General features: G+C 43.7%; 1 protein-coding gene across 2 annotated transcripts; it reads left to right on the forward strand.

Annotated features, from left to right (window-relative positions):
- Window positions 1-10,133: 10,133 nt before the first annotated feature.
- On the forward strand, window positions 10,134-45,660 carry LOC123388182 (piggyBac transposable element-derived protein 5-like). 2 transcript variants are annotated; one of them, XM_045067384.1, is made up of 5 exons: window positions 10,134-10,450; window positions 32,529-32,670; window positions 39,185-39,373; window positions 39,478-39,655; window positions 45,021-45,660. In XM_045067384.1, exons 1-2 carry the CDS (start codon window positions 10,162-10,164, stop codon window positions 32,645-32,647), a joined length of 408 nt encoding a protein of 135 aa, XP_044923319.1. In that variant the 5' UTR covers window positions 10,134-10,161; the 3' UTR covers window positions 32,648-32,670; window positions 39,185-39,373; window positions 39,478-39,655; window positions 45,021-45,660. The 2 variants fall into 2 exon arrangements, 1 of the variants encoding a protein (XP_044923319.1); XR_006602743.1 differs by lacking the exon at window positions 10,134-10,450 and adding an exon at window positions 22,429-22,561.
- The last annotated feature ends 26,429 nt before the right edge of the window (window positions 45,661-72,089 follow it).

Raw genomic sequence — 72,089 nt, forward strand, 5'->3', positions numbered from 1 at the left:
GTAAAACAGCTTCCCAGGATTGTTTCTCCTTTAAACGCAAGTGAACTTTGGGGATGGCACTCAGATCCCTTTATTTTACTAGACAACTGTGGAGCAGGGGTTGGGTGTGTTTCAAGAGGGAAAATATCCACAAGGGGACAGAAAAAGGACATAAATGTACAAAATCCCATTTTCCAAGAATGTAAAAAGCTAACTTCCAGGGGAGCCTGGGTAGCTCAATTGCTAAGCATCTGCCCTTCGACTCAGGTCATGATCCCAGGGGCCTGAGAATCCAGCCCCGCATCGGGCTCCCTTCTCAGAGGAAAAACCTGCTTCTCCCTCTCTCACTCCCCCTGCTTGTATTCCCTATCTCATTGTGTCTCTGTCAAATAAATAAATAAAATCTTAAAAAAAATGCGAACTTCCAATATTTATTTTTTTTCCTTTGCACTAAATATCTCAATGTTCACTTGTTGAAAGCAATTGATTGAAGCCCTTGGAAGAAGTGGTAGATTGAAGTACTCTTCAGAGTTGTTTGTGCTGCTTTGCAGGGGTCTGGCGGCACTAAATTATTTCAAGAAGTATTAATTATCTAAGTCACTCAGAAGAAGCCATTTACCTATTTCATTTTCTTTTTTTGAAGAGAATCTTTTTTTTTAAGATTTTATTTATTTGTCAGAGAGAGAGAGAGGGAGCGAGAGCGAGCACAGGCAGACAGAGTGGCAGGCAGAGACAGAGGGAGAAGCAGGCTCCCTGCCGAGCAAGGAGCCCGATGTGGGACTTGATCCCAGGACGCTGGGATCATGGCCTGAGCCGAAGGCAGCTGCTTAACCAACTGAGCCACCCAGGCGTCCCCCTATTTCATTTTCTGTGGTTCTTGATCCTTCCCCCAAATTCTCACAGGCCTCCGCAGCTGGCACAGAGTCCGCTCCCATAACTATAATCCCTGTCCCATACTCTCACCTCCATCATACATCATACATACCTGATAAAACCCCACCTTGGTAAAAACCCAACCCTCTGTCCACCCTACGTCTGCTCCTGGCAGCTGAAGGTGGTTTGTGAGAAAAGCAACTATGTTGGAAGCTTTCACATTAAGTTTCTTTTTTAAGATTTTATTTATTTATTTGACAGAGAGAGATCACAGTAGGAGAGAGGAAGGGAAGAGATCACAGAGAGAGGAAGGGAAGCAGGCCCCCTGCTGAGCAGAGAGCCCGATGTGGGACTCGATTCCAGGACCCTGAGATCATGACCTGAGCAGAAGGCAGTGGCTTAACCCACTGAGCCACCCAGGCGCCCCTTTCACATTAAATTCTCAGCCACAAATCCAAGTATGTTTCTCTGACTGACAGAATCTCCGCTCTTCTTGTGAAATATTTTGACTATTTCACATCTTCTTTCCTCCAACCTTAAGCCAGGGCTTCTCAACACTGGCCACACTTTTGAATCACCTGGAAGACTTTAAAACACAGGAGTGCCCACCTCCAGAGGATCTGATCTAATTGGTGTAGAACCAATTAGATTAATATCCAATTAGGGTCTGGATATAAGTGTGCTTTTAAAATTCTCCCAGGGATTCTAATGTACAGCCATTTTGTTCAGAGTGAGAACTGAACACCTTCCATCAGATACAGCTGATGACCGACCATTCTGATGACTTCACTGAGAAAAGTAAATTGAGGGCACCTGGGTGGCTTCAGCTCAGATCATGGTCTCAGGGTCTCGGGCTCTCGCATCAGGCTCTCTGCTCAGCAGGAAACCTGCTTCTCCCTCTCCCTCTGCCTGCCTCTCTGCCTACTTGTGATCTCTCTCTCTCTCTCTCTCTCTGTGTCAAATAAATAAATGAATAAAATATTTTAAAAAAAGAAAGAAAAACAAACTGGGTGGGTGTGTAGGTGGTTAAGTGGTTAAGCGTGTGAATCTTGGCTCAGGTCATGAGTTCAGGGTTATGAAATCGAGCCCCACGTCAGGCTCCATGCTCAGCGGGGAATCTGATTGAGATTCTCTCCCTCTCCTTCTGTCTCTTCCCCCTGCATGTGTATGCTCCTGCTCTCTCCCTCTCTCTCTCTCTCTCTCTCTCTCTCTGACAAATAAATCTTGAATAGAAAACTCGGTAAGGAAAGAAGACCCACAGAATCCCACTAAGTTTACCTGGGTGGAACCCTTACTCCAATCCCTTCTGAGTGAGGACAAGCCCCTCATTTCTTCTCATTTCCCTGATCTCTGAGTATGAATGTGCTCCAGGACCCAACCTCAGACTTCTCCTCTGTCTACACTGAGTCCTTGGTGACTGTCCCGCTTCTACCATCTATCTCCTGATGACTCCACATCTCCACCTCCAGTCCAGACCTGGATTTTGAGCTTTCTTCCACTGCCTGCTTTCCAGATCTACCTAGATGAGTTAAACCCAACATGTTCAAAACCAAGCTCTTATTCTTCTCGAGCTCTGCTGGTCTTGCAATAGCTCAAACAGGAAACTGTAGAGTCATTCTTGATTCATCTCTTTCTTTCACTGCCCATGTTTAGTTCTTTGGTAGAAGCTGTGGATTCTATCTTCAAAATATATTCTAAATCTGACCAGTTCTCCACACTTCAGTTACTCCCACTGTGGTCCAAAACACCGTCTTCTATAGCCTGAGTTATTGTAATAGTCTCCTATCTGGTCTTCTGGATTCCATTTTTGCTCTGTTCTAGTTTATTTTCCACTCAGCAGTTAAAGCAATCCGTTTAAGACAAAAGTCAGACCTTGTTATTTCTCTGCTCTAAGATCTCCAATGGCTCCCCACTTCACTCAATACAAAATTCAGTCTTACAAAATTTAACACTCAACTTCCTTCTCAATTCATCTCCTACCTCTTCACTCAGCTGTCTCTGCCTCCGCTCACCAGCCTCCTTAGTGTCTAACAGAGTACAGCAAGTGCGTGCCTCCCTTGGGGGGTTGCACTTGTTTCCTCTTCTTAAATGTACCCGTCTTGTTCTCTGAATCCACTCAAGGATCTGCCAATGTCTTCTTATCAGAGTAATCTCGCCTAACTGCACACACAGCCAGCACCAGCACCATCACAATCAACATAATTTCTGTTCCTCTCTACTTTTGACTTCTTATCAACAGCTGACATATTATATATTTATTTATTTACTGTCTGTTCTCTCTCTTCTATTTGAATGCATGTGCTATAAAATGGTATTTGTGGGTTTTTTCCCTGATTTATTCTGTGTTCAGAAGAGGATTTGATACATAATACTCAGTACATAATTGTTGAACGAATGAATGAATGAATGAATGAATGGAAATATCAGGTTATCTCTCAATCATAAGAGAGATTTCTCTCAAGAATTTTCTATAGTATTGCCCTATTTCATTCTCTATATCTCTGGGTTGGTTAGTAGATAAAATCATCATGTAAAATCAGTTTGAGCAAGGTTGGATCCTTAAGCTTCTATGTCACCTAGGACTCCAAATGTCACGGTGTACCATGCACATTTGCCTCCAGCCTTCTCCCCCATACTTTGGTCATGGTTCAGCAGCTGTGGCATCGTTCAGCTTTCTTTTCCCCTCCCCTGTCTCAGTTCCAGGAGGTCCTCCTTGGCTTGGGCCCCCTCCTTGTGGGTTATGAAGGCAATGTAGGGAGAGGCAGCAGCTTCCCTGACTCACGCCTGCTTTCTCCATTCATACTGATCCAGTAATGCATAGCCTGTGCAATACAGGGATGGCCAGGTCAGTCTCTGCCACCTTAGGACCTCATTTTTGTTCCCTGCGGCAGCTTGGCCATTTGCAAAGTCAGAAATTGTAAAAGTACAAACAGGAGACAATATGCCATATTTTATGAATTTTAAGATACCCCTCCCCTCCCATTTTCTTTCACATCTCCAATGTCAGGAATTGTCTTATAGTTGGGGCTGAGCAGGTGGAAGTCCCTATAAAGTTACCACAGCTTGACCCTGTGCCATGTGATTACTGCTCCTAGGGCACAACTGATCATCTACATCCCTTGGCATGCCAAGCCACAGGCCTTTTGAGGACCATTTAAAGAAAGAAAATAAACTGGTAATTATATGAAAATCTCAGATAAGGAAAAAAAAAAAAAAAAAAAGAAAAAGAGAAACCCCACCAGCATCAAACCAAGCAGAATGGAGGGGTGGCAATTTGGATGACCTCAGAATACTTTTATAAGAAGTGCAGCATGCAAAACAATCTTGAGAAAGGAGAACAAAGCTGGAGGTATCAGTTTCTTGGATTTCAAGATATACTACAAAGTTATAGTAATCAAAACAGTAGGGTACTGGGAGAAAATATATTCATAAATCAATGGAAACAGGATAGAGAGCCCAGAAATAAGTCCACAATTATATGGTCAATTAATCTTTGACAAAAGAGGCAAGAATATGTAACAGAAGAAAGTCTCCTCAAAAACAGTGTTGGGAAAACTGGAGAGCCATATGCAAAAGAATGAAACTAGACCACATTCTTTTACCATACACGTAAAGAAACTCAAAACGGATCAAAGATCTATATGTGAAGTGTGAGGTGTGCCTGTCTTGCTCAGCCTGTACAGCATGTGACTCTTATTCTTGAGGCTGTGAGTTTAGGTCCCACATTCAGTGTAAAGCTTACTTAAAAAAAAAATTAAATGAATAAATGAGAGACCTGAAACCATAAAACTCCTAAAAGACAATAAGCAGTAATCACTTGGAGATTGGTTTTAGCAACATTATTTGTGGGTATGTCTGCTTAGGCAAGGGAAACAAGAACAAAAATAAATTATTAAGACTACAACAAAATAAAAAGCTTTTGCACAGTAAGGGAAACCCGCAACAAAACCAAAAGGGAACCTACAGAATGGGAGAAGATAGTGGTGAATGATAAATATAATAAAGGATTAATAACCAAAATATGTAAAGAACACACACACACACACACACACAAAACCCCAAAAAACCCAAACCCCAACATATAATCCAATTGAAAAATGGGCAGAGGACTTAATAGACATTTTTCCAAAAAATACGTACAGACATCCAGTAGACATGTGAAAAGATGCTCAATATCACTCATCATCAGGAAAATAAAATCAAAACCACAGGGAGATATATCACCTTATACTTGTCAGAATGGCTAGTATTAAAAAGACAAGAAAGAACAAGTGTTGGCCAGGGTGTGGAGAAAAAGGAACCTCTGTACATTTTTAGTGGGAATGTAAATTGGTGCAACAACTGTGGAAAACAGTATGGAGGTTCCTCAAAAAATTAAAAATAGATTTACCATATGCTTCAGTAATTCTAGTACTTGATATTTGCCCAAAGGAAATAAAAACACTTGATTCATAAAGACATATGCCCTCCTAGGTTTTCTGCAGCACTATTTATAATAGCCAGTATATGGAAACAGCCCAGGTGTTCATCAGCAGATGAATGGGTAAAGATATGGTGTATATAGATATAATGGAATATTATCCAGCTATAAAAAAGAATGAGATCTTGCCATTTGTGACAACATGGCTGGATCTAGAGGGTATTAGGTTAAGAAAAATAAGTCAGATCGAGAAAGGCAAATACCATATGAATTCACTTCCTTTTTATTTCTTTTTAAGATTTTATTTATTTATTTGAAAGAGAGAGAGAGATCACAAGTAGGCAGAAAGACAGGCAGAGAGGCAGGTGAAGCAGGGTCCCCCACCGAGCAGAGAGCCCGACTCGGGGCTCAATTCCAGGAACCTGGTATCATGACCTGAGCCAAAGGCAGAGGCTTTAACCCACTAAGCCACCCAGGGGCCCCTGTAATTTCACTTCTATATGGAATCTAAAAAAAGAAACAAGTGAACAGACAAAAAAAAAAAACAGAAATAGACTCTTAAATACAAAGAACAAACTGGTGGTTATGGGAGGGAAGGTGGAGGGTGATGGGTGAAATAGGTGAAGGGGATTAAGAGGTACATATTTCCTATTATAAAATAAATAAAATAATTTCCTGTTCTCATCTGGAGATGAAAAGTACAGCATTGGGAATACAGCCAATGATATTATAATAAGTTTATATGGTGACGTGATGATATACTTACTGTGGTGATCACTGAGTAATGTATAGAATTGTCAAATTACTATGTTGTACACCTGAAACTAATTTAACATTGAATGTCAGCTATATGTCTAATAATAATTTTTTAAGTGCAGCATGACAGAAGCTCTGCGTGGCTCAGAGGAACATATTGTGAGAAAAATCTGGGCACTGAAATCTCTCAGTTAGGAAGTAAATAAAAGTAGTGAGATTCTTTTTTTTTATTAAATATTTTATTTATTTATTTGACAGAGAGAGATGACAAGTAGGCAGAAAGGCAGGCAGAGAGAGAGAGGAGGAAGCAGGCTCCCTGCTGAGCAGAGAGCCTGATGCGGGACTCGAACCCAGGACCCTGAGAGTGAAAGACCCTAGAGGACCTGCACCCAAGGACACACTCACAGACCACTGGATGCAATAAGCAAGAGGATTTTATTCGGGTATGCTCGGACTCCCAGGGACACTTGACCATGAAATCCGCGAGGGATGGGTCAGTGTCTGAGAGCCCCGATCTGTTTCGGGAGTCCCTTAATATAGAATTTTACATTCCATTACATCAGAGCCCTCACTTTTCTAGCCAGTAATTTCAAAGCATTACAGTAAGGCCTACACATAGGTAGCCAATCCTTTAAAACCAACCATACATTCTGGCCAGTCACCGTTCAGGTAGTGTACAGTAGAGGGTACGTGTTGAATTGCACGTTTCTAACCTTTATCTGTATACGTGCTGAACCGCACGTCTCCAGCTAGCGTACGTGCTGAACCGTACATCTCTGGCCTTGGTACAGGAGGCAACCCTTATCAATTTTACTTAGTAGTAGGGGAAATTCTTAACAGGGGAAGGGTATAACTTTATTTGATTACACAGCGAACGAGGGTTTAAGCAATTTTTCATTTCTTAGCAAAGCATTAGAAGCATTATTATACAGAAGCCAGAAACAGCTGGGTTAAACACAGATTTTTGCTATTCGTTATCCTGTTATGCTGCTTGCTGACTCCCTTATCTATGGTCAGCTGGCCACAGTTTCTTAGTTAGCATAAGCTGGTTATAAAAAGAATGTTAAAACTTATAGGCTATACTATAGTTCTGACCTGGTGTCCTTCAAGAGTATGACCTGAGCCAAAGGAAGCGTCTTAAATCACTGAGCCACCCAGGTGCCCCAATGTAGTGAGATTCTTAATGTGAGGTTTGGAAAAACATTAACCAAAAATTTTAACTTTTATTTTTATGTATGCATTAAGGCCATACGTGATAAAAATCTGTCTAAATACTTACCAAAGAGCTTTTTGAATACATTTAAAGTAAAATATTACTGAAAAGAAAACATTGTATCATAGTTTAAATGGTAGCATTTTTTGTTTCTTATTAAACTATACCAGGAAAGGAGGCCAAGACTCAATGAAATATGGCTATTATCCCCAGTTTCACAAGAGCATGAACCTCTCTGGATTAACAAAGCCTAAGGAATCTACTACAGAAATGGATTGTTCTTACTACCCTGGAGCCTTTTGTGCAGACTATGAACCAAAAGCTCAATATTAATCTTAAAATTAATTATATTACAAAGTTGTATTATTTGGAAGATGTGTTTAAATGACTCAAAGTTAAAAGATCTCAGTATAATGCTGGTTCTATAATTATCCTCCCAGAAAACATTACTTGTAAAACTTAATGATGCAGAACCATAATCATAGCATTGAGTAGGAGGTTGCCAAGCAGATGGGAAAGTTTTTTGGTTTTTGTTTTCCAGTTGTTTTCTTCCCTTTCCTCCCCTCCTTTCACAAGGAGAATCAGCCACCTGTTTTTAAAGGCTGAAGTATTTTTACTGTTCTTGGTCGGAAACATTTGTTTAAACAAAGTAGCACTTGGTTGCTAAACCCTTGATTCTAAATGGACATAGCCATCTCATTTTTGTTGGGCCAGGGTTTGGATAACAATTTGATTTCCCAGTCTGTTTCTTTTGTGACCATATAATCCTCTCCCAGTGTTGAATGCTCTGTGAGCTACCAGCACTTGAGAGCTCATAAGCACAAAGACTCTAAGGTTTCTTTGGGATTAGCACCATACAAATGCAGATTTGGGACAATGGAAGACTGTGTCCATCCTTGTAACTGTTACTGCTCTACTTCCTGCTTCCTCTGGGTAGCAGAGCAAGCCACTGTTTTTAAAATACACACTCACTTTAGCTGCTGACTTTTTCCATTGGCTGCCTGGAGAAGAGAAGGAGTTCTTGCCTATGTATTTCAGTGTTTTGATCCCTTTCAATTATTTTTTAAAATATATATCATTAAATTTTACAGGAGTATTACAGAATTCCTAATTGCAGAATTTGAACTTGAGCTACGCAGTCTTACTTTTCGTCTTCAGTCTATGTGTCATTGACCTTTTGAAGTCTGATTACCTGTAGGAACTCTCTTCAGAATCTTTCCCTGGTTAACACAGTATAGAGAAGTGCTGGAAACCAGTTCTTTTCTGTGACACAATTCTTCCAACGGAGTTGAAATGCTTTGCAAACAATTTCACGTATATCAGCCAATTCATATACAAAGCAATGTCATGTGAATCCTTTCCTTTTTATATATCATCTTTCAGTAATGATCAGGAATTCATGCTGGTACAGAGACTCTGGTTTGGGAGGAGGAAACAGGGGCTTGCGAGGGGAGGGCGAGAGCAGAAGCTGCTCACCTGCTGTTAGAACTGACCTTAGCTGGTGGTCCCAACATCTTCACCCTTTATGCATCTGCATCCTTTATGCATGAAATAGCAATATGCCTTTCCCTTTCGTGTAATCCTTATTTAGCTAATACCCAGTAGGATTTGCAAGCCCTTCACATCTCTGTGGATTTATTTTATTTCAGAGTGCAAGTGACTTTATGGCCCAATTACCATCATTGTGACTTATTGCATTATTGTGGGAGGGAGAGAGGAGCAAGAAACGCCTGATCATGTGTATCGCCATCAACGGAATGAGTGCCACGCACTCCTGGCCAAGGCAGAAGGATGGATGAAACCTTTCTGATCTATTCTTTATCAGAACACTGAAGCTTGGGTGATTGTGCCGTATTTTAACAGACGAGTGCGTCAAATGTATGGGTGAAGATGTTGCAATGGTGGTGTTAGAGTAATTAATATTTGGAAGGTAATGAATATTTTGAGTTTAAAGATGTCAAAGGTCAAAGACGGGAGGAATGACTAACATCGGATGTTGACCCCCTCAAATTACAGGGGTATTGAAGCGAAACTGAGTCACCACCTGACCCCAGGAATGAAGCTCAAGGCACAGCAGGCTGTGGAGCACGGAAGCAGCAGCAGCCACAGCAGCCGCGGGAATGGTGACCCCCGTACCCGGCGCCTACCTGGAATTTCCGCAGCGCCTGGTTCAGAACCACCGGGGCGGACAGCTCCCCGCCGCTGCGGGCGCCAACTACGGAAGGGGACCAAGAGCGGCGGGCTTCACTCTCCGTGAGCCGGCTCGGGCGGCGGGAAGACCGGCTGCGTCCCCCCCAACCCCCGACACCCACTCGGTTCCTCCCTTCCCCCTGCGGGGCCTGCGGGAGGCCGTCCCGGGCCACACGTCCCGCAGGCGAGGAAGCCACCGGCCGCCCTCCCCCTTGCCGCCGCCGCCTCTGCTCTCCTGGCCCCGCTGGGCGAGGGGTGTGGGGCGTGCCCCCCGCGGGCCCCGCCCCGGCCTGCTCCCCATTGGCCGGCGGGCCGGAGGGGCGAGGAGGCGGGGTCCGTCTCTGGCAGCTCGCGCCCGGGAAGGTCGGCCAGGGAGCGCGGGGTGCCGCGGGAGGGCACGCGGGGACGCAGCGGGCGCCCAGGAGACGCAGCGGCGGCGGTAGCGGCGGCGCCTGGACCCGGCGCAGCCCCTGCCTCCCGCCCGCGCTCTCTGCGTACCTCCGCGGCCTGCAGCCTGAGGCGCCCGAGCTCCGAGGGCGCTTCCTCGGGCGCTGGGCCCGAGACGGCCAAGACTTCGGGCCGGCCGGGCGCGGGGCGGCGGGCGCTGTGCTGCGGGCTGCGCTGGTGGGGGGCGGCGGGCCGCGGCGCGTGCGGCCAGGAGGCGCTCTGGAGGGCGGGCGCGCGGGAGGCGGCCGGGGCTATGGCCCAGGTCGGCGGGAGCGCGCGGAGGATGGCGCCGGCGCTGCTCGAGGCGGCCCGCGCGCGCTACGAGAGCCTGCACATCTGGGACGACGTGTTCGGCGAGTCTGGCCCGGACAGCGGCGGGAACCCCTTCTACAGCACGTGCGCTGCCTCGCGCTCCTCCTCCTACGCCTCCTCGGACGCCGAACACGAGCGCCCCGGCCCCCCGCTGCCTCCCGACGCCCCCGAAGCGCAGGAGTCCGACGAGGACGAGGCCAGCGCGGGTTGGAGTGCCACGCTGCGGGACCGCCCGCCCCCGCGCTTCGTGGACACTGGCGGTAAGGCGCGGCCCGCGGGGGCGGGGGCGGCCTGGGGAGGCGTGAGCTCGGGGCTGGGAGAACTCCAGACGCTCCGCGGGCCGCCTGCTCGAGGGCGGCTTTTCGGTCAGCACACAGATGGGGCCCTGGCAGCGGGGATTTGCGAGAATCAATCTGGTTTCCTGGTGGTGGTTGGTGGGGGCCGCTCCGACTTCCCTGCGGATGGAGAGGATGAGGCGGAGGCCCAGGTGGCACCCTGCCGCTGGCAAGGACCCAAGGGGGGGGCCTTCCCTCCCTTGCTGGGAGTGTCCAACCCAGTCAACACCTGTGGGGTTGCTCGTTAGGGGTGCATTTGAGTTAGGTTCCTAAAGCCCGATGCAGCTTGGGAAGGTAATTCTGACATGTCTCTGCTTAACCTGCAGAAGCTCTGCGACCTCTGCCCTCTGGGAGAGGTGGAGACCAGCCAGCAGTCCCACCTGTCCCCTGATGCTTTCTGTTCCTTGCTCGACAGCCTACTGTGGCAGGCCCTTGTTTCTGCACACCATTTTCTTGTGTTGAAGAGTGTTCAACCAGTGTTGTGGAGGACCAGGGAGTGGCCATACTGGACCCAATGCCGCTCTCCCTGTGGCTCTCCATGATTGTTGTTCAACCATAGGAGGGCAGGCCAAAGGGAACCCTGGCTGGTGCCTGGGCTTGGATCTGGACCTTGTGCCACAGCCTGCTGGTAGGCTGATTGGGTTGGCTGGATTCTCTCAACAGGGAGTGGTCTGCAGACCTCCCACGGACAGGCTGCAGTGTGGACACCCTGAGCTACAGCTGGGCTCTAGGGTCCGAGTCAACTGTGCTGTGTTTTGGAATGGGTGAATTTAACATATTCTCATTTAGGCTTCAGTTCAGAGTTTGGGAATTTTGAAAGTCACATCACCCTGCATAATCCTTTTAAACCCCATACATTTCCCAGAATGTCATAAGGGTTTCCAGCCCCAGATGGCTGTTTTCCATTCAATTAGCTCTTTAAGAATTGTACGTACCCAGAGCTCTGGTTTGGCAGACTTGATGCTGTGAGTGCTGTGATCCAGTTTTTGATCTTGGACCATGAGAGACATGTCCTCTTGTTTTCCTCCCTCTCTGGGGAAAATAGGGGAATTGTGTTAGCTTAAGCCTGGTTATGACTAAGAGCCATGAGTGTTGGTCTGAGAAGGATGAGCGCACCTAAATACATTTTCAAGCAATATTATGTTTCTCAGTAACCTATACTTGGGAGAAATTCTGCATCAGAGCAATTTAGTCTAGCCACTGTGGCACTTAAATGGTCATGAAGTTCAGGATCATTTGTCATTTAGCATCAGGTTCAAATTCTGCTTCCTTTGGAAGTGCACTGAGCTCACATCTGGACCCGAGAATCACAGGCAGGCAGGTGCTTTAACCAAAGACATTTAGTGGTTATTGGATGGTATTTATACCCAATTTTGTTTTCCGGTTTTTTGTGGAAGCTTGCTTTTAAAATCCAGCCCTAATGAAGAATTTCCTTTTCTTCTTGAAACAGTCTTTCCCTGTGGGAAATTCGGGGTGGTGGCGGAAGGGTGATGTGGATGGTTTATTAAGCATGAGTTCAGATGGCCTGGAACAATGGGATATGATTTATGGGGCCTGGAAATGATGCCGGGCAGAGAAAACCCTTGTGCCCCGCGGTGGGCGGGGGGAGAGATGGACGGGTTTGGTAAGAGTGAGAGCTGCCCCCTGGCCAGTCTGAGAGCAGAGAGGCTCAGGCTCTGAGGTTTATTAAAGTGTCAAATATAACCCCACTTTAGGAAGGCAGCTTGGGCCTGTCTTCCATCTTTGTTCCCTGGTTCACTGACAGACGTCAGGGGGCCGGTGGGGAAGGAAACGGTGGCAAACAGGACGGTGGCATTTGGATCTGTGATCAACCCTCGAATAGGAAAATCCATAGCAGAAATGGCTGTTGCTGCTAGAAGCAGATGAGGAAAGCAAAGGACTTAGGGAACAGGTTTCATGCCTGCTTTCTGCTGCAAAAGTGTGTGTGTGTGTGTGTGTGTGTGTGTGTAGATAAGTGAATGTGTATGTGTGCATAGGTGTCTTACACATAAATATGTATTGCTTGTGCTGGCTTGGGCTAGTTGGGGATTTTGGTTTTGGTTTTAAATTAGAGATCACAGGTGCTGTCTAGGAGTCCCGCTGATGCCCTAGACTCCCTGCGCCGGAGAGAGGCATCGGCACTGGGCACCCCGAGCTTGGATCTGCATCTGGAGTGCAGTAGGGAGGCACCTGGTGCCCAGCCGAGGGGAGGAGGGCAGGGAGGCAGAGGTGTTTCTGTGGTTCAGGTTGAGACTAGTCCGCGAGCAGCTCTTCTAGTCTTCCAGTCTTCCCAGATTCTTCCTTCTGTTCTGTCCACGCCTTTAGCTTCATGGATCAGGCGCTCCAGAAGTGCAGCCAGCAGATAGGAGTGGAGGTAGCCTCTCCCTCTCCCCCTTCCCTCTCCTCCCTGGCTTCTGGTTGTGCCTGGAGATATGGGCCCCCTTGAGGTGATTTAAATACAAAGACCATGCTTGCCCTGCTGCCTCTTAAACCCTGTCTGAAGGGAGGGTCAGCCTGGAAGCTGGAGATGTGTGCTGGGACCCCAGGGTCCAGAACCTTCTCCTGATCAGACTTACAGCTCTCCCTCTAAAATAACCCCTTCAAGCTGTCAGCCTCACCTGCCCACTGTGTAAATAACTGACACAGCAGGCGGGCTCACTCCTTGGAAGCAGCACGAAATTCAGGACACCCTGGTTTCCGGGCTTCTGCCCTTCTCATTTCCCATTCCGAGCAGTCTTGTGACTTGTTCCCTCTGAGGAGGCAAAGGAACAGGCAGATTCCCAGATGCTCAGGGGCCCCTCTGTGTTTGGCTTTGTCGGTGGTTCCTTTGCCTTGGCTGGCTGCATTCTGAGCTGTTTGCTTTTTCTCTTAGAGGCAGGACATCCTAAGAGTTTTTTTTTTTTTTCTGTGTACCGTGTCAGCAACCCTCAGTAATCATTCAGCAGGGAGGTGTGACCTTGAGAAGCTGAAGACGACGTAGGGCTTTGGAAATTAACATGGTTAAATGTTTTATCTTAGGGTTTGTTGTTGGTTTACTCGGCTTAAAGTCTTTTTTGACTGAGAAGTAAGAGGAGAAACATCTTAAAGCTAGAGTTAAATGTATACGCTCGTAATGGGTTTGTGAGCTGAGGTACCTGGGCCCTCGTCATTGGTGTCCACGGTGAGCCCCTGCTCCCAGCTTTGGTATTCGGTGGCTCCGGGAGGAGCTGGGCGTCTGGGCGAGCGACAGGGTACGCCTTATGCAGTGCTCCCTAATAGTCAGCCACGTGCCCCTACCACACAGAATTCAGAGAAGGGAGCTTCCTGGAGGGAGGTGGTGTTCAGGCTGTGGGCATGACGGTGACCACAACCAGCGGGCCCCGGTCATAGTGTTCCGTTTCATAATCACGCCAAACCTTTGCGAGTACGCCGAGAGAGCCACGATCACCTCCACTTCACAGAGAAACATGGTTTCGTCTGAGGCGATGAGATGACCTGGGGAAGTGGTAGCCTTCTCTCGAGGGAGACTTGATTAATCAGGGAAGGTCGTGCCTTTTTAGTTTTTTTTTTTTTCTTTACAGCATCTGAAAACTTTTGCTGTCAGAAATACTTTTGTATTTTTACAGGGAATTGCTTGTAACTTTTTCTCAGGACATACGCAGTTCAGTGAGGTCTAATGCATGTATGGATTTGGATTTGTGTAACCAATCTGCACAGTCGGATAAGAGACAGGAAATCTGGAATGTTATCTCCTTATTTAATCTGTCTCAGCCTCTGTGATGAGCGTCGATAGAGCGCTTCTGCAGGCAGCAGGTCTCTGAATCCATGGGGAATCTGGGGGTTGTGTGGGGTCTGGTACTCAGTTTTATTTTATTTATTTTATTTTTTTAAAGATTTTATTTATTTTATTTGACAGATAGAGATCACAAGTAGGCAGAGAGGCAGGCAGAGAGAGGGATGAGGAAGCAGACTCCCTGCTGAGCAGAGAGCCTGATGCGGAACTCGATCCCAGGACCCTGAGATCATGACCTGAGCCGAAGGCAGCGGCTCAACCCACTGAGCCACCCAGGCGCCCCATGTGATAAATATTCTTGAAACCTAAGTCTGTGTGCACATCTGTAGCACAATCCTTAGCAGAAAATGACCGAAGCAGAATTGAATCAAGGACCCACTGTAAGGTTTTTGGTGTCTGTGGTAAAATAGGTCTCCATAAACATATCTACAATGCTCCTGCTGGCTGTGCACCGAAATCCTTAGAATGTCATGCTCAGAGGACCTGCTCCAGTGTGTGATTCCTGCCCGCTGGGGCTCTTAGAGGACTGTTGCCTTTGGTAAAGCTTGCTGAGGTGTAATACACACACACAGCACGTGAGTCCTAGCATGCGGCACACTGTGTGTAACTACTACCCAGATGAGGATCAGGAACATTCTGAGCACACCAGAGGTTCCCTCCTGCTCCTTCCCAGTCAGTCATTCCCTGCCCCCTGCTTCTCTTCCATCACCAGTGATCAAGTTTTCCTGTTACCTTGCTCTGGTGGTTCGGTTCCTCAGGACATCTGTGGATTCCTTCTTGTTGTCGCGTATGTGGCATCTTAAATTTCATTATCGTCTGTTGTCTTCCATCACGTAGGTACTGTAGTCGGTTATCCGTTCTCCTGTTAATGGTCTTTTACATGGCATCCAGTTTGGGGCTTCTGAGGATAAGCTGCTTCAGACGTTCTTGTGGTTTTGATGGACAGATACATTTCCCTTGAGCATGTAAACCTAGGAAAAGGTTTGCCAGGTCCTAGATTAGATGCGGGTCTCCCCTGTCGACCTCGTGGACTGGGTGATGTTTTGCTGAGGCCTGTCTTGTGCATGGCCAGATGTTGGCCACCTCCATTCGGCCTCTCCCCACCAAATGCCCAGTGGCGCCCTTTCCTCCAATTACATCAACCAAACGTTTCTCCAGGCATTGCCATATGTCCCCTGGGGAGCCAAATCACCTGCAGCTGAGAACAACTGCTTATTTTTTTTAAAATTTATTTAAAATTTATTTTTTGAAAAGATTTTATTTATTTATTTGAGAGGGAGGGGAGAAGCAGAGGGAGAGGGAGAAGCCAACTCCCTGTTGAGTAGGGATCCCGGTGCAGGCCTGGATCCCAGGACCTTAGGATCATGACCTGAGCCGAAGGCAGATGCTTCACCGACTGAACCCCCTGGTGCTCTGAGAACCCCTGCCTTCAGTACATGCTGCCACACTGTGTTCCAGTTCATCCAGCTGCCAGCGATGTGCGGGACATGCCATGTGTTAATTCAGCAACATATTGAACCCTGCTGGGATAAAATGATGAGTGAGACCTGTCTCCTGGGGTCCAGCAGGAGAGACAAAGTAAAGACAAGGAGAAAGAGCCTCTGGGAAGCAGTGGGATCAACGTTAACAGGGATTTATATGGAATTCTGGGGAGGGCCACCTGGTCCAGTGGGGTTGGGGAGGAGGTGGCCCCTGTGATGGAGGTGGCCCCCTGAGCTGCTTCTGGAAGCAGAGATAATGATTACTCAGGTGAAGAGGAAGGAACAGGGCATCTCCAACTCCGTCAAAGGCCAGGAGACGAGAGAAGGTATGCCACTCTGCCCAGGGGCGGACCCACCCTTTTCCTACCCTGAGCATCCCGACCTGAGGCCTTATTTATGAAAATGTCCTGAAACGCGACATGATGTCCTTGTTACCACAGCACAAGTAACTGTAGCTGGGATCCAAGGTCCCATGTTCAGGTGCAGATACAGATGTTTCCGGTGTTTCCTGGCGCCCACAGGGAGGGGAATGTGGTCGGCTCGGTGAGATCTATGAACTTAGGACGGAATCTCTGGAGAAGCCCTGAGCTCTGCCCTCGAAAGTAGGAAGAGGAAAAGGGAAAAACTCAACTTCTGTTGGTGGAAAGAGGCACGGTGTTGTCTCGGGGTGGGAGGGATGTCGTACTGAAAGGATAACAGGCTCTGAAAACACCCTGTAATGTGACGATGATGTTCCGCCCCGACTGGCACGTGGTGCAGAGAGCCCCTCTCCCCTTTGTGAGTTTCAGAAAAAACTTATTACAAAAGTAGGAACCCCGGGCAATAGTTAGCTGTGTGTTTAATAAGCCACTTTACTAAAAAGTTTAGAACTGCAAATCTTGACAGTCTCACTGCGACAGACTCACTCCTTGGCCAGGATATTGGAAACTTCATCTGCTTCCATTTCCAGCTTCTAGGCTCGTGGACACCCCCACCCCATCCCCATTTCTTCTGTGGAAGAGGAGTGATCTTTTACAAATATAGGCTAATCTGATGATTCCCCGCTTAAACCTTCATGTAGCTTCCGGCTGAAACCAAAGGGAATTCCAGAGTCCTTCGCAAGGCCTCCAATGCCGACAGCTGCTCCGCAGCCTTCCTTTCCAGTGTCCCCTTAGTCCCCTGTCCTGCTGTCTGCACATAATCTATTCATTTCCGCCTTCATGCCTATGGGGCCCATACCTGGAATGTTCTTCATGGCAGGCTCTGCTTGTTAGTTTGGTCTTGATTCAGATGTCACTGCCTTACCCCATCCCTCTTTGCTGCCACATTTGCTAATATGTTTCCCTTGTGGGATGAGATGCTGGATGTCTTGGTCACAGTTAGGACACGGTGAGTCCTCTGTGTTTGTTGAATAAAGGAACTAACAGAAGACCAGATGAACACACAGCTAGATTGTTAAAAATGAGGATGGAATCAGCACCAATGGAGAAATGTCTAAACGTTTTCTACATCCCAAATAGTGGAAGAGAGGTTGGACCACTCTTGAGGGAACGGATTCCCTACTAGGAAGGCAGCGAAGCAAGTCTGGGATGTATTTTACAGGTTTTCTGTCCTGCATAGAAAACTGAACTTGGCCTCAGAGGAACTCTACAACCTTGGGCTTCTGTGGCCTGCCCACTTCCTAAGAGCTAGAGACCCCCAGACAGGAGCCTATTAGAAATCTGAAGGGAAGCCAGCCTCTTGTACCCTTTTATCTGTTTAACAAGTGCTTGTGTGTCCTGTACTATGTGCAGATAGTGTTCTAAGAACTTCGTTTTTTTTTAAGATTTTATTTATATATTTGAGAGAGAGAGAGAGAGAGGGCAGGAAGTGAAGAGGGAGGGAGAGGGACATGCAGACTCCTCGCTGAGCAGGGAGCCTGACACGGCCCTATCCCAGGACCCTGAGATCGTGACCTGAGCTGAAGTCAGATGCTTACCCACTGAGCCACCCAGGTGCCTCTAAACACTTTGTAACGTGTGTGCTCCTCAAAACAATCTTGTGAGGTATTATTATCCTCATTTTTAGTATAAGGAAACTGAGTCACCGATTGGTCAAGTGATCTCGGGTGAAAGAGTTCCTTTGACTAGGGCTCGAGGAAACCCCATCCTTACGGCGTGAATGTGGAACACAGTATATCTGGTCAGATCTGCTACTTAATGGTATTTCCCTTGTGAGGGGCCCTTGAAGGCCAGTGTCATTCTCCAGATCTGTCTGACCTGATGCCTCTCTTCCTGGTGGCGGCACCTCGTTACTCAGCACCCTTTGTAGTGAGACGGGGCCGCTGCCTGGATTCAGGGTGGTGGAAAATGAGCCCAAGGGTGGGCTCCACTCTCAGGCCTGGCCGCGGGAGGCCCCTGGGAGCCACACGTCAGGGATGTTGGGGGCCGGCAGGCAAAAGGACCTCGTATCGAAATCACCATTTGGAGAAAAGCTGCTCCCGCATCAGCCACAGCTCTCAGGGATTAAAGGCTTGTCGGCCAGAAATGAACTTCTTCCCCAGTTGGTTCTTGGTACGTTTGGTGGGGGGTGTTAGAGGAGCCGGGTTTGCAGACACAGACGCTGAAGAAAAGCGGATTCCTCGGGGGAAGTGGATTCAGAGCAGTCGGGCCCACGCGGCATTGCTGCGTGGGGACTCCTGAGGGGCTACGAGGGAAGACAGCCCAGAGGATAAAAATCGATTCCCTGTCTCCTTGCTGCGACATTCCCACGGTGATTTTGGGAGCGGCCAGGGAAGGGTGCCGGGAAGCCACGTGCATCCTGCGCTCTGGAGATGGGTGCTGAACTGCACGTCCGTGGTTTGAGGCTGTAGACGGTTTGGAAGGAGCTAGGGGGTCAGTTTATGGCTGGAGAGGACCTGGGGCAGGAGGCCTGGGCTGTGCGTGGGCTCCCCCTGTGACTTTGCACTAAGGGGCTCCTTCCCAGGGTTCTGAGGGACAGGAAAGATGTGCGGGGAAGCCCAGAGCTGCTGGCTCATTCTGGGGAGCTTTATCTTTCTTCCTTTAAACACATGATGGCTTTTGTTCTACTTAGGAGATTTTCAGACCTTTGCAGCAACCAGGAACCTTAAAGAGGGCAAACCCAGGGTACCTATATGAGGCAGGGGAAAGCAGGTGCTGTCTTTGAAGTTGAGAGTGGGAGGGCCCCAGAGCCCCCCACCCCACCCCAGGGTGCTTCCACACCCCATCCCGCTCAGTTCCTCATACTCTAATGTGAAGGACCTTTGGCTGGGACCTGGGTCAGGAGGGGAGAGAGGCCTCTGAGAGGCACCCAGTCCTTTTCTGAGATGGTGAAGAGGACACTGATAAGTCAATGAGATTCTGGTGTTTCAAAGCCACCCAAAAGTATCTATGGCAAAGTGATTAAAAATTGAATTATTTTGGGGCTTCCAGGGTGCCTCAGTTGGTTAAGCATCTGCCTTCAGTTCAGGTCATGGTCTCAGGGTCCTGGGATCGAGCCCCAAATCGGGCTTCCTGCTCAGTGGGAGAGTCTGCTTGTCCCTCTGCTTATGTGCTCTGTCTCAACAAATCACATTTTTTTTAATTTTAAAGATTTTTATTTTATTATTTTGGATGGAACTGGAATGGGAGGACACCTGTTTCCTTCTTTAGGAAACTGTTACAAAAAGAAGATCATGGATTGGGAGAGAGGATGATTTTCTAGGAAGAAAAAAGGTAAATAAGTGTAATTGTCTAAAAGTGGTGACAGTCTTGCTTGTAGATGTTCCTCCTGCATTTTGGGAAGTTGGAGAATCCGTAATACTTTCAATTAAAGTTTTCCTGAGAATCCCCAGCTGACTTTGGCGGTGGGGGGCATTGTCCTTTGTGAAGATTTTAAGCTTCTGTGAGTGAGCAGACCTCCACTCCAGAGTGACATAAAAAGCAATCTGCACCTCCTTCCTGATTTGTCTGTAATGAAACTTGCTTTCCTCAGGTCCCAGCATTCGAGGCAGATAAATATGTTCCCTTTCGTTGGCTCTTACTCATACTTCAGCAAGATTTCCCATGTGCTTTCCTTGGCTGTCTGGGAAACTGGACCACAATTTATGGCATCTTAGGGGACAGGCGCGTAGAATTCCAGTGGGATCCCAGAACAGAACCTAATTGGAGATTAGAGACCATTGCGGTGTGAAGCTTTTCTTTGAGATCGAAAGAGGTGCATGTTATGCAAATATTAGCAAGTGTAAGTTCACACTGTCTATTGAAAATTTATAGACTCATTATGGTCACGAAGGCTGGAAGATAAGTAGATTTTGGGAAAGATGCAGGTAAATTCAGGGAGGTGGCAAATTACCCCAGGGAAAGTAGAATGGCTAAAGAGTATGGCCCACACTTTTTTTTTTTAAAGATTTTATTTATTTGCCAGAGATAGAGAGAGAGAGTACACACAAGCAGGCAGAGAGGCAGGCAGAGGCAGCGAGAGAAGCAGGTTCCCCGCTGAGCAAGGAGCCCGATGTGGAACTCGATCCCAGGAACTTGGAATCATGACCCGAGCCGAAGGCAGCGGCTTAACCAACTGAGCCACCCAGGCGTCCCTGGCCGAAACTTTTTTTTTTTTTTTAAGATTTTATTTATTTATTTGACAGAGAGAAATCACAAGTAGATGCAGAGGCAGTCAGAGAGAGAGAGAGAGAGAGGGAAGCAGGCTCCCTGCCGAGCAGAGAGCCCGATGCGGGACTCGATCCCAGGACCCTGAGATCATGACCTGAGCGAAGGCAGCGGCTTAACCCACTGAGCCACCCAGGCGCCCTCTGGCCCAAACTTTTTCAAAAGATTTTATTCATTTATTTGACACACAGAGAGCCAGAAAGCACAAGTTGAGGGAATGGCAGAGGGAGAAGGAGAAGCAGGCTCCCCGCTGAGCAGGGAGGCAAATGTGTGGGACTCGATCCCAGGACCCTGGGATCATGACCTGAGCTGAAGAAAGACACTTAACTGACTGAGCCACCCAGGCACCCCCTGGCTCCAACTTCCAAAGATGGTGTATGAGCTACCTTTGGTGGGAAGGAATGAAGATCAGCAACTGTCCTTGATTCTGCTTCTCAAAAAGGCATTGTGATGTGGTGCCCAGGACTTTGGAGACAGACACACACTTGGTGCCCTCCGGCTCTGCTGCTAAAGCAACACCTTCTAGAGGGCAGCTGCAGGCACCGGGTGGTGTCACACAGGGTGAGACCCGGGAGGCACTCAGCCATGTACCCCTTCCACCATCCTGCTGGGGTTAAAAAAATTACCTATATATTAAAAAAAAAGAACCAGAATAGTGGGAATGAATGAAAGATAAAAGTTTTCCTATGAAGTAGTGGTAGTTCTCTTGTAGTACTTTTTTTCTCTCTCTCTCTCTTTTTTTTTTTTTTTTCTTTCTTGGTTTGTTTTCTGGGGAAGGGGCCTGCCATGTGGGTTTTCAGTCACTGATGTTCCCTGACTTAAGTACTCCCGCCCCCCTCAAGGGGGTGGGCTCTGAGGAAACTTTTCTTTTTTTTCAGGCTTTTGTTCTCTGGCGGGTTTTTTGTTTGTTCACTTTTTTTTCTCACTTTGACCGCTTTTGATGGTTTTTGTAGTTTTAGAGGAAAACAAACTGCACCCTGATCTCCCTCTCAGAGAGAAGCCTCAGTCTGGCTGCAGAGCCCAAATAAGTTCCCCCTTGACCGCTGCCAGAGCAGTTTCCAAGTCGCTGTCCCTGGGGATGGAGGATCTTTTGCTTGTACCCAAATGCACAGCAGCAGCCGCTTTGGGCACCTCCAGACTCCTAGAGAGGTTCCAAGCAGCAATTGCACACTGAGATTTTCCCGCTGGCCCGGGCTGGGAGTGCCTGGTCTTTCTGGGTCTAAGAGCGCCCACCTTGCACGCACCAATTTCAGGGAAGACAGAGGTTCACGTGCGGGTCTCAGGCTCTGAGAACGGGACACAGGTCTGAGAGCACCAGGCTGGGCCTTCGCGCACCTCTCTGGGGCGAGAGTTTGGTGCAGGCTCTGAAACAAGGGCCTGTATCAAAGGGCACCGGCGGGGCCTTTATACCTCTCTCAGGGGAGTATCTCAGGCTCTATAGCAGGACTCTCGCATTCTGCCGCCTGGTGTGGCTCCCATCCCCTCACAGGAAACGGACCCCATGCATTCTCGCGTGCGCTGGCAGCTTAGGGACCAAGAGCTGGTTTCTCTGCCGCACTCTCTCTGCCTTAGCGCCAAGGGAGGCTGTCCTGGGACCGGGGACTTAAGCCCCTGTCCCTAGCCGCCCTGATTCCCACAATTTCCCCCGAGATCCTTTGCTCTTTTGGAGTGCTTTCAACCAGTCTCCGAGTTAATGCTGGTCCCCAGACGCAGGGCACTCTCGCTCGTATTGGGGTATTACTTTCCAACTGGTTGCCTCTGGTAGCTCCCTCCCCCTTTTGTTTATCTTCTGATATCAGTTCACAGTTCCCACTCCGCTTTACCTGCCCACTGGCTTCTTCTCCCCCTGTAGAGATCCAGATGTGTATAATTCTGATCTCAGGCTGATTTCATGGGTGATTGGAGTTCATGGGTGATTGGTAGGTAATCAGCTCATTTTGGGGTACCAGTTGAAAAGACGCCTCCTCCTACTTCCGCGCCATTTTGTCCCCCCTCTTAACTTTTTTTTTTTTTTTGACAGCACAAGTAGAGGGAGAGGATGAAAGAGAAGCAGGATCTGCACTGAGCAGGGAGCCAGATGCAGGGCTGGATCCCAGGACCCTGGACAGATGCTGCACTGAGGGAGCCACCCAGACACCCTTTTAGACCTAGGATGCAGGTAGGAGAAGCAAGCCAGGGGTTCCTTGGCCCAACACTAATGACCATGGCTCAGACAAATCCATCTTCCACTGCAGGCTTCCAGATACTCTGCGAAGGAGACATTCCCCTTCCTGTCCCTGAATGCTCTGCCAGTTCAAGGCAGATCCATGTTTCTGAGGGTTCCTCTTTGGTCATTCTGTCAGGGACAGCCAAGAGGGCTCCAAGCCTGTGTGGACCCCAGGCCTGGGGATCCCAGCCCCGAACTCTTTCCTCTGCCCTTGATGACCCCAGAATAGATCAATTCAGCAACTGTCAATCCATGCCAGGCCAGGGAACAGACACAGCAGTACACAAGACCAACTCGCCTTGGTCCCAGGAGCCTGGATTCCCCAAGGAGGGCTTCACCTGGTCTCTGAAGGGGATTCCAGGGGTTCCAAGATGGCCATGGGTGGAGCCCACCAGGTAGAGAGGCCCCTGGAGAGTGTCCACTGGCACTGAGCAGACGGAAGATCCCCTAAGGCCTTCCCTCGCGGCTCCACTGTGCCCTGGGGAGAGAAAAGGGCCAGCCACACCGCACCGGGGCCACAGCTCAGCCGCCCAGGAGCGGCAGCGGGCCTAGCCTGGAACCAAGCAGCAGCAGGGAGGCCGGGGCTGGGCGGGGGACTTGGGTCCTGGAGTCAGCAGAAGAGCAGCGGGAACCGGCAGGGGGCGCAGCCAGGCCCCTCACCGGACAGGACACACAGGAGGCTGGGCGAGGGCGCGCGGGCCTGCAGAGGCCTGCACCGCTGTTTGCCGCCCCCCACCCGCCGCAGCGCCCACCGCCTTCTGCGGGCCCCAGCAAACTAACTGCGCAAGTAGCGCCTCCCGCCTCCCGGGGAGGCAGGGGTTCTGGGCTGGCGGGGCAGGGCGCGGGGGAGTGCATCGGTGCCCTGCTGACTCAGGTACTGAGGGGCTGGGGAGGGGTAGGGGCGCTAGGGAGAGAGGGAGGCTGTGTCCCTCCTGCCCGCTGCCACCTGCTGCTTCGTCCAAGGGAGCGGGAGGGGGGCCTGGCGGACAGGTTCCTGCTGGCCTGGTGCTCTACGCCCCATAGCCCTTGCCCCACAGCCCTTGCCCCACAGCCCTCGCTCCACTTCTCTGTATCCAGGGAACCTGTGGGGCCCTACTGACATCAAGGACCAGCACCACTGGGCTCCTCTGACCCCCGGAGAGACGCCTGTGCTGACAGGCTTCTTTTCCAGAACTTGATGGAAAATTTTGTCCCTCAGAATCGCTGGGCTCCCCAACCTGAGAGGAGCTGGCTCTGCCCGCACAGCCAGGGCCCCACTGGGCCCCCTCCACCTCAACTGCCTTTTACCCAGGAGCCCCAGGATACCATTCCTTTCTGGCCCATGGACCCCTTCCCCCCACCCCCACCCCCACACCTCTACTTTGGGCCTGCGACCACCCTGGGATCACTTCCATCTCCGGCCCCCTACCCCACAGGTCCTTGTCCACCTCCAGGCCTGACCCCTGGCCCCTCTCACCTCTGGAGTCACTGAAACCCTTCCACTTGGGGGCCCCTGGCATCTGCGATCCCAGACTCCTGGGACACCCCTCCACCTTGGAGCTCCCTACCCTGTTTCCTCTAGGAACTGCTGTGCCTAGATCACCAAAACCCCACATTCTCAAGCCAGCTGTCTTCGGGCCAGGGACTCAGGTATCCTCAGGGACCCTCCTTTCTGGGGCACATACTCCTCTCTGTGCAGGAGAGACCAGAGAGAGCAGGCTTGGGGATCCTTCACTCCAGCTGGATGGAGGGGCAGAAGCTGGGTTGTGTGTGAGGGGGTGCTCACAGGTGGCCTCCCTGGGTAAGGAGCTTCCAGGAGGAAACTTCAGGTCGAGGCCATGATGTGGAAGCCTCAGGAAGCACTGGCTGCACAGACTCCAGGCTCCTGGCTTGGGCAGTGGGCATTTAGTGGCCAGAGCCCTACAGGGCCAACCCCATCCAAACCCACCCCACCCTGGCCGGGTTTTTTGTCTTGAATTTGCACAGCAACCTTTTCTCCAGTATGAAATTGAAAGCTTTGCTTTGGAAAGTTTTGTGTCCAGGAGGCTCCTGGGCATCCACTTACTTTATTTCCGGAGGCTAGTTGAGGAGGGTGGAGTCTTTGGGACCTTAACAGCAGGTCTCCTGATCCTTCCTGACTTCCTTTTTTTATTTTTTTAGATTTATTTATTTGAGAGAGAGAGAGATAAAGAGCACACCACAGAACACATGCAGGCACAGGTGAGTGGGCCAGGTGAATGGACCTGTGCCAAAACAAAGAGTAAGATGCTCAACCAGCTGCAACCACCACCCCCCCGCCCCCCTTTTACAGATGGGTTACATCTACAAACTGTTAGGTGCTTTGCCTGGACCCAGCTAGTCTTACAGCAGTCCTAGGACACTGTCTCTTGCCCAGTGTCTCTGGTCAGTACCAACCCATGCCTCAAGTGTGGGAATGACTTCTTCCTGACTCCTTTTTTTTTTTAAAGATTTTTTATTTTATTTTATTTTATTTGACAGAGAGAGATCACAAGTAGGCAGAGAGGCAGGCAGAGAGAGGGGAGGGGGAGCAGGCTCCCTGCTGAGCAGAGAGCCCGATGCGGGACTCGATCCCAGGACCCTGAGATCATGACCTGAGCCGAAGGCAGCGGCTTAACCCACTGAGCCACCCAGGCGCCCTTCCTGACTCCTTCTTAACTCCCTGTCCAGCCTGGGTTGCCCCCCCCCCCTCCAGGCTGTCCTAGTTGTATATATTGGATCTCTGTAGATTGTGGGCACCATCAGATCCTCACCTGTCGTGGCCGGCGCAACAAATCAACCAGGAACATGAGGGTAAGAGGATGAAGAAAAGAACTCGAGAAGCAAAGAGATGGGGGGCAGGAGGAGCACTGAGGAGGATGTCCAACAGTGCTAAGTTTATTCAAAGCATTAAGGCCATATATATAGTGACATTACATCTGTGTTTAGTTAAGCAACTACGGTTCCTCATGACGCCAAATGGCTGATGCCAGTACAAATACAGCAAACCTGAAAGTAATTTATGGGCTGTACTAAGGCAGCAAGGACCAGCAACGAACTTTTTAGCCCAACCGAATTGTTCTCATTTGTTTAGTAAGCATGTGGGAAGTCACGTAGGCGAGCGCACAACACATAGCACAGACTCTTTCCCAGTGCTACTCAACTTTTCCCGTCCTAAACCTTTTGTTAGGTTATTTGGACTTTAAAGGAGGCACAAGTCAGGGTCTGGTTTGGCTCTCGTCTCAAGTCTTATTGCGGCCTCCCACACTCACCGAAATGAGACCATGGCTCAGGGTTATGGAGTGAATATACCCTTTAGGAAACATTAAAGGACGTAGCATAACTGGTCCGGGGTCACCCAGCCTGTGAGAGGCATGGGTGAGATTCAGACTGCACTGGGTCCCACAGCCATTTTCAGCTCACCTTAGTGTCCAACCTGGTCCCAGAAGGTTCCTGCTCAGGACTTTGCTTTGTGCTGAGCTGGGCTTGCTTCCTGCCTGTGAAGCCATTTTCACAGTGTGTCCCCAGCCCACCCTCTCACATTGAGCATCAGTGCTGCCTTGGCTGGCCTCTGTTGATCGTGCCGTTCCTCTCCATCCCTCTGTCACCCCTCCAGCCCACTGTCCCACTGCACTTCCTCTTAACCCTGGTCTGTTGAAATCCTCTCTAACAGGGAAGACCTGCTTATCAGAGCAGCTTGATTTGGAATCCGTCTCCCCTGGAGGTCAGAGCTTCTGACCATCATGTCCCCAGCCTCAGCACTGGGGATGCCTGCCCAGCCTATTCTGGGTGCTCGTGGAGCTCTGGGATCTTGGAGAAGATTTGCCATGAAAATAAGCATTTATACATAACACGGAAGAGAAGATTTGAGGAAAATGAGTGGGTGTCATCTGGTAATGTTTGTGTTAGGATGGTTCTGAAATTTCTGGGCCCTGACTTACCAAGAATCCTAGGTTGCCCAGCTGGAAGGACCTCAGATAGATCAGCTGGGCTCCTCACCTCATTTGACAGATGGGAAGTTGAGGCCCAGAGCTTAGTGCCACAGAGCAGGAGTGAGGAGAGATGTTAGTGACAGGAAGAAACCATAGGGTAAGCACAAAGTGGCTGAGCCTGGGCTTTGTTTATGCAAATGAGTTGCTAAAACAGTGGGCCTGAGGCTGCTGACCCTATCTAGTGCCCAGCAAGAAGTAACACCAGCCCACACCTTCTGAGGTTTAACTCATGCCAGGAATGATTCTCAGTGTTTTATTTGTGGGCACCTGGGTGGCTCAGTTGTTCAGCTGAGGTTATGCTCCCAGGGTGCTGGGATCTAATCCTCACCAGGCTTCCTGCTCAGTGGGAAGCCTGCTCTCCCTTTTCACACTCCCCCTGTGTGTGTTCCCTCTCACCCTGTCTCTCTCTCTCTGTCAAATAAATAATAAAATCTTCCTGCGGAGCAAAACAACAACAACAACAACACCAAAATGCTTTATTTGCCTTAGGAGATAGGGTCTGTTATGGCTACCATTTTAATGCATGGAAATATGGGCACAGGGGAGCTAAAGGAGTCCAAGGTCACACAGCTTGCAAGTGGAGGAGCCAAGATTTGAACCCTGGGCAGCCTGCCTCCAGAACCTGTATTATTTTTTCCCCTTGTGTATGTCATTTTTAAAAACCTTTCCCTGAATTCTAACAGAGATGTGTAAACATTGTTAAGCATGTAGTTTATTGATCATCACAAAGCTTAGGTTCTGAAGCATTGCAGCAAGCTGGGGTGGGCTTTGATGTCAGACCTGGTTGGAATCCAGTTTCTGGTGCTGCATGACCTTAGGTGACTTACTCAGCCTCAGTTTCTGCACTGAGTTTGGCAGCCTTGTGATGAGTAGATCGTGTGACAGTGCCTAGCGGGTTTGGTGCCTGGCGAGTGTTTAATAAATGGTTTTCTCTTCTTAATAATGAAGATTCTAAGTTGTGTTGGTTTTGTTAAGCAGTCCGAATTCCTTCCTCATCGGTCAGTTCCCTGTCAGTCGCCTTGTAGGTACTTGTGATGAGTCACTTTGGTAAGTCACTATATATAGCTGAAACATTTGGGGGTAGTGGGGGGACACACCCCCTGCCCCCACTGCCCCTGCATTGAAAGTCTGTAATTTAAAATGTTCCACCTGTGCCTGTTTTTTCTTTTTTTTTTTTTTAAACATAACCACTTTGGGACAGTGAAAGTTATATGTCTTCTCCTTAGGGTTGTGACGGCGCCTTTGGGGACCTGCAACAGCTTACTTCCAGTTTCTGTCTGGTATGCTGATGGGCCAGAATTTATTTTAAAAACATTCCATCACATTCCAGGCACCTGTAAGGAGGAATATGTTGAACTTCTCGGAAATTATTTTTTGGAACTGTTTTTATCCTGAGGAATAATCCATTTAAAAATTGAATGACCTTTATGGTTGACTTTTCCACTCTACATAATACAAACAAAACTCGATGTTTTCAGCTGCTTCTGCAGCAGTGGGAAGAGCAAGCCTGTGGGAGTCCTCCCCAGGTTGGCCCCAGCACAGAGCTGCATCATTCTACACACCCCTCATGCCTTGTCTCCTTGTCTGTGAGGTGGTAATGATGGTGCAGGGAGCTCCAGGGGTTGTCGTGAAGGTTACAGAGATGGGGGGTGTAAACTTTGAACAGTGTGCCCCACATAAAATGCAGATCTGGTGAGCAGAGGCAGCTGCTCCCATTAATTGTTGATGCCAAGGCACTGGAGTTCCACAACAGCCTATGCCTTTCTTTCCTGGGTCCTTTTTGTCTCAGCCACCACCTTAGAGAAAGTGACTCACCAAGGCTGGTGCTTGTGGAGCCCTCTACAAAGCCAACTAATTCACACGGGCAATGCCCTGGAGATAAGGGGGTTTTCCTGGGTGGTAGGACCCCATTTCAGAGGCTTAACTAGCTGGTTTCTCCTACCTGGTCCTGTCCTCCAGGGTCAAGATGAAGGCCTGCCAGGAGCCTGGTGGTCTCACCAGAGATTTCCACTGGAAGCATGAAGGACCCCATGGGGCCTCGTGCAGAATGACATGGGTGTTGGAGGGAGAACAGGGGGGACATCGCCTGTACCATCATGGGCAGGTCACTATATCTGGCTCACGCCGGCTTTCTTCCCATCGGGGAAATGGCAGAAGACCATGCTTTTTCACAGGAGGGATGAGGGTTTAGGGAGGTATTTGATGACTGTGTTGGGGCTGCATGAGTAACAGAGTTGACGGAGGGGCCTTGGAGTCACAGACTTGGGTTCAGGCCCCTGCTGCTGCCACATAAAAGTAGATCGCTTGGGTAAGCCATGGACCTCAGTGTCCCCCTCTGTGTACTGGGGATAATACCTAGCATGTAGGTCTGTGAGGGGTACAAAATAGAAGGCCATATTAGGAGCTTAGAGAAGAGCCTGGTACTCACTAGATTGTAGTTTTATAGTGATACTCTGGCATCACTGGTGTTGCAGACCTGGTCCTATCCTCTGGAAGCTTTGGCTGTGTGACAGATGGCTTATGAGGCCGTGGCTGACAGAAAGAAGCAGTGTCTGTCTTTTCTTAAGATTAAGGGTACAGAGGGGTGCCTGGTGGCTCAGTCGTTGAAGCATCCAACTCTTGGTTTCAGCTAAGGTCATGATCTCAGGGTGGTGGGATTGAGCCCTGAGGTGTGCTCTGCTCTCAGTGTAGAATCTGCTGGAGTTTCTATCTCCCTGTATTTGTGTGTGTGTGCTCTCTCTGTATCTCTGTCTCTGTCACTCTCTCCCTAAAATAAATGAATCTGTAAAAATAAATATATACATACATGCATAAGTTAATTAATTATGGGTACAGAAATCAGTGATGGAGCTGGGCTGATGGGACGCTTGGCAGCAAACACAGGTGCACCCTGCTTGAAGGCTCGGGGGTAGCTGAGGTGTCGCCAGTGGTGATGGGGGTGTGAGGAAGTTGCCTCATGCAGCATCCAGAGGGGAACTTAGATGGGGAGGGTTCCAGGGAGTAAATGCCCATGGGTAGGAAGCATCTTCAGGCAGATGAATGTCAGAGAGTGTCCTCATGGATGGGGAGGCACCCTTTCTCCCTGAAGCTGCCCACGAGTGGAGGTGTGCCTGCTGGGGACATAAGTAAATCATTGGGGTTTAGCCTCCTAAGCTGTTAATTTATGAAAATGTGGCCAAGACCTTGTCTCACTGCTTTTTAAAGAGAAGTAAATTAAACTGTTGTTTGGGATGGTGTTGTCTTCCAAAGGCTCATTCAGAGTCAGTGGCAGAGCTGCTGTGGGCTTTCCAACTTGTCTGGAAAGCCTGGTCCAGGCAAGGGTGAGGGATATTCCCATCTCTTGGGGTCTCTTGCCCTCTCTGTTTATGGCAGAACGTGGTTTTGTGACTGGTAAATGAACAGGCATCTTGTGCAGATCCTTCAGCTCTTCGTGTGGCTGCAGTAGAGGAAATTCCCATTCACTGGGCACAGACTGTGGCTGGACGGGCGGTGTGGCGGGGCTCTCACCGAGCATTCTCCTTTCACGTAATCCCCGACCAGACATGAGTTTTGTGGTGTTGCCACTTTCCTGCTGGCCAGGAGGGAAGTTGAGGCCCAGGAAAGTTACACTTTCTCGCTGTGGTAAGCGGCAGAGCCATGTCAGCCGGTCCAGGCCCTGGCTTTCAGGTCTGTTTGCTGTGAGCATTTCCTCTTGTGTTTCCAGCTTTTGGCCTGTTTGACCTATCAAACTATTGATGGTGTATTGATAATTCTAATACTCTCGACATTGTGAGAGATTAGCTCTTCACTTTGTGCTAGAAATGTTTCTTGCTGTATTTTTCTTTTAATTAAAAAAAAAAAAGTCAAAGTCCCACGTTTCTGCCCATTTGAATCTCCCTGAGTCTCCCTGTTGTGAAGTGGTTGGGTTTGGGGATTTCTAGGGCAGGGGCCCTGACATAGTTGGTGGTGGCTTTGCCTGGAGGAGCCCATGGCTCAGGACTTAGAGTGGGGACTGGAGCAGTGTGAACTGTGGCCTGAAAATGTGTTCATGTGTGCTGAGGTGGTGCCCAGATTCTTTTGGAGAATGAACTGAGGTTTTGATCAGTAGGTTAGAGAAACACTTGATGGAATAACACTGATAATTTTGTTTTTGTATTCAATCCTAATTTTGTGTTTTTGTTTTCGTGTAGTGCAGTGTGCTCTATGTTCTAAGAAAAAATTGGCAATCAATTCATACAGTATCATGATTTAATAATCCTTCCTCACTCACCGGGTCATATTTCAGGTTTTTATATGTAGTTTTTATATCTGTAGTTCTGTTTCTGAATTCTGCATTTTGATTCATTCTTTCATTTTTAAATTTCTTATTTTAGGATTTTATTTATTTGAGAGAGAGAGAGAGAATGAGCTAGGAGCAGGGGCAGAGGGAGAAGGAAAGGGAGACTCCTCACTGAGCAGGGAGCCTGATGTGGGTCTCAGATCCCAGGTCTCTGAGATCAGGACCTGACCCATAGGCAGATGCTTAACAGACTGAGCTACCCAGGTGCTGCCGCATTCCTTCACATTTTTATTTTTACTCCAGTGTTGCACTGCTTGGCTGGTTGCTTCAGTTTCTGGGAGGGAGGGAGATGGCCCCCTCCCCTGTTCTTCTAACAAGTTTGCTTTTGCTGCGTTGACTGGAGAAGGGCCAGGCTTCCTGAAGATGAGTAGGATGATTCAGTGACACCCAAAAGGCAGTGGCTATCATTGTTCCCACTGTGCTTCAACAACTTCACCCACTGACTCTTTGATGATGGCAGCCACCAGCAAATCTTCTGCAGAGGACTGCTGCCTTGGGATGCTTTTCTTGTGGTGCTGGACTTCATTCCCCCTGGCAGCCAGTACAGCTAGGATTAGAACCTAGGAAAAGTCCCATTAGAACCCAAGAAAGTGGGGTGCCTGGGTGGCTTAATCGATTGTCTGCCTTTGGCTCAGTTCATGGTCTTAGGGTCCTGAGATCAAACCCTGCACTAGTGTCCGTGCTGGCTGTGGAGCCTACTTAAAATCAAACAATCAGAAATCAGCCCAAGAAAGTACCCTCCTTTGTGTTGGTCTATACTGTGGATCAGATTTTATTTTTCTTTTCTTTTTTTCTTTCTTCTTTCTTTTTAAAGATTATTTATTTGTCAGTGAGAGAGCACAAGCAGGGGGAGCAACAGGCAGAGGGAGAGGCAGGCTTCTGGTTGGGTAAGGAGTCTGATGCCGGAATTGATCCCAGGACCCTGTGATCATGACCAGAGTCATGTTAGGCTGCTGCCTAACAGACTGAGCCAACCAGGCATCCCCCAGGATCAGACTTCAATAACCCTACCAGATTTCTTTAGCTTTGACATTTTAAAGGACAATGAAAGCTAGCTAAACCTACACCAGGATTCTGCATCTGCTGGGGCTGTGCTGTCCGGGCCTATGTGCCTCCTGTTCTTCTAACCCCATCAATTCCACCCATGTTTTAGCCAGAGAACTGTAGGCAGGTGTGGGTGTGTCACTGAAAGCTTTGACTCATCATTCATATCTTTATTGTAAGCTTATAATCTTTTTTTTTTTTTTTTTTTTGGGTAAGATTTTATTGATCTGTTTGTTTATGAGAATGAATGGGGAGCAGAGGCAGAGGGAGAAGCAGACTCCCTGCTGAGCAGGAAGTCTGACATAGGGCAAGATCCCAGGATTATGACCTGAGCCCAATGCAGATGCTTAACCAACAGAGCCACCTAGGCGCCTCTTTATTTTTCCTTTATTGATTATCTGCCTTTCTGAGGCAGCGTTCTACCTGGGTTTTCATAACTCTTCCACTAGTCTGGCCTATTTTGAGGTAATTCCTATACATTTTGGCTATGCTGCTAAATGATGCTATGACCTTGGACTCTTTTTTTTTTTAACCTCTCTGAGCCTTGGTTTCCTCTGTGCTAATGGGGATAATATACCCTCTCTTGCAGATGTGTGGAGGGCCATGGCTGACTTGGATGCAGTTGGAGTCATCTCACGGCACATGGAATACACAATTTATCTTGCTTCCTGTCTTGATAACGACATCTTGGTTTTCATGCTGTCTTAGAACAAGTAGAACTTGACTTACATGTAAGTTGTGAATTCACGTACTTTTGACAGAGGTGTTATTTTAGTTTAGTTTAGTTTAGTTTAGTTTAGTTTAGTTTAAAGCAGGCTCCACACCCAGTGCAGAGCCCAGTGTGGAACTCAAACTCACCACCTTGAGATCAAGACCCGAGCTGAGATCAAGAGTTGGCCGCTCAACCAGCCTAGTCACCCAGGCATCCCTTCTGTTTATCATTTTTCAAAAAATGTGACAAGTAACACTTTTTCTGCCTGTACCTGTCCTCACACCTGCTATGCTGGCCTGGGGGCCAGACGTGTAACTGGTGTGGTGCTGGTGATGATGAGCAAGACAATTGTTAAGTCTTTTTACCCTAATTGCTGTTGTCCTATTATTTCCCTTTTTTTTTTTTAAAGATTTTATTTTATATCGTGGTGATATATACAAAAACTGTTGCTTCTTGTCCTGCATTAAAACTTGAATATGTAGGGCATTTTTCAAGGATTCATCACTGGAGATACAGTATTTGTTTTTCTCTGTCTGACTTATTTTGCTTAGCACAATGCCCTCTAGGTACATCCATACTGTTGTAAATATCAGGATCTCATCCTTTTTGATGGCTGAGTAATATACCATTGTGTGTATGTACCACTTCGTCTTCTGTTGCCGGACACTTGGGCTGCTTCCATACCTCGGCTATGGAAAAAAAAAATGCTGCAGTAGGCTTAGGGGTGCCTCTGTGCTTTCAGAATGTTGAGTCTGATGTGTCAACTGCCACAACAGTCGTGGCAACTCAGGAAGGGAGCCGGGTCCAGGAGGTAAGAGGAGGAGTGCAGCTTTAGGCAATCTGAGTTGAGGTGTCTGTGGGACCCGCAGGTGTAGGTTCTGGTTGGACAGTCAAAATGTAGGGATGGGTGCTTGGGGGAAGAGAGATGCAATCATGCTGTTGCCAAGGGATATATTCCGTGTAGAGAGAGTGACAGTTAAGGATTTAGGGTAATTCCTTCTTTTCTTGGGCAGATAAAGGGGAAGAATAAAGGAGTAGTGGATGGAAGGGGAGGGACGTGGCTTTGATGCCAGGAAGGCATTTTTGCACAGATGTCTAGAGAAGAGAGATTTCAAGGAATGAAATGTCAGCAATGTTCGATGATGTGAAAAGTTGCAAAGCAGCTTGATTAGGGGGTGGGGGTAGATCGAGGAGGTTGTCACTGAGTACTGAAAGAAAATGGGAGGTGAGTCGTGGAGTCCTAAGCCAGACAGAGAGATAGAGTGATGGGGCGTGAGACCATGGAGGTCACACACAAGAATAGCCTTTTAGAAAGTTTGATGGTAAAGACACAGACGATCATAACTCCAGACATAGCTTGGACAAGGGTGGGTTTTACAGGCTGTGTTTACCTATTTGCAGGTTGACTGAAGGGAGATGACAGATGGTGCATGCTGCTGGGGGTGTTGTGGGTTGAGATGGGATCAGGTATACAGAAAAGCACACAGAGAGGAGTGTATGGATGCCCTGACTGCTTCTGTAGAACGCGAGGCCAACATTAGGCATGGAGGGAATGGAACGTGGCTCAAGGAGATGTGCAGTCTCAGATACAGACCACATGGCTCAGAGTCTTACAGGGCTCTCCTTGCCTCTGCGTGGCCCTTCTCACAGGGTTTAAGTTTTGAACAGTCCTTTTGTTGCTCTGGGTTTGGGGTGTGACTGGAGAGACAGAGCAGAGAGCAAGGGCTGAGGAAAGACCAAGAGGGCAGGAACTCACAGAGGGGAGTCTACTACCCTCTCTGCCTTCCCTTGTATGGGCTCTCTCCTGATCTGGATGGACGGATGACCTGCCATTACTTCTTTTAAAAATGCATTTTGCTTTACCCTGCCAGAAAGCAACACATGTTTATTGAAGAATAGTGGGAAACCCCAGAGAAACTGAAGGAAGAAAATAAGCACTCAGCTGAAGACAACCATTCAAAAGTTCTGGCACCTTTTCCTCCCAACTTTCACTGAAGTTGAACAGATAAATGTATATATATGAAGTGATTTCTGGGAAAGACCAAAAAAAAAAAAAAAAAAAAAGATACAAACAACAAGAAAACAAAAAAGAGAACAAAGCAGAAGAAAACGGTGTTCATTTTCTTCCTGAGGCTGCCCCCCTTCCTCCGTACTGCTACTTGGTTTTTACTACCTGCTTTTCTCCCTGGGCTTTCTTGACAAAACATGGTTCCACTACTTTTACCTTCTTCAAAGTGTTTGACAGAGTCGTTTGCTTTCAACATGGAGTTTGAGCAAAATGGACTATTGTTTTAAAATATTCTATCATGTGTGCTGTAATATCTCATCCTGGACATGATACAAATGCTATGATCAAAAGAGGAGATGCTTTTAAAGTGATCACTAGAGTTGTGAAATTCATTGGCATGATCCTTCTTTTTTTTTTTTTTTTAAAGATTTTATTTATTTATTTGACAGACAGAGATCACAAGTAGGCAGAGAGGCAGGCAGAGAGAGGAGGAAGCAGGCTCCCTGCAGAGCAGAAAGCCCGATGCGGGGCTCGATCCCAGGACCCTGGGATCATGACCTGAGCTGAGGGCAGAGGCTTAACCCACTGAGCCACCCAGGCGCCCTGAAATGATGCTTCTTTTGAGGGTCATAATTCATTTAATTTTTTTCTGCTCCAGCTTAACCTTCGCAGTCTTCAGTTGTTATGTGCATTAGACACAGTATTAGCAGTAGTGGCAGTAAAAATACTCCTGTCACCCTTTACAGGTACCATTTTACTAGCATCGCCTTACAACTGTAGCAGCTTTAAATCCTGTTTCCACCCTGTTCATTCCTTTAAATGCCTTTTCTCTCTGGCTTTCCTTAAAACCTTTTCTTAGTTTTTGGTGTTCTATAGCTTTACCACAAAATGTTTAATTGAAGATTTCTCATCTTGCTTGGTATCTGTGCATTTCCTGTATTTCTGGATTTATCATTTCTGTAATATCCTCAGCTGTTTTCTTCTGAAATGTTGACCCTGTCCTACTGTACTTCCCAGGATTCTTATTTAAACCTCCCGTCTGTTGTTTGTGTCTCTCAAGCTGGCATTCATCCTCTTCTCCTGCCTCCTTGTGTTGCATTCTGGGGAATGTCTTCACTTCTTGGTGCAGTGTTGTGAAGTCCTTCATTCGGGGCTCATCTACTGCCCCACCATTCTGGTGTGTTTTCTGTTGTGTTTTACGTCTCAGTGATTTTTGGTCCCTGTTTAACTTCCTTCAGTTCCATGTTCACACTTGGCCTGTTGCTTTTGATAGGCTCTTGATCCTTCTTCATTTTTAAACCCCTTTTGTGTTCTTAAACAATTAACATGTAATATTTTCTATTCTGTATCTGATCATTCCAGTGTCTGAAGTCTTCATTTTCCCTCAGTCTTCTGTCTCTAACAGTGGCCTCATTTCTTGCATGCTCTGTGAAGGGATTTTGAGACCAGATTTATTGGAACATAGATGTAATCTCTTTTAATTCTGTTTTTTGGTGGTTTTTTGGTTTGTTTGTTTTTTCCTGGAGGGTTTGTCTTTCCTTTGCCAGGAGGCTGGGAGTGTTCTTAGTTGGGATCACTTTGGTCCCATTTGAGGGTCCTGGTTTATTAAGGAAAATCAGGTTCAGTTCCCCCAACTTACCATGTGGTGGGAACGGGGTCTGGAGGGCACAGGCCTGTAGAGATCCTGCAGTGAAAAATGGCATTTGTTCTCTGGCACCCTGATTTGTTTCTCTTGAACTTGTTGCTTACAGATCAGGTTTTGGCTCACTTGTTTCTGCCACCTCCCTCTTCCTCCTGCTTTTTTTCCTACCGTTTTCTAAGTCCTTTGTTAGTTTTCCGATGTCCTCTAAAGCCCAGAAATGTTTTGTGAATTCCATTTGCCATCACTAATTGCAAGTCTCATCCTGCAGCAGGAAGGCCAGAGCCAGACACTGTAATGCTCTACCTCCCACAGAGGAGATTTTTAATACCCTACCCTCTCCTCGTGTTCAGAAATTCTAGATTGGAGATGGAGTTATGGATACATTACCATCTACAGAGGATTAGTTGCCTATATAATAGAACAAGTATGCATTATTCTAATCTTCCTAAAACTTCCATTTTGCATAATAAATATGAATGAATGAATAAGGAACCCGCATTACTTTAGTTTATGCAGATGTTCTCTTTCTGTCTCTGGCTTTAGATGTTAGGTTGTAATTTGTATGGTTCATTCTGAAAATTGGGTAACTTCATTCTTTTTTTCTACATGTTGGTGCCATATAAAGTGATGATTTATGGAGATTCAGAGGTAAATATTTATCAACATCTAAATAATTGGGGAAGGCTTCCTTTACAAAAGGTAGAATTATTAAGATCTGTTTAATCACAGAAGGGATATCCTGTAAAGCTAGCCCATAAATAAAAAGTGGATCAGAAGAAAGCAGAGAGAGGAGAGAATTTGGAAGGAGCACGTGTAGGGACACCTACTGCCTATCCCTGTAAGTCAGGGGCAATCCGGAAGGGAAACCTTGTTAAAGGAGGCAGTAGTGTTTAGATGTAATGAGCTACTGGAAACCTCACAGTGTTCTGGTGAAGCAAGTGGTGTGCAATCAAGTCCGCCAGCCCAGTTGAAGTTGTGGCTTCAGGCATCAAGCGAGCAGGCCTTTCTGTCTGCCTTTATCTCCAGTGGGAGCGACTTGTCCTCCTTGAAGTCAGCCTCCAGACATCTTTTCCTGTCGCTACACATCTGTGCATCACTGAGAATTTCTGCGGTTGTTGCTTCATGGAGATGTTTGTCAGTTTTGGGTTTTGTTTGTTTTGTTTTTTTCCGAGGTTCACTTGCTAACTTTTCTTTTCTCTTAAAAAAATATATATTTAATCTAGGGGTGCCTGGGTGGCTCAGTGGGTTAAAGCCTCTGCCTTCAGTTCGGCCTGAAGAGCCCACATCAGGCTCTCTGCTCAGCAGGGAGCCTGCTTCCCTTCCTCTCTCTCTGCCTGCCTCTCTGTCTATTTGTGATCTCTGTCTGCCAAATAAATAAATAAAATCTTTAAAAAATATATGTATTTAATCTAGGGGCACTTGGGTGGCTAAGTGGGTGGGTTAAAGCCTGTCTCTTCAGCTCAGGTTATGATCTCAGGGTCCTGGGATTGAGTCCTGCATCAGCAGGGAGCCCTCTTCCTCCTCCTCTCTCTCTCTCTCTCTCTCTCTCTCTCTCTGCCTACTTGTGATCTCTCTCTGTCAAATAAATAAGTAAGTAAATAAATCTTTTAAAAATATATATATAATCTCTTCCAGGAAGAGATTATGCTGAGTGAAATAAGTCAAGCAGAGAGAGTCAATTATCATATGGTTTCACTTATTTGTGGAGCATTACAAATAGCATGGTGGACAAGGGGAGATGGAGAGAAGGGAGTTGAGGGAAACTGGAAGGGGAGGTGAACCATGACAGACTATGGACTCTGAAAAATAATCTGAGGGTTTTGAAGGGGTAGGGGGTGAGAGGTTGGGGGAACTAGGTGGTGGGTATTAGAGAGGGCATGGATTGCATGGAGCACTGGGTGTGGTGCAAAAACAACGAATACTGTTACACTGAAAAATATATATATATATTTCATCTATCATTACCATGTATTTCAAATGGAAGTGGGGGATGATGGTGTGGGACCCCATGAAGTGAATTTACACTGCCATCTTGACAATATAAGTGTCGTACACAGCTGTACTGTGTCCCCTTTCCTTCTGAAATGGATTCTCTCTTCCCAGCTGTTATCAATAGAAGACAGGGGTCTTTGTTCTTGTAGGTGACTTGTCCAAGATCGCACAGCTTTCAAGGTTTAACCTTTGGTCTGATTGTAGGACCCATTTTCTTTAACTCAGTGCCATGCAACTTACCATGTAGGAGTCTCAATACTCTCCTGCTTTTGAAGCTGTACTCCACAGGCCACGTCTACCAGTGCATATCTATTCTTGTCTAGTTCACTCATTTATTGCACACATTTACTGGATGCCAGCTATGTGTTTCAGGCACCTTTCTAGGTGCTGGAGATATGGCAGTGAGCAAGTCAAACACAACCCCCTGCCCTCATTGAGCATGTTCCATTTCCTACTACTGGAAGCATCCACCAGGAACAATGGACTTATGCCAGAAGTCCAGCAATGATATGAGTTCCAGAAATTTCTGAATGGTTCTTTGTGGAAGTGATGATTTTGCGGCAGCCCTCGAGGTAGCTACCTGCACAGGCAAAAAAAAAAAAAAAAAAGGAGGGCTGGTGTAGAAATGCCTGATGAATGGGCTTCAAGGTCAAATAACTGAGCCAGGTCTTTAAGGTCTTATTTAGCTCTGAGATTTTTCAAGAACTTTCCATGACACTTATGCATATTATAGAAAAAACCCTATTCAAAGCACACTGTAAATTTGGAGGACGATTGTCTTTGCATTATTTTTGTGATTAAAGGACAGTTGATGATACAGGCACTGTTGTAAGTCACTTATCCCTGTGCCAGCACGTTGTGGTAAATTCTTTTATCATCCTTATTTTTCAGAGGTAGAGACTGATGCAAACGGAGAAGTTTGGTGGTTCTCCACTGGCCACAGCTAAGCTAGCAAAAAGCAAAAAGCAGAGCCTGCATTGGAACCAGGCACTGTGGCTCCAGACCCCAACTCTTCACCCTTGGGCTTCTTGCCGCACGCCTGCTTCCTTGTCACTAAGAACTTGGTGCAGGAGTTTAACGGTACCTTTAACTTCTAGTTTTTCTTTCTCAGAACTGAATCTGCATTGCAGTGCATCTCTGCATAAACATGTGTTTAATTTTGTCACCTTTAATTTTGTTTTTAGGTAAGATCTGAAGAAGTCAATCTGTTTCTTCTATGGCTTCAAGGACTTCAGACAAACGTTGCAGAAGAGCAGGTGCTGATTTTTGCTTGCCTCGTGCCTGGTTTCCCAGCGATCATGTCATCCAGAGGGACCTGCATGGTGGACACACTCATCAGTCCTAGCCCTGGTGTGGCAGATGGTGAGGAACATTTTAGCCAGCCTTACAGGTTGAAATGACTCTGGAAGTTCTCTTGAGGGATTCCTCAGCTTGTCATGATCCTGAATAGAACCCTTTATTTCGTAGATGGGTTTGGAGGAGGAATTATCCCCTGCTCTTGTTCACAGTAATGTCTTACAGACATTAGAATAGAAAGAATTAGAGCCTTTTTTATATGCAATGAGGACGGGAGACATTTACTGAAGTGGTGGAAACAGGAATGGAAGGGAGGACTCAGATGTTGGAAACAGCAGGAAGTGGAGACACATCATGTATCTGGAGTGTTTTCTTGGCTGTGAATGAAATTTAAATCTGCCATCCAAAACTACTGTTTATTGTCCTCAGCATGATTGTTTCACGAGTGGACATTCATCTGCTCACCCAGCTGTGTATTTTCATGCCACATTCATGGAAAGACAGTAGCTGCTTCCTGGGAAAGTCATGGCAACCATCCGTGTCCCATGAGTCTTTAAGGAACTTGCCAGTTAGGGCCAATGATTGATTAATGCACAGCACTTTATTGCCCAAAGACAGGTATTTGATCCTTAGGCTGACCGAAGCAGAATTTGGCAGAGAGAAGAATAGTTTAGAGGGAGAGGTGGCTTCATGGGACTTTGTACCGTATTTCCAACCCCTTGATGCTCGCTGGCCTGGAGTGTAGCGTGAGCAGGTTCCAAAGGAGGGGCAGATGTATTTTAATGAAGGCCATTTTTTAAAAACCCTTTGAACGTTGGTGAAAGAACTCCTTTTTTTCCCCACTCTGGAGCAAAGATAGATCCACAAGAATCACTCCACTCTTGCCGGCCATATCAGGGGAAAGGATCGCTGAGGACCAAACATGCTTTTTCCTTCAAGTACTATTGAACTGTATGGTTATTCAGGTAAAAGCAAAATCTTGGATAATTCAGGAATGGACTTTCTCTTGATAGGAAAGAGGAAACATTGCTTATTTTCTCCCAGCTCATCCATATTTTGTATGTTTGCTTGTTTGTTTGTTTGTTTGTTTTTTGAGTTGACTCTTTATGATATTTCACTAGAACTTGAATATGTGCTATATCACATCAGCAAAGACCTGGCATACATAATATTTTGTGTGAGAGTGTATGTCAAGCAAACATTTCAGTTCTCCCATCTGCTTTCATATTACCATATTCACACAGAACACTTCACTTCTAACACTGAGGCTGATGCTGTGGATTTTTCACTCACCAGGCAACTCTGCAACACCAGCTGGGTGTCCTTTAGTTTCACTCAGCTTTGACACTGTCTGCCTTGATATGGCATCTGATCCCACAGGTTAAGGTCTCAGTCCCGTGAGACTGTTCCATCACGTTCAGGTGCCAGTCACAAGTAGGAGGGGCCCAGGTTACCCACAACTTCTCTACAACTTGGCTACAAATCAGAGGTTCCTTCAGCTCCTCCTCCGGTTCAACTGAGTGGCTCGCAGAACTCTGGGAAACATTTGTTTTCATTTACAATTTATGAAAGGTATGATAAAGGATACAGATGAACAGTCAGATGCAGAGACACAAAGGGCACAGTCTGGGAGGGTCGCAAGCACAGGAATGTATTCCTGTGGAGCTGGGTTTCATCCCCCTCCTGATACCTGGATATGTTTACTTACCTGGAAGTTTCCTGAAACCCCTGCTTTGAGGATTTAAAAAAAAAAGATTTTATTTATTTATCAGAGAGAGAGAAAGGGGGAGAGAGCGAGCACAGGCAGAGGCAGAGGGAGAAGCAGGCTCCCTGCTGAGCAAGGAGCCCGATGTGGGACTCGATCCCAGGACGCTGGGATCATGACCTGAGCCGAAGGCAGCTGCTTAACCAACTGAGCCACCCAGGCGTCCCTGCTATGAGGATTTTTATGGAGGCTTCCTTACATAGATGTGCTCTGCTTTTAGCCCCCTCCCCTCTCTGGGGGAATGTAGGGGTCGGGGTGGGGGTGCCGAAGATTCTAAATTCTAATCATGGTGTGGTCTTCCTGGTGATGTGTCCCCACTGAGGAGCCAACTGGGAGCCCACCCAGAGTTGTGTTATTAGAACAAAATATTAAACTCAAAATGGATGAAAGACCTCAATGTAAGAGAGGAATTCTTGCCAGTTTTCTTAAGGTGATTCTTTCTCTCTGCTATTCCTCAAGATTCTGTCCTTGCCTCCCTTCCTGACTGCACTGTCCTATTGGGCAATCTTGCCTAATGGGCAGGTGGAATGGACCAGTAGGGTCAAAATGCACAGCTTCTAGAAGACAAAGGGATACTCCAGTCTGCTCTCAGGACTTTGGAGACTTTGTGTTTTTGGTGCTGGCAAAAGGAAATGAGAGAGGAGAGCAGACAAGAAAGAATGCTAAGTCATTAGAGAGAACTGGTGGGATAAAATACAGGCATGATGAGTAGAATGAGTTTAAAAACATGATACCATTGGGTGATATTTTTAATACTCAGAATATTTTTAACAAAGTGAACCATTTAGTTTTGAAATATTCATTCTTAGCATGTTTTGAGTTTTAAGATAGGATTACATTGCATGATTGTCAACATTATTTGTCACCATGACTTTTTTTTTTTTTTTAATTTTGGATAGGAATTTTAATAAGATAGCATTTTATTTCAGTAGACATTTAAGTTAAAATTTAAATGTATATATGTTCTTTCCCACATATTATCCAAAGGCTACAAATTAGAGTGGAAGAATAAGGAGAATCAAGATACTTGTTTTAAAGTTCTTTTTACACTGTTTTAAAAATATTGTCTTCCTCATTTATTTCCATCATTTACCATGTTAGCAAAATCTACAAACTTGTACTTGGTAAGTACTGATTGGGCTGGGTATAGAGGATGTCCACAGGGAAGCTGCCATTCTCCTTCAAAGTGACCTTTGTTTATTTTTAAGCAAAATAGTCACTTTATTCTTATATTTAATGGTAACTTTATTGTAAGAGGTTTAAAGTTTCCTAATAAATGATTTTACCTATTTGTACAAACTATTTATTTGTACCTCAGGAAGACTGTGGCTCCTAAAATAATTCAACATGTGTCATGATTCTTCTTGGTATAATTATATTTAAAATTAAGCTTTAAAATTTTAATTTTTTATTGAAACTGTTTATTGAAGGCAGTGTTTATTTTCTCAGGCAAAGATGGTGAAATAAACATTCTTGTTGAAGCCTTCTCTTAACGGTGTTGAGGTATGGTGACCCCAGACCCCAGACCTTGCCCAGTGGTGAGGCAGACCATCCCAGGCCATGCAACTGCCCAGAGTAGCCCTTCCTTATATCCTGGATCTTTCATCCACTAGGTGCTACTTACAGCTTCTTATGGAGGAGCCAATATTTGGGCAACTGTGCAACCTAAGGGCAGTAAGCTCCAGAAAGGAAGGAAACATGAGGGAATTTCTAGTTTCACTGCTCAGGGTTTTTTGGATGTTTGTTTGTTTGTTTTCCCCTATGAAAAATGAAGGCTCACAGGACAGAAGTATCCCTTTGATTGGTGCTGGGGTGGGGAAGCAAATTTTCTTCTCCCTATTATTGGAAAGCAGGCAAAATTAGTTAAAGTGAATAATCAGAAACAATTTGGGAGGGAAAGAGATCACAACAGGCATTAATCCATGTGGTGAATGTGGACTACTAATTCAGTTGTCTTTGGGTGTTTACTTACATACACACAAATGTGCATGCTTGGATCAGGGGAAAACAGCAGAAACTTGATGCCTTTTGAAATATGTGGAAGTACTAACCTTTAGAGGTACCGGGCTGTGTATTTGTTAGCTATCTGTATATGGGTATTTTTTTCAGAACTTGTTTCTGATTTGATAAATAGTCTATATTCACTGTGGAAAACATAGTATACTTTAATATATTGAAATTAAAGTTCTTTATTGAGAACTTGTCTGCCTCATGCAAGTGCCTCCAGGTATATAAAAAAGTATATAAAAGGGGAGGTCGGGGTACCAGGTGGTGGGTATTATAGAGGGCACGGATTGCATGGAGCACTGGGTGTGGTACAAAAACAATGAATACTGTTATGCTGAAAATAAAAAAAAAAAGAAAGTCAGTAAGAGAGCTGGACATACAGCAAGTAGTAGCTCAAGTCCAATACCATGTAACTTTTTGTATTGATTATGAAATTTAAAGAAGGAGAAAGGGACTTTTTTTTTATTATTCTATTTCTTTTCAGTGTTCCAGAATTCATTGTTTATGTACCACACCCAGTGCTTCATGCAATAGGTGCCCTCCATAATACCCATCACCAGGCTCACCCAACCCCCTACCTGCCTCCCTTCTAAAGCCCTCAGTTTGCTTCTCAGAGTCCACAGTCTCTCATGGTTTGTCTCCCCCACCAATTTCCCTCAACTCACTTCTCCCCTCCATCTCCCAATGTCCTCTGTGTTACTCCTTATGGTCCAGAAGTAAGAAACCATATGGTAATTGACTCTGGTGACTTATTTCACTCAGCATAATCTCTTCCAGTCCAGTTCATGTTGATACAAAAGTTGGGTATTCATTCTTTCTGATGGAGGCATAATAATCCATATTGTATATGGACCACATCTTTATCCATTCATCCATTGAAGGGCAACTTGGTTCTTTCCACACTTCAGTGACTTTGGCCATTGCTGCTATGAACATTGGTGTACAGATGTGCCCTTCTTTTCACTACATCTGTATCTTCTTGGCATATACAGAGTGCAGTTGCAGGGTCATAGGGCAGCTCCATTTTAATTTTTTTGAGGAATTTCCACACTGTTTCCCAATGTGGCTGCACCAAGAAAGGGACTTGTTATTAATTCTGTGGAGCTGGTCAAGTCTGATACTCAAAGATGAATTCTTTCAGACATAAAGTAGTTTATACTGATTCTATTCTTCAGATTCATCTACAAGGAAAAGGCTATATAAAACTAAAGTCCCATGGATTTGATTAGGGTAGTATTGGATGTTAAAGTACCTGAAATGATGAAGAATGTCTGTACATTCTTCTAGATTTGTTTCAGTCCTAAAATATTAAATTAGTTATAATGTATGTGAAAATATCCTTACTATTAGAATTGCTTATCCTTTCTCAAATTTTTTAGTGGCTTAGTACTTAGTACTTCCACCGCTGTATGCCATAGCTGTAATAAGCAAGCAGTAACAGGAGCCACCATCCCACCTTTGTCAGGTCACAAGGCAGAATCAGAAACAAGTCTACCAAAAAATGTCATCCCTAATAATTTCTGGTATGTTAATTTTAAAGTTTTAGTTGATATTCATCCAACCAAATATATAGCTGAGGTATATGTTTGTGAGAAATTGAACTGTTTAGGGTGGTGGGTTACAGTCACTCCCCTAATCATGTATTCTGTTTCCTTCCAGACATCCCCCATTTGAGACCAGCGCCAGTGTATGTACATTACTACCACTCAAGACAATGAAAACATTTATAGTATAAAAATTCCATACATGGCAATTCACATTGTTTTTATGAAATGGATTATAAATTTCTTTTTGGAAAAAAAGTATCTAGCTATAATCCAAAGCACTCAAAATCGAGTTGCTGTACTGCCCCAAATCATACAGGTATGTCATTCCTCTTTTTCTTATATTTTACATAGGTAAAAATACACTAACACATACCAAAGTAATTGACTCATAGGGGTTTTGGTTCCTAAAGGATGCTGGTTCTAGGGATTATGCTTATGGGTGGGCTCTCTCTCTGTTGCTGAGGTGTCAGAGGGACTTCTGAGGTAGCACTTGCCATGCTCTGCTGACATTGCCATGACAAGGTGATCTTGGGGGCCAGGGAGATGTTCTGAGAACATGGTGTTGTGTGCAGTCTCCTGGACCCTCTCATTTTCCTTCCTTTGCTCAAGAGCCAGTGACATCAGAGCACAAGACCAGGGGCCTGTGTTGCCTTCACCCATCCCCAGCACCAGGCAGGCCCTTAAGAATCATGTAGGTGGGCTGTGGGAATGACCTATTCGACTGCCAAGTGCGTTTTGGCATCTCAGGGGGAGCAGTGGAAGAGCATCTCAGGATTTTGAGGTGCCATGATGGAATGCCTGGAAGAAAAAGGCAGACTCTCTTTTGAAGGCTTTCAGTGAAGACCTCTTTCTGTGTGGGGCCCATGGTATAACTTCCCTCTCTTGTGGTCCTTGGTCATAGAGAAATGGGCTTTCCCAGCAGGTTGAGTTGCTTAGAGACTTTGTGCTGTGTAGGGAAGGACAACTTGGGGAGGTTTGAGAGGGGCTGCTTCATGGCAGGGGCCTGCTTTTATGCACAAAGCATGGTCCCCTTAGAGCAGGTTCGCTGATGCCCCAGAGTTCCCAAAAGTGTGACTAGGCCTGAGCTGCAAGAGTTCACACACCTGAGTGGCAGGTAGCATCTTGGTGGAGGAGCACCAAACTGAGGTCCAGAGCACGTGTCCTCATTGATTAAGAACTGACTACAGAGCTAGAGAAACTTACTGTCAAGAAGTCTGAGGGGGATACAGTTACAGTAAAGAGCAGCAAAATACTTACTGAAGATTTTGAAAGGGAGCTTTGGGGTGCGTGGATGGCTCAGTTGGTTAAATGTCTGCCAGAGATCAAACCCTGTGGGGGGGGGGGTGGGGAGTCCCTGCTAAGTGGGGAGGCTCTCTGCTTCTCCCTCTCCTTTTCCCTCTGCCACTCTTCCTGTCTGTGCTCACTTTCTCTCTGTCTCTCTGTGTCAAATAAATTTTATAAATCTTTTAAAACATAAAAATACAAGAAAGATTTGAAACTTAAGTTCACTAGTTGTAACATGTAATAGGAACCCTGTAAACAGTAATAATCACTGCTGAGAACAAAATTGATGTTTTTTTAAGATTTTATTTATTTGGCAGAGAGAGATCCCAAGTAGGCAGAAAGGCAAGCAGAGAGAGAGGAGGAAGCAGGCTCCCCACCGAGCAGTGAGCCCAATGCAGGAATCGATCCCAGGACCCTGAGATCATGACCTGAGCTGAAGGCAGTGGCTTAACCCACTGAGCCACCCAGGTGCCCCACAAAATTGATTTTCTAAAGGAATATCCCAGAACACTGAGAAAAATTTCAAAGAGATGGAAATGAGAAATGAAAAAGTAAGATCTGAGGTCAGGTCCAAATCTACCTTGCAAGTACCCTGAGGACAAAAGGAGAAAATAACAGAAGTTATAAAACAGTCATGCCTTCAGTTCATAAAGCCTTCAAGTCCCAGGGAGAATTATCTGAACAGACTCAAACCAAAACAGACATAAACCTATTTGACTTTCAGGGACTAAGAAAAAATTGTCAGAGCTTCAAACAGAAACCACCAGTTCCTTCTAGAAAATGAGACAGAGTATCATTGAATATTGACTTTAAGCTCTATCCCTCAGAGCTGAAAGAACTCTCTTTCTTAGAACTCTTGCTTCCTATCACATATGTAAGCAGATGTCAGATTGATTAACCTTGTAAATTGGTTTAAGTTCTAACTCTACAAACAAAATGATAAAGAATTTGGAGACAATCTAGGGGCATGTAAAAATTTGGGAAGTGGTAGACTACCTTAGGTAGAAATAAGGCCCACAGACCATAGAAGAAATGACATGCCACTTTATTTTAAAAATTTGAAAAAGATTTGTATATCAAAAAAGAGTAAAGCTGCATGTGGGCAACAGGCTGTGAAAAGCATCTGTAACATCAGCTGTTCAAGAAGTTCATGTCTCTGACGTGCCTACAAATTGAGAAGAAGACAAACAGTCCGATTGAAAAACAGACCAAATGAGAGGAAGGAGAAGTTCATGGAAAAGGAAACAGAAATGACCCTGGATTTCATAGTGAGCCAGGGAACACCATTAGTTCTGGACCATGTTGAGACACCTTTATTCACTCACCCTGTAGACAAAATCTAAAAATCATCAGGTAGACAAAAATTTGCATGAAATCATATATAAGAAACTCAGCCCCACTCTTTGATAAATTTTACAGTCTATCTTGTGTGATTGTTAAGTCAATTCAAAACAACCTGTTCCCTACTTGGTTACAAATTTTCAGGGAACCATCACTGTATTCATTGAGAATAAGTTCCTCATTCTTGAAAAATACATTTGAGTGATGAAAAATAGCAAGAATAGTGGAATAACCACAAATTCAAGGTTCTAGTTTTCCCCCCGCCCTTAGTTGGAAAGGAAACTTTTCACACATGTGAGTCATCTACTTTTATTATCTGGCTTTCTTAGTTTCCGTAAAGGCTGACGTCCTGAATCAGTTTGGATGGTTGTCTCATCCTAACTCAAACTGTCTTAAAGATTAAAAAAAAATAAAAACAAAAACAAAACAACAAAAAAACCCCTTCAATCTCATGAAGAAGCAGCTCATGGCAGGGCTTGCAGAGAATGTGTTTTATTCACACTGTCTCCATGATTTTCTCCATTTTCCCCTACTCTGCCCTTTCCCTCTGGCCAGTTTGTCTTCCACCCCCTGCTGACTGTGTGATGGCTGCCCGCAGTGGGGGCACTGCTTTCCTTGTTCACATTCAGAGACAACCCAGATATTTCTGTAAAGCCCTTCCCGTTTGTGTGTGGGGGACATCCTAGGTTACTGTCTCTCGTAGAACAGTAACAAGGCACTGACTGTCGTGCAGCTGGTTGTGTGAATGGCCCAGGAGGAACATGACTGGCTTCCATGACAGAACCCTTCCCTGTCGTGTGGATGGGGCCAGCTTCCTGTGAGTCACCTGGGCTGCAGTGGAGGAGGCACACAGTGCACTGGGGTTCAGGGAGGGGGAGGGAGGAAGGAGGCTGGCAGTCAACTCTCCAGACCCAGTACTACCACACCCTGAAGACAGTCCTACCTAGAAATGGTCCCTGCCATTGTACAGACTCAATATGTCTCAGTGAGTTCTTCTAGTAGTTTTTAGTGCCACTGTAGCAAATGACAAATTCTCAGTGGCCTGAAACAACACAAATTGATTATCTTGCAGTTCTGGAGGTCAGAAGTTCAAAAATCAGTCTCAGTGTGGTAAAATCAGGGTGTTAACAGCCTGTGTTCCTTCTGGAGGCTCTAGAGGAGAATCCACTTTCTTGCCTTGTCCTGCTTCTAAAGCTGCCTGCATTCCCTGACTTGTGGCCCTTCATTGCACCACCTTTTATCCCTCTGTTTCCAACTTCACATTGCCTTCTGATTCTGATCCTCCTGTCTCCTTATGGATTCTCATGATTACATTGGGACCACCGAGGTAATCCAGGATAATCTCTCCCCCCTCACACCTTAATTTAATCATGCTTGCTAAATCCCATTTGCCAGGTAAGGTAAAGTACTCAGAGCTTCTTGGGCTCAGGATATGGTCATCTTTGGGGCAGTCGCTATTCAGCTGATCAGTTGCCTCCTGTGCTCCCTTTTATGCCTCACACCTCATCTCACATGTGTCTGCATTGCAAATGAGAAATGCAGCAATTTAAACCATTGAATATTAGATTTTGGAGATAGTTGCGGGAATAAAAGCACATATATAATTTTATTTGTGTCCTAAAAGTTTTTGTTTGGAATTTTAAATTTTATCTAATTGTCCCTAGGTAAATTAAATATGATTCAATCAGTTGATCTGAAAAATCTTTTCAAATAGTATACCGCTGTTGTAAAGGCCCTTCAAAACAGTATTTTGAGTGCTGTTTCCAAATGAAGTTTACACTTTCACCCTTATCACTGTATTAAAGGTCATGTTGGGGGTGCCTGGGTGGCTCAGTTGGTTGGACGACTGCCTTCGGCTCAGGTCATGATCCTGGAGTCCCAGGATCGAGTCCCACATCAGGCTCCCAGCTCCATGGGAAGTCTGCTTCTCCCTCTGACCTTCTCCTCACTCATGTTCTCTCTCACTGTCTCTCTTTCAAATAAATAAATAAATAATCTTAAAAAAAAAATAAAATAAAATAAAATAAAGGTCATGTTGGAGGGTTTTGTGTGTGTGTGTGTGCTTTTTTCCAAAGTGAACTTGCCTCTCTGTCTAAAACTAATACCTCTAACAGTATTTTTCACCAGGGAGGAGAGGAATTAGTGTACCTTCTAGACTAAGTTTTCTTTCCACGTGAAGAGTCTGTTAGGACTAATATTCATGGGAGAAGGAAAAGACAGTAGCTCTTACACCCCATATACTATGTTGACAACAGCAGTATAAGCCTGACCAAAGCTGTACATCTTGGTGCATCATTTCAGCTGAAACGTGTTCAGTGAAGTATGATTTATTCCTTAGTAATTCATTTTTGTGTGAGATAAAAGTACATCAACAGAAATTAGGGAAAGCAGAGTGGTAATTTTAAAATTTCATCAGTGACTGTTTTTTTTACCAGTTCTATAAGCACATTAATTGATATTAAAACCCATAAAAGTTCATTTGGGAATAAAAAAGAAAGTTTGAGGTGGTATTGATTTTTTTAATGATATTTGAATTTATGTGTATGATTACGCTTAGTTACACTTTGATTGAGTCCGAATGTGCCCTTAACAATAATCCATGGGCTCTGGGTTTCCTGAAATTGTATGTCATGGGGTGAACAGTTAGAAAAAGTGAATCCCACAAATTGACAACCCTATGGGGGTTTATATATTACACAAACACATTTGTTTGTTGACTGCCACTCCAGTACATTCTGTGTCCTAGAGCTCTACCCACGTGGTGCAGGCTGCCCCCATCTGTGCTGGAGAATCATGACGGGGCATTCAGTGGCCTTAGGCATCCCCACAGAGCTGCAGTTGCATCCTCTCATTTCCCACCTAGTTTGTGGGCATCCCCCTTTAGCTTGACCCTGACAGTGGACAGGTCTCAGTATGAGCTGTCTGTGGGGAAGAAACAAGATGTTGGGGGGGGGGCAGCGGTAGTTGTTGATGGGAAGTTTTAAGTGTCAGGTTGTATCTTGCAATTTTTTCCGAACCCTGGAAGTGCAGGCCTGGGCCAACCTGGTATGTCTGTTTCACCGACCAAATCTTCCTCATGTGCCCAAGAAGTGAAACCATATTTGCATTTGCCACCAGAATCAACTAATACTAAATAATAGTTGAGAATTCCAGCTTGATTATAGTGAGTGGAAAATGGACCTCTCTGGTTAATTCTTACATATGATTTTACTGTTCATCTTCATAAAAGGGATAAGAAATGAGGAAACGTGGATTATCAGTTTGTTTTCACTCTCATCACTCACTGCAGTTATAATTTTCAAAATACCAAGATGTTTTTCGAAAAAGTTATTTTTTTTATTTATTTATTTATTTTGTGGAGGGAGTAGGGACTAAGACTAAGGAAAGCATTGTTCTATCAAGAGAAGTCGTTTTCAATTTATGGTATGATGGGAAATCCATCTCGTATGTCCTATTTGGATAACAGAGCTCACTTTTAATTTTTTTAAACTTCCTTTGATTTTTTTAATTGAAGTATAGCCTACCCACAATGTTGCATTAGTTTCAGATATAAAACACAAGATTTGACAAGTCTGTATGTTATGCTGTGTTTGCCGTACTGTACCACCAACCATATTCCCTATGCTGTGCCTTTCGTCCTGCAAGTTATTAATTTTGTAACTGGAAGCCTGTTATCTCCCACTGTATTTCACGCATTTTGCCTGTCCACCCGCTGCCTCCTCTTTGGAAATGATCAATTTTTTCTCTGTAGTTATGGGTCTCTTTCTGTTTTTCTGTGTGTTCAGAGAACTTTTTAAGATAACTTGGTGCCTTTAAACATATTCCTTGATTTACATTATTTTGGATACGTATTTGCCATGTTACCCAATTAGTTATGTAATGACTTCAAAATTTGGGGGCTTAAAACAACCCTTTTGTCATATTACATATGTTTTGGGGGGTCAGAAATTAGGGCAGGATCTCATGGGGCAATTTTTTATGCTTAATACGGCATTAACTGAGGTCAGTGGGTGGTGGCCTTCAGCAGGTGGCTGCTTGGTCTAGAGGATCCAGGATGACTTTATGCACATGCCTGTCACTTTGATGGGTACAGTTGGGAGATGAGGCTCAGATGGCCCTCCACCTCCGTGCAGTCTTTGTAACAAGGTTGTTGGACTTCTTTCCTGTCCACACTCAGAGCTCCAATAGCAAATGTTCCAAAGAGAGGGGTTCCTTTTGGACTTGGGCCTGAAACTGACACGTTTCTTTCACTGTTTAACACAGTCGCATAGCCCATGTGAATCAAAGGGAATGGGGAGTCATAGGATTTGTGATCATGTTTTAACGTGCTACATATGTTCATATGTGCATTTTTTCCCGTTTCTCTGATCTGTGGGAAAATGGAAGTTATCGATCAAAGAGTCACAGGTTATCAAGCTGTACGAGAGACTTCAGACTTAATCCAACCTCCATACTTTATAGATTAAAGAATATATATGTAGGTGCACATGTACATCTCCATATCAGTTATTATATATACACTTGTATATCACTAAAAATGGTATCTGTGGATCAGCCAATTCTTCTATTTTCATAGGAATGAATAGGACTCGTCATTCCCTGGCAAATCTGAAGAAAGAAGCCAGAGCAAGAGTAAGGGAGAAAGAGAGTGAGAGGAGCATCTGCTGGGATAGGATTTCTTACAAAAGGACTCCTGAAATGACCAGAGAAAACAGATCAACAGAAAAGGGCAGACTTTGACCAAGCGGTGCTCAACGACGTGAATATCCACATGGAACAGAAGAGGTTTTAACGCTATTCCCTACTGATGTAGCCTACATACTAAAGAGGACATCAGAAGTTTTCTGGAAGATACAATAGAAAACCATTTTGAGGACCTGGGGGCGGTGGCAGAGATGAGTGGAACAGAACACCAAAAACAGGAAGCCTAAGAAAGCTTGGGTGCGGCTTCCAGTCGGCGACGAGAGAAGAATTAGGCACGAACCAGTCAGCTGCAAAAGACTGGGAGCAGGGGACAACAGTCGAAAAGGACGGCTGCCAGGAGCAACTCCACAGTCTCACTTTTATTGGATAGAAAACAATAGCCAATAGAAGGATTGAGGAAGGTCAAATGTTAATCCCACCTTGCTGACAAGCAAGAAGGAGGATAAAGTTTATAGTTAAACAAGCACTTTGAAAGAACTCTTCTAACTAGCAACGGGCACTTCTGGGAAGAGAAAGGCTCGATGGCGGATAAGGGAGGCAGGCGGTTTTCATTCCACCCTGAGCTACCCTGGCGTTCCCGGGTGCTCCGCTTTCCTGAAGCAGGCGGCATTCCGCCCTGGGCCGGCCGGGCTTCCAGCCAGCGCAGCTTCTGTGAGGGGGCTGCGTTCCGCCCTGAGCAAGCGAGGTATCCCCCGCTGCCCAGCTTCTGTGAGGGGCGGTGTTCCGCCCTGAGCGAGCTGGGCATCCCCAGCTACCCAGCTTCACAGTCATATATCATCCTTTTCCCCAAAGACCTGTTGCCAGTATATGTATTTCTAGAGGTCATATGTAAATGTGCTTGGTAACTAGTAAAATCCTCCAGGGGTTACAGTTGAAGTAACAAATTGTTCCGAGGGGCAGCAGCAGTTGGGAATTTGGACTCTACTCATTCCAAGGTTCCAAACAAAAAAATCGTGCCCAACAAATGACAAGACTAAAACTATGAAAGGCTCTATGGAGATACCAGATAAGGAACTGTATACAACTCTAAATAGGAGAACTAGGAATCAAGAAGGATAGATAGGTAACTTCAAAACAATGAAAATCCTAGAGCAGAAATATCCCAAGGAGGAAACCATCGGCCAAGAAACATGAAAAGATTCCTGAAATCCTCAGTGATCACAAAAGAGCGAAGGAAAACACAATGTGTTAGTGTTAACCCAAGGAGGCAGACCCAAAAGAGTGTTGCTTAATCCAATGGATTGAATCGTGAAAAACGGATTTAATTATGGAGTGGGGCACCTGGGTGGCTGCTTTCTGCTGGGGTCCTGATGCCAGTGTCTTGGGCTCCAGACCTTTCTGGGGCTCTGTGCTCAGCAGGAAGCCTGCTTCTCCCTCTCCCACTTCCATGGCTTCTACTCCTTCTCAAATTGGGCTTCCTCTCTCGCTGTCTCTGTCTTTCTGTCCAATTCATCAATCAATCAACCAATTCCTTCAATTCAAGAAGTAAAAATCAAATGTTGACGCATGGGGCCCTAAAGAACGACAAGAATATGGAGGGTTGTTTGATGATTTTTTAAAGATTTTCTTTCTTCCTTTGACAGACAGAGAGGAGAAGGAGGGAGACAGACAGGCAGAGAGGGAGGGGTAAACAGGCTCCCTGCTAAGGAAAGAGCCAGATGCAGGGCAGGGTGTGCAGGCTGCTGCCTCGCCAAGTCCAGCATGAAGCCCTGCAGCAGCTCCAGCAGTCCCAAGGGGATCTCTCTGTAGGTCTTGCCTGCCCCTCCCCCGCCGGGGGGCACCTGGGCGCCGCCCTCACCTCCTCCCTGGACCGACCTGTGGCCCCACCCCCACCCCCGCAACGAGCACGCTCAGAGGGCGCTGGAGGCGCTCAAGGAGGCTTGCCCCAAGGCTTCCTGGGCTCAGCTGCTCCCTGCTGCTCCCTGCCACAGCAGCACCGAGGGTGGCGGGGGCGAAGGTGGCATCCGCTGAGGGAGCCCGGCCCTGGCAGGGCGGGCAGCACCGAGGGCACCTCCCGCTCGCCCTGGGTCCTGTCACTTCTCTGGGGTCCTGTCACTCTCAACCATTGTTCCCTTCTGTGAAGGGTTTTCATACTTGGTTTTAGGGCAAGAGCACAATTGAGTGTGAGGGGGAAAGGGCAGGACCAAAAGAGAGACCCAGTGGACTCTGCCCTGAGCCCAGAGCTTGCCTCAGGGCTCAATCTCAAGAGCCTGAGATCACCACCTGAGCCAGAACCAAAGAGTTGGGCGCTTCACTGAGGGTGCCACCCCGGTGCCCCTCAGCTGTTGTGGACCAATTTCTGGAGAGGGGTGCCTGCGTGGCTCTGTTAGTTCAGCGACTGCCTTGGGCTCAGGTCATGACCCGGGTCTTGCAGGATCTCCTCCCGCCTCGGCCTCCCAGCTCCTTGGGGAGTCGGCTTCTCCCACTGACCTTCTCCTCTCTCATGCTCTCTCTCACTCATTCTCTCACAAAGAAAGAAAGAAAGAAAAGCTTTCCAAAAAATGTCTTTAGCCTTGTTTTATGGGCTTCAATATGGTTGATCTCAATGAGTTTTCTCATCGGATGCAGACAACTTGAGGATAGCCATGTGTTTCTAAAAGGGTCCTTTTGTGTTCTGAAATGTCTTCTTTCTCTGTTCATTTACCAGGTGTCTTTCCATTGTCTCTTCTCAAGACCTAGGAAAAGCAGCCTTTGAGGATTCGTTTGGGTAAGGTCTAGTCCTTTTCATCCTTTTTCTTTCCACAAAATCTATACTAGCCTCTGCTTCCTTCTAAGTAGAGTTTATTTTTCACTGCCCTATTGAGGTCTTTTCTTTCAATAGAATTTGAGTCGTTCACTCTGAAGGTCATTGTTGAAATGTTGAATTTGAAGTCTACTACCTCGCTAGGCGTATTTTCTTTTTCCTGTCTATTCCTTCTTCCCTTTCCCTTTAGACCTGCCTTCCTTTCGATGACCTGAGTCCTTTGGAGGCTAATCTCTGCTTTCTTTGATTGGCTGTCACAGGGGCAGTCAGAGATTAGTAGGTATTTCTAACCCTTTTTACAGCTGTTCTCCCCTTCTTTAGGGAAGCTCTAGAGTCAGCTTTCTCCGAGGGATCATTTCATCCCGCTCCTAACTCATGCTCCTTACCGGGTCTCTACTGAATATTGTGACTTAGCCAGAAGAACACTTCCCTCTGGCTGGTAGGAACTCCAATGACCTCTAGCCTTGTAGGAGTCTTGGCAATCATCTGGTTCCGTTGCCTTGACTCTTTGTCAGAACCTGGAGCATTTTCTAAGACACACACTGCTTCCTATGGACCAAGGACTCAAGAGGACTCCAATGTGTATTTTCAAGAGCTTGTTTTCTACTTGAATTCCGTCTCTCTGGAACCGGGCGTTTTCATCACTCCAGCCTTCCTGAATTCCAATCTCTCTTTCCTCATACCAGAGAGACTCCCATCTTTTCATTGGAATCTCCTCCCTACCCTCACCATCCAGAATTCCTCCAGGTGAAAAGCCAAGTGAATCCTGGGGCTCAGTTTTTTTTTTTTTTTTTTTTTTTTTGCTTGTTTTTCTTTTCACAGGGTTCACAAATGTGTGTTCATTTTCAATGTTTTAAAGAGTTAGATAAATAGATATATATAGATAGATATAGACATATCTATATCTATATAGATAGATAGATACTTTTTTTCTTTTCAATTCCCCATGGGCTTCTGGTTGGTTACTTTTCCTCTCACAGGTTTGTATTAGTTTTCTAGGGGTGCTATTACAAGATACCACAAGCCTAGAGGCTGAAACAACAAAGTGGACAGAATTTGAGTCGTTCACTCTGAAGGTCATTGCTGAAATATTAAACTTGAAGTCTACTACCTCGCTAGGCATATTTTTTCCCCCTGTCTATTCCTTCTTCCCTTTCCCTTTTGAACTGCCTTCCTTTTTATAACCTGAGTCCTTTGGAGGCTACTGTCTGCCTTCTTTTATTGGCTGTCACATGGGCAGTGAGAGATTAGTAGGTAATTCTGACCCTTTTTACAACTAACTAACTCAGGCTCCTTACCCGGTCTCTACAGAATATTCTGACTTAGCCAGAGGAACTCTTCCCTCTGGCTGGTTGTTACTCCAATGACCTCTAGCCTTGTAGGAGTTTTGGCAACCATCTGGTTCCATTGCCTTGACTCTTTGTTAGTACCTGAAGTATTTTCTTAGGCACACACTGCTTCCTATGGAGCAAGGACTGAAGAGGACACCAGTGTGTATTTTTCCAAGAGTTTGATTTCTACTTGACTTATTTTTCTCTTGAACCCATGGCCTTTTCATCACTCCAGCCTTCCTGAATCCCAATCTCTCTTTCCTCACAGCAGGGAGACTTCCATCTTTTCCTTGGAATCTCCTCCCTACGCGCACCATCCAGAACTATTCCAGGTGAAAATTTGAGTGAATCCTGGGGCTCAGTTTTTGTTTGTTTGTTTGTTTGCTTGCTTGCTTTCCTTTTCACATGGTTTTCAAATGTCCGTTCGTTTTCAATGTTTTAAAGAGTAATTTATGTAGATATAGATATAGACATATCTATATAGATAGATAGATTTTTTTTTTCTCTTTTCCAATTCCTCATGGGCTTCTGATTGGTTACTTTTCCTCTAACAGGATTGTATTAGATTTCTATGGTTGCTATTACAAGATACCACAAGCCTAGAGGCTGAAACAACAGAAGTGGACAGTATCACAGTTCTAGAGGCTACAGTGCTCGTAGACCATGCTCCTTTTGGAGGTATTATGGGAGGATCTGTTCCAGGCCCCTTTCCCAGCTTGATGTATTTGGACTTTGGACTTCTTCACATGGCCCTCTCCCTCAGTGCATATCTGTGTATCCACAGTCTCCCTTAGAAGCACACAAGTCCTCCTGAATTAGGGGCCCAGGCTATTCAAATATGATCTCATCCACGCTAGTTACATCTCCAGGGACCCTATTTCCAAATAAGGTCACAAACCCAGGTGCTGGGGTTTAGGACTGGGATAGTATATATGCATACACACACAAACACACACGTGTGTGTGTATGTCTCTCTATATATTTATATTTACATTTATATTTATATGTACATATACTTTTTTTTTTTTTTTTTTTTTTTTTTTGCCTAATAAAGCATTTTTATTCAGAATCTCAGTCTTCCTTCCTTTCAATAGAATATGATTCGCGGGGCACCTGGGTGGCTCAGTGGGTTAAAGCCTCTGCCTTTGGCTCAGGTCATGATCCCAAGGTCCTGGGATCGAGCTCCGCATCGGGCTCTCTGCTCAGTGGGGAGCCTGCTTCCTCCTCTCTCTCTCTGCCTGCCTCTCTGCCTACTTGTGATCTCTGTCTGTCAAATAAATAAATAAAATCTTTTTTAAAAAAAAGAATATGATTCGCATGCTTTTGGTGCCTCCTGAACAATTTGAACACCTCTACCTCCTCAATTTCCATGAAAGTTATTCTTACCTAAAGTCGTCTGCCATTTATTTTTAAAAACATTTGGCATCTTTTTGCAGTTTACAGTGTTTTTGGTTGGAGTATATGTTGATAGGCTGATGGAGGTGACTTTTGTCCTACTCTTTCCTTCCGAATTTGTTCCTTTTTGGTTAAAGTAAATTTTCTACTCTTTAAAAACAAGGACCTAGAAAAGCGAAATGGTTCTTTTTTGTGAGTCTGCATTCCATTTTCTCATTTTGCATGTGCTTTATGTGACCACAGTATTGGGGGCTGACAGCATTTATCAGCATTTAAAAGAAAAAAATGAAATTAAATTTAAATTAATTTAAATTAAATATATTTAAATTTAAAATTTAAAAAACAAATTAAAATTTAAAATTAAAAATGTAAATTAAATTCATTGGAAGGGGACGTGAAACATGAGAGACTAAGGACTCTGAAAATCAATCTGAGGGATTTGGGGGGGGGTGGGGTGGGAGGTTGGGGGAACCAGGTGGTGGGTATTAGAGAGGGCACATATTGCATGGAGCACTGGGTGAGGTGTAAAAACAAGGAATACTGTTATGCTGAAAATAAAAAAAAAAAAAAAAAACAGAAAAATTGAAAAAAACTTAAATACTTTTAAAGAAAAAACAATGTATTTTAAAAAAGGGATCTATGACTTTCTTTTTTTTTTCTTGTTACTGTCAATGACATGAAGACAAAGTCAGCCAAACCTAGCCCTGTCAGCTATTAGCATGATCACTTATTTCAATGTGGAGTTAATTTAAAATGAACACTCTGGGAGAAATAAACTATATAAATCAAATATATAAGCATTATTCTAAAGTTTTGGACTTTGCTTCAAGAGAGTTGGCATATCTTTAGTTTCACTGTGAGAGCAATAACCAGTCACTGGGGTATCTAGTAGGATGTGTAAACTGGAAGCAAACTGAAATGAATGCTAATATATATATCCATATACATGTATGCATTGTTTATACGGTATAATCATATATTAAATCCCATGGCTTTGGAAGAAAGTTCTGAACATCTCTAATATAAAATGATAGAGAATATTGCAAAATAGAATATGTAGACTTTCAAATTGGAATTCAAAGTTTTGTGACAATTGTCAATATTTGCCAAACTTTTCAGTAGGTTCTTTGATGCCTGATTCTTTATTTGGGTATCAGAAAATCTTTTTCCCATATGGAAGCTTTACACATATTCCTAAGCCATATGGAATAGACACTTTGACTTATATGCAAAAGATTTGTGGTCTTTGCAGAGTCATTACAATTTCTCTTGCGGTACAGATGAAGCCATAAATAAATATATTTATATTTATTTATAAATAAGTATATTTATATATATACTTTATACTTTATTTATACTTATAAATAAGTATATTTATAAATATACACATATTACATAAATTGTCTCGTATGTTTTTGAGTATCTTACTTGCTCTTACTCATCAGAGGTAAATCACTGCATAGGCCCATACTTAAAGGAAGTGTGCACAGTGGGTTTCATCAAATATAATATTTTTCTTCTCTTTGTACCCTCATCCAATTCCAGTAAGTACTTTACTTACACTAAATCCCGTCAACTTAACCTGTACTGGTTATTCTTGTAAAAAAGAAATGTTAAAGGGTCTCGAAAACATGGTATTTTTTCCTTCTAAAATTTTGTCTCTTTTTTAATGTAAGCTAAAAAGAAAAGATAACCATTCTGTTAGAAACTTAGCCCACTGCATCTTCAGGTCTTCCTCTGTTATAACATATATTTTTAGTATGTCCTTCATACTAAATCTCTAATAGTATTCATTTCACAGGCTTTTGTGCTCAGAAAGGAAAATAAAGGAGACCTTGAGATTATAATAGCATTGACTAGTATTAAATGTGAGAATTTGATACCCAAAAAGGATAGCATTTGTTCAAGTTTACTTTGGTTTTAAAAATTAATGTTTATTTATTTGAGTAATAAATTCATAAACCTAATTCATTCTTATATTTTTAAGCTCAACAGGCAAAATTTATTACTCCCTTTATAGCTCAAAAAATATTAACAATCACTTCTCAGGAGACTGAGATTACTTTATAAACACATTAAAAAGTTAGCATCTGACTCTGGTTTTGGCTCAGGTGGTGATCTCAGGGCTGTGAGAAAGCCCCAAGGTGGGCACTTCACCCAGCATGTCTGCCTGTACATCTCCCTTTGCCTCTGCCCCTCCCCCTTGCTCTCAGAAACATGCACGCACACACACCGTCTCTTTCCCTCTCAAATAAATATATAAAATCTTTTTAAAATTTTTTAAATGTTAGTTTAGATTTCTTTAAATATTTTTAATTGCATCTATATCTATTTGGATAATTAATTGTCCAATTTACAGACATATTTAAAATCTTTCATATATTTAACTCTTCTATACATAATAAATTAAACTTATAGACATGATGGACATCAAGTTCTCTTAAATATTCCAATATTATGCATAATCTTTTGACCTTTGACTTTAAAACCACAAGACTAAAATGATTATGCAGGCTACACATTTTGAATTAGAATCCTTATCTAATGTTATTTTTAATGAGTGATGGTTGACATGAAAACTAATAACCAATAACCTTCCAGATTCAAGGTAAGAATGTGCTTTGAAGATAGGTCGGGCCATGTGATTTGTTTTGGCCAATAAAATAAGAGCAGAAGCAACATGTGTTGCTTTGATGCTAGAAAACTTCAAGAGGCAGTGCTATATTGACTTCCCCCAGAAACATTGATCAGCATTGCTCCAGATCGTGGTGACTCTGTCAGTGTCAGTCCCTGGTATTTTCCTGTCCTTCCTTTTGTAACAACATGGGTGGAAACTGAGGGCATCATGCCAAGTGAAATTAGTCAGAAAAGAAAAATATCATGTGTTCTCTCTTATATTTGGAATCTGAAAAAGGCTTTCTACTTAGAGAGTAGAATGGTGGTTGCAAAGAGTTAGGTGCTGAGGAATATGGAGAGATGTTGGTCAAAGGGTACAAACTTTCAGGTAAAAGATGAATAAGTTCTGAGGATATAGCCACCCAGGCATCCCTAGAATGATTACTGTTTTAAAGACTGATAATACCAAGTGAAAATGTGGATCTACAAGAAATCTCAAACATTATTGATGGGAATATAAAATAATGTCATTGCTTTTGAAAAAAAAATTTATACTTTAAGTTACATGTAACACCTACACATGACCAAGTATTTCCAAAAAAAAAAAAAAAAAAAAATAAAACTATATTTCCACCCAACATCTCCTATTTGAATTTTTAAAGAACTTTATTCAGAATAGCCCAAACTAAAAACAACCCAAGTGTTCATTAAATAGTTAATGGATTAACACATTGTGACATATTCACACAACAAAATACTACTCAATAGTAAAAGAATATGAACATAAGGGAATAATCTCTTATATATACAACATTGCAAATTAATTTTAAAGCATTATGCTAAGTAAAAGAAGCCAGGTACAAACACCAGATGTTATATGATTCCATAAACTACAGTGTAATGTGTAAAGAAAAGCAATTATCTAAGGTCACTGAAGACTGAGCAAAGCAGACATATGTCACAGGTAAGTCAACACTTGCTAGAAGAGAAAAATCCTAGGTAAGCTTCCTAGTTTCACCACTCAGAGCCTGAGGACAGACAGCACCAACATTAGTGCAATGTTGTGCAACTACAATATGGATGTGATAAAACTTTTGTAATAGACTGATGAACCAAGAAGAGCAGAGTCTGGGACAACTACACAGCTGAAAAATTAAGAGGGTTCAGAGTAGAGTGAGGGCAGGATTTCTAAAAAGAGAGATAAGGTAGAAACATCACATTATGCCTAAATATTTGGCGAACTTGCCATGCATCACATGGAAAAAAAAAAATGTAGTTTGAGTTCTGTCAAACTGCACACTCAAAAACAACAACAACAACATTCTTTGAAAGCATATTAACCTAATCCAGAATCTCTACAATGTATAATTCATATCCAGAACACAAATCCAAATTACACAAATTCCAATGAAATGGAAAAATGCCACACTCAAAGAAAAAAACAATCAGCAAAGACAAAAGTAGAGATGGATCAAGATGTTGGCATCAGAACAGATTTTAAACAAGCTACTATAATTATCTTCATGGATATGGAAATACATTGATGATGAATAAAAAGACAAATCTCAGCAAAGGAATAGAAGCTATAAGAATAAAAAAGAAATTAAAAAGTGGAAAATACAATCTGAAATAAAAATTTCACCTGACAGGATTAACAACATATCGAGGATAAAGTAAATGAACTTTAAGACAGATAAATAATAAATTAGATAAGAGAGAATTAAATGCAAAAAAATGAACAGACTCAGAAAAGGTGCAACAATTGAAGATGGCCTAACATATATGCAGTGATTGTACCAGGAGAGGAAAAAAAAAATAAAGAGACAGAAAAAATGGATTAAAAAATGTGGCTTGTTTCTCAAATTTGGTAAAAAACATAAATGTACAAATTCAAGCTCATTAGAACATAAGCATAGTAAGTGCAAGGAAAATAACATCTACACACATACAGTCAAATGTATGCTTCATTTGAGAGTTTTGAAAGCAGCCATAGAAAAACAACATATTAAACAACATACAGAAGAACAAAATTTACTTGAGATCAGTCAAGGTAACTCTTCAATCTCCACAATGTAATGCAGAGATGTCAGAAATAGTAGAAATCTTGTAGATATTTACTGAAGAGATAAGACATTTATTGAGATGTCCAAATGAGGCTATTAATTACTTCAGTTGGTGTAGGTAGTGGGAAAATCACAATATTTGGGGGTAGAAGAGCTCAGTTAAGGTTCACATTGACCATCAAGTAGCTGAGATTCTGAACAAGTTCCTTAGACTCTCTAACTCTATAAGTCTAATCTGCTTATCTTTAAAATTGAAATAATTGCTCCACAAGGTCCTTGTGAAGATGACCTAAGACAATCCACATGAAGAGGTGCCTGGGTGGCTCACTCTGTTAAAGTGGCTGCATTCAGCTCAGGTGGGATTTCAGGGTCCTGGGACCAAGCCCAGAATTTGGATCCCTGCTCAGTGGGGAGTTGACTTGTCCTTCTCCCTCTGCCCCTACCCCTGCTCCACCCCACTTGTGTGTGCCACACTCTCTCTCCCTCTCTTTCCCTCTCAAATAAACAAATGAAATCTTGAAAAAAAAGTTGATCCATGTGAAAATTTCTGTTTTTAACATATACAAATTATAATATTTATGATATTTAGTTGAATCCAAATGATGTTTCATGTTTGAGTATTTCTTACAAAGATACACTGTTTAATTTCTGCAGAAAGGCCATAATTTTGGTACCATTTTTCTGTATCAGTGGTTTATGGACTAAAAATAATCGTCCAATATAAAGGCAAATTACCTGTTGACATCTGCAAAATGACTTAAATCTTTAAAATCTTGTCCATATGTCCTCTCACTTCCCAGCATGGTGACAGAATTTTTAATTAATGCTTCTAGTTATTGATTTTCTACAACTGACCATCCTCCAAAATTTTCTTACATGGACTTTTAAAAATAATTCTTATATTAAGATTTCTAGGGGCGCCTGGGTGGCTCAGTGGGTTAAAGCCTCTGCCTTCGGCTCAGGTCATGGTCCCAGAGTCCTGGGATCGAGCCCTGCATCAGGCTCTCTGCTCGGCAGGGAGCCTGCTTCCTCCTCTCTCTCTCTCTGCCTGCCTCTCTGCCTACTTGTAATCTCTGCCTGCCAAATAAATAAATAAAATCTTTTAAAAAAAGATTTCTAATAAATTAAAATTAATTTTCCTTAAAATTATTTGAGAATTTTATTTTGCATTTGCCATTTATTCCATCTCATTAAACATCACTATCTAATATCTACCTCCAAATAGCTACTAGCATTTTTAACATTTATACCACAATAAACTTTGATGGTTTAATAGTTGTCAAAGTATACTGCAATGTTTAGCTATACTGCTATTGCATATAAAATCAGAACTTGGTAAAGCATACCAAATATACACAAATGTACATTTTTTATCCAGTAAGATTCAATTTATCTGAGGTAGACTGTTTTATATAGGAGTACCTCGAACAAATAGGAATATGTTTTCTTCTTTTATAGATTAATACTTCCAAAAAGAGATAGCTTATTTGACAAAGTTTCTGAAACAAACTATGACCTCCTACAAAACTGAAGTGGTTGAAAAGACAAAATATTACTAAATAGCCAACAATTCTATGTTTTTATTCGCTGGAATCTGGAGATTAAGGATTAAAAAAAAATACACTCTACTCTAAGCCATGTTAGGTTGGAATTATTATCCTAATACTGTGAAGAAAATTTTCATTAAGTCATGGATTTTATGTGTGAAGTACAAGCAGAGAATTATCTTTAGGAAATGGGAGAAAATTGCAACTACTTTTCAAATGTAACCTTGACATTTTGAAAAATGCAGTCATGGATCTGTCCCCATGGGGACAAATATATTACCCTTCATTTCTGTACCAAAATTCAGCACATCATAGCCAGATCTGATCTAATCTCCACGGTCTGTCTTAGGGGGGTTATATGCTTATAAAGATATGTCCCAATGAACAGCAAAGATTCACTGAATGTTTCTGTCCCCCACCATTTCAATTGATACTGACAGTCATCCTTTTTTTTTAGCCTCAGGTTTTTCAAGATATAAATCAGTTTTTTATGCAGTAAAATAGATGATTCAGTCAAAAGAAAAAGTTTGTGAGAACTTCAAAGCAACCACAATCCTTGGGACTAAGAATTAGACCCTATGGCTCCATTCTCCCAGTAGGACACACTTACAGAAATCAACATTGCTTACAAACATCCAGAGTTTGCCTTCATTTAACCCCTTATTAATGACAGATGGAAGGAAGGTTTAGAGTCACTAAAATCCACTGCCACGTAGGTCATTATTTTTTTTTTTTTTCTCCTCTTTGCATTGAGATAATCTATACAAAAGTGCTTTACCTGGTACCTGAAATAAATTAGTTATCCAATAATGTGTTCATTGTGGTCTTTTAATTGTTTTGTTTCATTCATTTTTCCCTTTACACCTTGAAAAGATACTAATTAAGAAATTTTAATCAATACAGTCAAACAGCAGACATCCTGTTTATTATCTGCAGACCTTTCTAAATCTCTAGAACAAAAACAAAACTTTTTAATGAATCTCATCATTGGCAAGTTCTTACTGGTAATTTCATACGTGTGAGTCATTAAAATTTTGCCTCTGTGTATGCTGAGGAATAGGAGAACTTCGATTTTTGTCACTTTGCCAATGTGCTCGACTTAAGCATGATCTCTTCTTATATTTCAATGTTGCTGTCTATCATGGGGTCTGAGGACCTGGCCTTTGAAAGCACTATAGAACTTGCTTCCAATGCAAACACAGTAATTTCACTTCAACACCATATCACAATATATCTAAATAGCAAAATCACATAGTTAACCCAATATAACTCAATAACTTATTCATTTCAGGGTTTTATTTTTTCTTAATTGCTTTATATTTGTACTGTCCACATGGAATTTTGCTTTTATGTACCTCCATTTCCATAGTAGGCATATCAAACATTATGAACACAGTTCACTTACAAAGGCAAAACCCTTATGATAATTCATTTCATGCATTACTGTTTTTAACCTAATTGATTTTACTTATGGAAAATTTTAACACATAAAATGACGTAGTGCCTTTGTTTGTTTACTTACTTGCCATCTCTCTTCTACACTAGAATATCAAGTTTAGGAGGGCAGGAACTGTATTTCTTTGCTGCTATATCCTCATTGAATACGGTACCTAGCACACATCAGATGTACAATAAAGATTTGTTAGATGAATGAGCAAATAAACAAAAGCACAGTAAATGTCTGTCTGTACTTGTTCAATCTTATGGAGGGTCAAAAACTTACACTATTAGGTGGGACAATATGGCTCCAACGGAATGGAATTGAGTATTTTGCTCCTCTTAGGTCACTTAGGCTCTGTCAAAGGACCAGAAGGCTAGGGTGTGGTTAAATCCCCTAAATAAGAAATATATTAAGAGCTGACATTATTATTTGTAATCTCAAGGACTCCAAATTCTGTTTTTTTTTTCTTCCATTTGTATCTTCCTTTCCCCAAATTATTTTAGAGAGATCTCTCTGATCTATTGATCAGAGATCAACACTCTAGGTCAGAAATAGCCTAATAGAATCTGTATTCTTAATATTTCTAATAATGTTCTAAAAATAAAACCAAAACCAATGTACTCATAAACATCATTTGAGAATCATAAATTTATGACATTTCTCTGTTTACATAATATGTGCACATACATGTATACTATATACTCATATTCTTACAAAAACAAGAATATAAAATGCATACACAAACTGAGAAATAAACCAGGAAAATAGTTTATAAAGAAGGAATGGTTCATATCAATTAAAATTGTACAAGTTTTCATAAATTTCTAGCTGGCCTATTAGCGAATTGGAGGTTTTTTTGAATGGCCAATTATCTCCTTAGGAAGTATTTATCTTCTAGCCTCCAAAGGTGACAGACAGGGCCAAAACAGGAAATATTATTAGTTGAATGGTATTAACAAGTTCTGAGTTCCAAGGTTGGAAAGTAAACTAGAGAGCTCCAAATGTGGAATTCCTGAAAAGTCAGAGAAATAAGTTCAACAAAAGAGCAACTGGCAAGGGATGGGATGTCTTAAAATTTGTTCATTGCATATATGATGTCTTTAAATATGCAGGTTTTGTTGTGCTAAAAAAAAAGTTCCCTTTTATGCCTAGTGTTTTAAAATTTTGTAATCACTGAAAATACTGAATTTATAAAATGTTGTTATGGGGCCTATGGGTGCCTTGGTAGGTTAAGTATCTATCTGCCTTTGGCTCAGGTCATGATTTGGGAGTCTTGGGATGGAGCCCCATGTAGGGCTGCCTGCTCAAGGAGTCTGCTTCTCCTTCTCCTCTGCCCCTCTCCTCACTTGTGCTTCCTTTCTCTCTCTCAAATAAAACCTTTCTTAAAGTGTTATGACATCTACCAAGATACATATTTTTTTTTTTTTGCACAGTGACACATTGCCTGATACTCAAATGATAAATCATCCTTGAATATTTGGATTAGATTCTTTCTGTAATGTAATGTAATGTAATGTAATGTAATGTAATGTAATGTAATGTGTTACCATATTTTACATAGTAAACATACTATTGAATTTATATTATTTTACTGATATTTTCCTTTATTACAAGTTTTTGGATTACCTTTACCCTGTTGGACTGATTTCATTGTATAGGTTATCTCAAATCATTTTTCGGATCAGGTGGGGTAAAAATAATCACACATTTATGGCACAAGAAGGATAAACAGAAGAACAACTTTGACTCTCATGCTTCCATCAATGAGAAAATAGTTATATTTCTATATATACATAAATATGCATATTTATGTCATTATGTACATATTTGTACCCATATGAGATGTTACAATCAGTATATTGAGCAGTGATTCTTTTTTTATTAAAGGTTTTATTTATTTATTTGACAGAGATCACAAGTAGGCAGAGAGGCAGGCAGAGAGAGAGGGGGGGGGAAGCAGGCTCTCGCTGAGCAGAGAGCCTGATGCGGGGCTCGATCCCAGGACCCTGAGATCATGACCTGAGCTGAAGGCAAAGGCTTAACCCACTGTGCCACCCAGGAACCCTGAGTTTAGTATAACTTCTAGTTCAAATTTAATTTCTAACTCTATCTTTATTAAAATATCAAACAATCAGGGTAACACAAGAAGTAAAAATAGTACAGGTTCCTGGCTATATTTTAACCTCTCTATACATATATATTTCTGCTGTTAAAGGCTCTAGACTCTATTCCGTCAGTATATAGACAGAGAGAGAGAGAGAGACCCAGCCCTAGAAATAGTAGTTGTAACATCAGAATCATACAGTAGCAAAGCTTTTCAGTAAAAGGGTAGAGAAATAATCCTAACCGAGAATATCTTCTACTCTTCTATTGGCAGAAGGTCTCAACTATTACCCTAGAATATTATGCAGTAAGACACCTGGTACACAAGGTCAAATAACATTACTGATTATATATATATATATATATATATATATATGCCAACCAGAAAAATACTTCTCAGTCTATCTGTACATTTTAACACATATTCAATCCCCAATTTGGGGATGAGATAAATGACTGACCCATCTGACTCAAAAGTAGTATCCATGTCTATCACAGTAATTATAAACTATGTGAGTATAGGGGAGGCTATCCATTTAAATTACTTCATATCCTTTGTTCTAACTGAATTCTGTCCCCTATACTCTACAAAAAATATGTTAGAATCATAATCTCCAGCACCTCAGAAGGTGATTCTGTTTTGGAAATGGGATCTTTATAGAGTTAAGTTAAACCGAGGCCATTTGGGTGGCCCCTAATCCAAAAGAACTGTTATCCTGATAAAAATGGGACATGTAGACAGAGAGACAGAGACACGTAGAGGGAAGATGATATGAAGAGACATAGGGAGAAGACAGCAACTGACAAGCCAAGAAGAGAGGCCTAGAACAGCTAACTGAACATTAAAAAAAAGAAAGAACGAAAAAGAACAAAAGAAAGAAAAGAACCTTCTCTCGTAAAGCCACACCTGCTGACACCTTAATCACAGACCTCCAGCCATTAGAACTGCAAGGAAATAAATTTCTTTTGCTTAAGTCATCAAGTGTATGGTATTTTGTTATGGCAGCCCTAGAAAACTAACATGCCTAGTTTCCCATAATGGTAGCATCGTGCAACAGTAGAGTAAAATATCGCAACTGGGATACTGACATTGATAGAGTCAAGATACAGAACAGATCCATTACTACAAGGATTTTTCCTGATGCTTTTTTTAACACTACATCCATCTTCTTCCCACCTCCCTCTTCTGGTCTCTGAATGCCAGTGACAACTAATTTGTAAGAATGTCATATAAATAAATCATGGGGTGTATAAACTTTTGGGATTGGCCCCCCCACTTAGAAAATTACATAGACATTTATCCAAGTAGTTTGTGTACATCAGGAGTCTGTTACTGAGTAATATTCCTTGATATGGATGAACCCAGGATATTTAACCAATCACCCCTTAAAGAATGTGTTTAGTATCTCTAGTTCTTGGCAATTATGAATGGATCTTCTTGGAATAATTGTGTACAGGTTTCTGGGTGAACATAAATGTTCATTTCCTGGAGATAAATGACCAAATATGCAATTGGGTCATTTGATAGTTACATAATTTGTTTTATAAGAAATTAACAACCTGGGGGCGCCTGGGTGGCTCAGTCATTGGGCATCTGCCTTTGGCTCAGGTCATGGTCCCAGGGTCCTGGGATCAAACCCTGCAACAGGCTCCCTACTCAGTGGGAAGCCTGCTTCTCCCTCTCCCACTCCCCCTGCTTATGTTCCATCTCTCATTGTGTTTCTCTCTGTCAAATAAATAAATAAATCTTAAAAAAAATAAATAAAATACATGGAATATCATAAAAAAGAAATTAACACCCTGTTTTTCAGAATCACTGTACCGTTGTATAATCCCATCAACAACCTATGAATGATCTAGTTTTCCTATATCCTCATGCATATTTGATGTTGAGACTATTATTTTTAATTTCAGTCTTTGTGATAAGTACAAAGTGAAAATTCATTGTGATTTTAACTTACATTTCCATGATTGATGATGATGTTGAATATTTTTATTTGCTTAATTTATATTTATATGTATTCTTTGGTGAAGCGTCTATTCATACCTTTTGTTCGTTTTCTAAATGAATTGTTTCCATATTGTTGAGTTTTGATTTTTTTTTTTTGTATTTAGACAAAAGTTCTTTGTCAGATATGTGATTTGCAAATATTTTATCCCATTCTGTACCTTCACTCCCCCCACCCCCCGTTCACAGGGTCTTTTGTTGAACAAATGTTTTTAAGTGTGATGAAGTACAGTTGCTCAGTTCTTTCATTTATGGATCATTCTTTTAATGTCAAGTCAAAGAAATCTTGCCTAGATCTTGGATCCTAAGATATTTTTCTTTTATTATTTGTTATTTAGTTTTGTCTAAGACTTTTATAGTTTTATGTTTTACATTTAAATTTGGGATATATTTTGCATTAATTTTTTGTACAATGTGAGGCTTAGGCTGAGGTTCTTTTTAAAACTTTCTTATGGGGAGAAACTGGGTAGCTCAGTTGAATCTGTCTGACTCTTGATTTTTGGCTTAGGTCATGACGTCAAGGTTGTAAGATCGAGTCCCACATTGGGCTCCAAGCTGGGCATGAAGCCTGCTTAAGATTCTCTCTCTCTATCTGCCCTCCCCCCTCTTTTTCTAAATAAATAAAAATAAAATAGAGATAAAATAAAAATAAAAAATTTTGCTTATGGGTACCCAGCTGCTTCAGTACCATTTGCTAAGAAGGCTCCCCTCAACTGAATTGTGTTTTGCTTGTTTGTTTGTTTTTCTTTGCATTTTTGATAACAAATCATTTAGGTACATTTCCATGGGCCTGCTTCTGGGTTATCTTGTTTTGTTTCATTGATCTATGTGTTTTCCATTTTTCCAACATCATACCGCCTTAATATATATCTGTAGGTGCTTATCAGGCTTTATATTAGGTACAGTGATTCCTCCCACCATATTTTCCTTTGTCAAGTTTGTTTTTGCTATTGCAGGATGTGTGCCTTTTTGTTTAAATTTTATTATGAGTTTATCTTTGCAAAAACGCTTTCTTGGATATTGTGTTTTTAGTTTTAGTTTTCATATTCATTGTTAGTATACAGAAATGTGGTGACTTTTTGTGTGTTGGTCTTGTATCCTATGACCTTGCTGAACTACTGATTAGTTCTAGGGTTTTTATTATTGTTGTTGTTAGCTTCCTATGGATTTTTAATAGACAGTCATACCATCAGCAGATAGGAGAAGTTTTATTTACTTATTTCCAGTCTATATATTTCTTTCTTTCTTATCTCATTGTAGTGGTTAGAACCTTCATATTTTGTTTAAATAAGAATGAGGGAGTGGATCTTTGCCCTCTTGCCAATCTTAGATGGAAAGTTATCAGTCTTTCATTACTAAATATAATGTGGGTTATAGGAAGTTTTTGTAGATGCTGTTTATTAAGCTGAAGAAGTTCCCATATGTATCTTGTTTGGTAAAAGTTTTCATGTGAGGGGGGTTTTGGATTTTGTAAAAATACTACTTTATCAATTGATATCAAAATATGATTTCCTTAGTCTGTTCATATAGATGGTCCCTCTCTCTTATAAAGATTGGTATTTGAATGATTTAAAACACTTTAGCATAACCAGAATAAATCCTGCTTGACAATGGTATATATATTCTTTGTAGACATTGCTCGATTGGATTTGCTATACTTTGTTGACAACTTCTGTATCTAAGTTCATGAGAGACAGTATCTGTAGAGTATTTTTTTTTCTTTTTATATTGTCTTAGTCTGTTTTTGGTAACAAAATAATACTAGCCTCATGAAAATTACTTGAGCAGTGTTTCCTCCTCTTCTGTTTTCTGGAGGTAATTCTATAAAATAGGTATTAATTTTTCTTTAAATATTTGGTAAAATTCTCTAGAGAAGCAATCTAGGCCCAAAGATTTCTTTTTCAGTAACCTTATTTTAATTGGAAGTACTCTGAGAAATGCATACTCCTGCTTGGAAGGGTAGGAAAAGGGTAAGAAGAGATGTGGTGGAAGAAAAATCATCAACTTCTTGCTCTGTGCCAATCAAACCATAGTGGGGAGGGAGGGAAGCATCCTGGTTTTTCTGTTAGTATTTAGCTGGAGTTGAAAATAGATTACCAGACAACATCTAATGTTGGGCTGTCCAGTTTGGGGCCATTTGATTATAGTTGCAGGCTTTATTGGAGATTTTTTGGTTTGTTTGTATTGGTGATTCAGGATTGGATGCTTCTGTAGGACATTAAGAAATCCAGGGAACCCCCTGACATGCTATTCTTCAAGTCCTCCATTCTCCAAGCACCATGTTTTCTTATTCCCATCTTTCAGAGAGTTCCCATGCTTTATGTGCAGGGCTTTTTTGTTATGTGTGAGAAGACCCATGAGGAATGAAACTATTCCACACTGACAGAATTGGGAATCCATCTATGTTGCCCTATTTTTTTAGAATAAAATAAAAATTGAGATAATGTTTGTGAGAATTACATGATGTGATGATTAACTCAAAGCCTGGAATATTAAAAGTATATACTTTGAGCTATTAAGGGTCTTCTAATGACTTTGATGAAAAATAAGTTCAGAAGCAGGAAGGGTGGGGAAGAAATGAGAAAAATGGAAAGTAAAAAAGGCC

Source organism: Mustela putorius, unplaced genomic scaffold (assembly GCF_011764305.1).
Source record: "Mustela putorius furo isolate JIRA1106 unplaced genomic scaffold, ASM1176430v1.1 tig00003893_pilon_pilon_pilon, whole genome shotgun sequence".
NCBI lineage: Eukaryota > Metazoa > Chordata > Mammalia > Carnivora > Mustelidae > Mustela > Mustela putorius.

Bases quoted from the DNA above. Each gene is read 5' to 3' on its own strand.
- LOC123388182 (XM_045067384.1), top strand. From the start codon at position 10,162: ATGGCGCCGGCGCTGCTCGAGGCGGCCCGCGCGCGCTACGAGAGCCTG. The intron at 10,451-32,528 runs GTAAGGCGCGGC...CCTCTCTTGCAG, and splicing joins GCGCTTCGTGGACACTGGCG to ATGTGTGGAGGGCCATGGCT.